Raw genomic sequence first — 72,089 nt, 5'->3', positions numbered from 1 at the left:
GCAGAAACTTAGGAATATTTGATTCGCTCAGTTCGCGCCGCGAACCCTGTTGGCGCCGCGAACCCTGTTTTGCAGAACTTTTTCTAAACCTTGAAATGATGTAACTTTTGATTCGTAACTCCGTTTTAGGCGTCGTTCGAAGCGTTGGAAAGCTAACGCAATGAACTATACCATGATGCAATAAAATGATTCATATGATATAGTTTCCTATTATGTTTATTAGGATTAAGTGATGAACTATGTTGTGTTAACAAATGAAGTATGCTCTTTGCGATGAATTGACATAATTGTGTTGTAGTATAACTTGATGCATGTTTTCTTATGATGATACAATGTTATTGAGATGATGATAAGTACCTTCCTTATAATGAGATAATGAGATATGTTATGATATGCATAATTGATAAAGATGTTGTATGCTATATGTGATTAATTGTGCGTATTTGATATGTATGAGTCGACGATGATGCCATGTGATGACTTAACAATATATATGAAATTCAATATAACGTATTATGATGATTACTTGAATTAAGGAATGTGATGAATGTGTTGAAGTTGTTAGCGATGTGATGAATCGTTGATGTTTGTTATAATATGACGAATTTGTGGTTGTTGTTAACATGATGAAATTGTTATCGTTGTCGCTAATATGTGGAAATTGTTGTTGTTGTCGTAGACCGTATGGTCAATGTTGATAAGTTGTATTTTGATGTTTTATGAGGTGAATTATTGTTGTATGATGATGCAACATAGTGACGTGATTGAGAAGTGATGCATTCTTATGAATGATGATGATTTTGTTGTTGTTGAAGTTCGACATTATATTGATAATGTTCAATGGTGATTTAGACGATGTTGTGACGTATTGTTTATGTGGTTTGTATGGATGTTGCATTTATTGAGTCACATCCATTGCATAAAGAGACGGTGGCCTTGATGGCAAATAGCGACGGTGGCCTTAATGGCAAATTGTGACGGTGTGCCCAATGGCAAATTTTGAGACGGTGGGAGTTTTACTCCAAATGGTACCACATGCATTTGCATAAGTCGAGTCACATGTGAATTCCATTTGAGTCTTATTTGATTATGTTTTTGGTGACGTGCTGACTTGATGATGAGATGTTTGTTGTGATGTGTTGGAATCTTACTTGTGAATTGCATATATTGTCATGGTTGATTGTTGACATTGTTGCCATTTCATAAGTTGATTATGTTATTTGAATTGTTGAGATGATGACATGCTTGTTGTGACGTGATGGTAGTATAATTGTGAATTTGAATATGTTGTCTTAATTGATTAACGATATTGTTGCTGTTTTGAAAGTCGTATAATATTGATTAGTTATTTTGTGATGAAAGTTGTTGTAAGATGTTATGTGATGCGAAGTGGTGAAATTATGTATGATCTATATCTCCTATATTATTTATCATGCATTCCTTTATATTGTAAGATATCTCACCCCTTTGCTGATATTTCCCCTACCATGGGAAATGGGCAGGTACTCAAGATTAGTCGTTGATGTTCGAGGTTATTGATGTGAAGTCTTTATGTTGCTTTATGGCTAGTCGAGTTGGTGTCCATTGCTCTGATACGTAGCACTCGGGGGGGATTAGTCGTTATTATATGATTACTGTATTCCATGATGACATTTGTGTTGAGTTGAATTGAAAGATGTCTATAAGTTTAAGTTGTAAGTGGTGAATGAAGTTTTGTTCTGAATGCTATGTATCTTTATTAAATGCAATATAAGTATGTTTGTTTGGTTAAGTCGAATTGTGACATCCTATCTTTGATGAATATTTTTAAATGCACTCTGATTTTCACTTATAATTGCGGGGTAGATTTGGGGTGTTACAATAGTGGTATCAGAGCAGGTCGGTCTGTCCGGCCAATGTTGTCTAATGATGTTTATTTCTCGTGTACGCGACGAGTGTGTGAAACACTGTCGGTACTTGTTGCTCTTCTGATCAGTTGTCTGTAGGAGTTGGTTTGAAGCTAAGTGGGGGAGAAGTTATGCTTCTCGGTTATGTTTTAGTTGTAGGGTGTAGTATGCTGCTGAGGGCGACAGTGCAAGTGTTGTTGGAGTTTGTTGTTTCCTAAATCGAAGATGACTTGGATTTAAGATTTTTGTTGCTAATTAAGTGGAGCATCTTGAGGAAGAGGATGAGCAGAAATTTTTGATGTTCACTTCTCGAAGGATGATGAGTTATGTAGAGGTTGTTGGTATGCGAGTATGGTGTAAGCTCCTGATATGTCTAAAGGTAACTGTAAGTAATGAGAATAAATTCTAGAAGATGGAATTTAGAAAGTGCGATGTTCCAGTGCTGCTGATGGACTATGAAGTTGTTGGTTGAGCAACCTTGCGTAAGATGTCGATGTTGGATCAATGATTAAAATAAGTATTGTTGTAAGATTGATGCAAGTAATTGAGGCAGTATTAGAAATGTTGAAGCTGTGGAAACATTTTGAAGCGCGAGTAAGAATTGGTAATGCAAAGAGATGAGTATGACTTAAATAATAAGAAGTCCGGATAATGGTGTACATGAATTTTGTTCTTATGTATCATCAGAGGTGCTTAAGGAAGTAGCGGCAAGACGCCGGTGTTAGTTTTTTTTTTTTATGATTTTGAAAGATTAGTGAATTATGGAATTATGGGGCTTCTGGTGATATGAGTACAAGTTGGAAAAGAACATTATTAATGTTGGTAATGATGGTTTATACTCCATTATGGTTGTCAGCTATCTATTGACAAATTGAGGACTTGATCACCCTTAATCACTTGTTGATAGTAGACGAAATTGTGATTGGATGGCATAGATGTATCTTGCTAGCTTGATAATGCATAAAGGGATGAATGTTACGTCGTTAAGATAGTTGTTCACTAGTTGGTGGGAATTAACAGAAAAGTATCCATGAATAGTTGAGAAGTAATGAACAAGTCGGAGAAGCAGGTTTATAGGTGAGATAACGTTGCAAAGTGAGGGATTGAGAATGTAGAGTGAACAACAATTTTGTGATGGATGTTTAAGGAAATCTGAACTAGATTAAAACTTATGAACCATGTAATTGACTGAAAGACATAACGTGGACAGTGACTTAAGATGGATTATCAGAGTTGCGCAGCGGATATGTAAGGTGGCGCAGTTGCTATGCGTGTGTGTTTATTAGAGGTGAAGAACTAGGTATCGGAAGCCTAGGGGAATGATATGTTTGTATCTACATGTTTGATTTGGTGGGCTATTAAGATGAGAACAAGGTATCAGAAATATGGTATTTTTTCCAAGTTTATAAGGACAATACTAGAGTTGTTAGTTGATGGTGGAGTTGGGTGTATTAGTTGAGTAATCTTGTTAAGTTGACGCTATAGTAATTTGGTTTCTGTTGTCACTATGTTGTGGATAGACTTTGTAAGTAAGAAGTGATATTTTATACTATGACTAAGTTAAGTATGTTGGCTATGTTGATGTAACTTATAAGGGTGATATGACGAGGCGGAGATAGAGCTGTTGGTGTTAGTTAAAGGTTGGCATGTATAATTATGAGAATGAAGGTAAGTATGTGTTCTGGTATTAAGAATATTGTTAATACGATAATGGTATGGCGTTGAACACCCAAGTATATGAGGATTATGATTGTTACTACCTTAAGGATCGATATTCAAGGTATTGTGGGCTAGTGATGATTCTGTTGCTAAGTTAATGAAGTGAGAGTGTATCTCCATGTATAAGCGAGTTAAGGTTGTTGCTACCATAAGTATTGATAAGTCGGGAGGTTCCTGAGGTGGTTGGTAAGTTGTTAACGAGTATGTCGTTGAGACGTCGAATAATTGTCACTGGATATAAGTCAGATTGAGTTATTTTGGTTGTCGAAGTGTTGTCAAACTCAATTGAGAATTGGAGAATTGGAAGCGAAGTTGAGGACGGTTATGTATAATGGATTTTCGAGGACGAAAATATTCTAAGTGGGGGAGAGTTGTAACGTCCCGAATTTAATTAATTATCTAATTAAATTGATCGAGGATTTATTCATTGGAATTAGTTGAAGTTGGGATTTATCGGTATTATTCTAAAGGCGTAATTTAGATTAATATGTTAATTTGAGCAGGGGATTTATTAGTCGGATTAGTCGGAGAAATACAATTGCGAGTTAGTATTAATTAAGTTAAGGAGCAATTGTAGTTGGGGAATATTATTGGGAATAATATTCGTTAGGTTATGTGATTATTATTTATGTGTGTTATTTGGCTTAATTGAGTAATTAAAGAGAGATTATGAATTGGGCCTAAGTGAAACAAATATAGAATATGAGGTTGGATTGTGGGTTAAGCCCAATTAAGAAAATAAAGATAGTAGAGTTAGGGTTTTAGAGATTAAACCTCATAACTCATTTTCTGGAAAAGAAGAGAAAGAAGAGAAAGAAGAGAAAGAAGAGAGGAAGAGAAGAAAGTTATGGTATGAAGAGGAAGAGCTCCATTGAAGGAAGTGAAGCTTTTGCTAAGGTAAGGGTGGGGTTCTTACTCTCTAAGGGTTGGCATGATGATGTTTATGGTGGGTTAGATTGTATGTTATTCTCCATGGAAGTTGTGTGTAGAGATGTTAGGGTTCATGAACAAATGTGTAAATTTATGATTTGAAATGTGTTTAATTGATGCTTAATGATGTTGTGATGTTAGAAGATCCATAATATGTGTTGTATTTGTGTTTATAACATGTATTTTGTGGTTATTCGTGATGATTGGTGTTTTCCAACTTGATTGGGTTGAGTTTAGGGGTTTTTGGATAGGATTCGTATGCTGTTTTCGTGTTTTGGGGGTTTCTGAAATTGCCAGTTCGCGCCGCGAACCTCTGTTGGCGCCGCGAACTGCTTGGCAGAAACTTAGGAATATTTGATTCGCTCAGTTCGCGCCGCAAACCCTGTTGGCGCCGCGAACCCTGTTTTGCAGAACTTTTTCTAAACTTTGAAATGATGTAACTTTTGATTCGTAACTCCGTTTTAGGCGCCGTTCGAAGCGTTGGAAAGCTAACGCAATGAACTATAACATGATGCAATAAAATGATTCATATGATATAGTTTCCTATTATGTTTATTAGGATTAAGTGATGAACTATGTTGTGTTAACAAATGAAGTATGCTCTTTGCGATGAATTGACATAATTGTGTTGTAGTATAACTTGATGCATGTTTTCTTATGATGATACAATGTTATTGAGATGATGATAAGTACCTTCCTTATAATGAGATAATGAGATATGTTATGATATGCATAATTGATAAAGATGTTGTATGCTATATGTGATTAATTGTGCGTATTTGATATGTATGAGTCGACGATGATGCCATGCGATGACTTAACAATATATATGAAATTCAATATAACGTATTATGATGATTAATTGAATTAAGGAATGTGATGAATGTGTTGAAGTTGTTAGCAATGTGATGAATCGTTGATGTTTGTTATAATATGACGAATTTGTGGTTGTTGTTAACATGATGAAATTGTTATCGTTGTCGCTAATATGTGGAAATTGTTGTTGTTGTCGTAGACCGTATGGTCAATGTTGATAAGTTGTATTTTGATGTTTTATGAGGTGAATTATTGTTGTATGATGATGCAACATAGTGACGTGATTGAGAAGTGATGCATTCTTATGAATGATGATGATTTTGTTGTTGTTGAAGTTCGACATTATATTGATAATGTTCGATGGTGATTTAGACGATGTTGTTGTTAGAACAAGATTTGTTCTGATCAATATTCTTAGTTTTGATGATAACAAGGATATGAATTTTGTGTGAGATAATGTGGTACTCTAATACATTGCAATTTCCCTTTCAGGAAATATATAAAGAGTATGCACAAATCAGCGCTCAGAAGCTTTGTCTCAGAAGGTTCAGCATGCAACATCAGAACATGGTCTGGCAAGACATTAGAAGATGGTCAAGGCAGAATCAGAACATGGGTCTATGGAAGCATTAGAAGAACTTGAGATCAGAAGCAGAAGCACTGAAGTTCTCATGGTACCACGCTCAGAAGCACTTCAAGGTCAGAAGACAAGAAGATGCTTTGCACAAAGCTGTTTGACTCTGATGATATTCAAATATTATATTCAAACATCAGATCAGAAGAAAGTACAAGTGGCAGGCTACGCTGACTGACAAAAGGAATGTTGGAAGCTATTAAAGGCAACGTCAGTAGACACAGCGTGAACAAGGCTCGAGGTAGTTGACAAAAGCGTGAAACATTAAATGCAATGCTGTACGGAACACGCAAAGCATTAAATGCACCCAACGGTCATCTTCTCAAACGCCTATAAATATGAAGTTCTGATGAGAAGCAAGGTTACCAACTCTGAAACAATTCTGAACGAAATTATTCTGAAAGACTTGCTGAAACGCTGTTCAAATCAAAGCTCAGAAACTTCATCTTCATCAAAGCTCACTACATTGCTGTTGTAATATATTAGTGAGATTAAGCTTAAACGTTAAGAGAAATATCACAGTTGTGATTATAGCTTTTCAGAAGCATTTGTAATACTCTTAGAATTGATTACATTAAGTTGTAAGGAACTAGAGTGATCGTGTTGATCAGAATACTCTAGGAAGTCTTAGAGGTTATCTAAGCAGTTGTAACTAGAGTGATCGTGTTGATCAGGAAACTCTAGAAAGTCTTAGAGGGTATCTAAGCAGTTGTTCCTGGAGTGATCAAGTTGTGATCAGAATACTCTGGAAGACTTAGTTGCGAACTAAGTGGAAAACCATTGTAATCCGTGCGATTAGTGGATTAAATCCTCAGGTGAGGTAAATCACTCCGTGGGGGTGGACTGGAGTAGTTTAGTTAACAACGAACCAGGATAAAAATAACTGTGCAATTTATTTTTATCATCCAAGTTTTGAAACTACACTTATTCAAACCCCCCTTTCTAAGTGTTTTTCTATCCTTCAATTGGCATCAGAGCGCCGGTTCTAAGGTGCAAGCACTTAACCGTGTTTAGAAAAGATTCAGGAAGAGAAAAACGCTTCAGTAATAGATGGCTGGTGAAATTCCAACAAATCCACCTGCATTTACATCTGGCTCTACTGAGCAATACAACGGTAACAATGGTTATACTAGACCACCAATATTTGATGGTGAAAACTTTGAATACTGGAAAGATAAACTGGAAAGTTACTTTCTTGGTCTGGATGCTGATCTATGGAATCTTCTGATGGATGGTTACAAACATCCAGTAAATGCTAGTGGCGTAAAGCTTACAAGGCAAGAAATGGATGATGATCAAAAGAAGCTTTTCAAGAATCATCATAAGTGTAGGACTGTTTTGCTGAATGCTATCTCTCATGCTGAGTATGAGAAATATCTAACAGGGAAACTGCCTATGATATATATGAGTCATTGAAAATGACCCATGAGGGAAATGCTAAAGTCAAGGAGACCAAAGCTCTTGCACTAATCCAGAAGTATGAAGCCTTCAAGATGGAGGATGATGAAGACATTGAGAAGATGTTTTCAAGATTTCAAACTCTGACTGCTGGATTGAGAGTTCTGGATAAAGGCTACACCAAGGCTGACCAATTTAAAGAAGATTATCAGAAGCTTACCCAGAAGATGGGGTCCAATGGTGACTGCATTCAAGATTGCCAAGAATCTGAATGAAGTATCTTTGGAAGAGCTTATCAGTGCCTTGAGAAGCCATAAAATAGAGCTGGATGCAAACGAGCCTCAGAAGAAAGGTAAGTCTATTGCATTAAAATCTAATATTAAAAAATGCACTAACGCTTTTCAGGCTAGAGAAGAAGATCCTGAAGAATCAGAATCTGAAGAAGAAGATGAACTGTCCATGATCTCCAGAAGGGTAAACCAACTCTGGAAGAGCAAGCAAAGGAAGTTCAGAGGCTTCAGAAGTTCAAAGAAATTTGAACGTGGAGAATCTTCTGATGACAGAAGATTTGACAAGAAGAAAGTCATGTGCTATGAATGCAATGAGCCTGGACATTACAAGAATCCGAAACTTCAGAAGGAAAATCCCAAGAAGAAGTTTCATAAGAAGAAAGGTCTTATGGAAACCTGGGATGAGTCAGAAGATGAATCAGACTCGGAAGATGAGCAGGCTAACTGTGCGCTGATGGCGACAGAAGATGATGGATCAGAATCTACATCAGAATCAGATTCTGAAGAGGTATTTTCTGAACTATCTAGAGAAGAGTTAGTTTCCAGTCTAACAGAGCTTCTTGAATTAAAAGCTCATCTTAGTATCAAATACAAAAAGCTGAAAAAGCAATTTGAATTTGAAACTAAGAAGCTTGAGTTGGAAAATTCTGAATTAAAAGAAAAAGTTTTAAAATTATCCAATAATGTTGGATCTTCTTCTGATTCAGAAAAATCCACTCCCAGTCTGAATAATATTCTGAAAGAATATGATTTAAGTTTCAGGAAGTTCTTATCTAGAAGTATTGGCAGAAGTCAGCTAGCTTCTATGATATATGCTGTGTCTGGGAATAAGAGAGTTGGCATTGGTTATGAGGGTGAAATCCCATACAAGCTTGAATCTGTGGATGATATGAAAATATCATACAAGCCTCTGTATAACCAATTTAAATTTGGTCACTCCCATGATATTAAGCACACATCACATGCACAAAGTTTTCACATAACACACACCAAGAAGCATGTGACACAACCTAAGAAATATCATGGAACTCAGAATAAGAAGTATCATTCTGTTCCTCCTGTTAAATATTTTGCTAAACCCAAGTTCAATTAGAACTTGAGGAGAACTAACAAAAAAGGACCCAAGAAATTGTGGGTACCTAAGGAGAAGATAATTTCTGTTGCAGATATCCTTGGCGGAAAAGAGGACAAACAGCAGAATGTCATGGTACCTGGACTCTGGGTGCTCGCGACACATGACGGGAAGAAGGTCTACATTCCAAGACCTGGTGCTTAAGCCAGGTGGAGAAGTCAAGTTTGGAGGAGATCAGAAGGGCAAAATCATTGGCTCTGGAACTATAAAGTTTGGTAACTCTCCTTCCATAACTAATGTACTTCTTGTTGAAGGATTAACGCATAACTTATTGTCCATAAGTCAATTAAGTGACAATGGTTATGATATAATCTTCAATCAAAAGTCTTGCAAGGCTGTAAGTCAGAAGGATGGCTCAATCCTATTTACAGGCAAGAGAAAGAACAACGTTTATAAGACAGATCTTCAAGATCTTAAGAATCAGAAGGTGACTTGTCTTATGTCTGTTTCTGAAGAGCAATGGGCCTGGCACAGAAGATTAGGACATGCTAGTTTGAGAAAGATTTCTCAGATTAACAAACTAAATCTGGTCAGAGGACTCCCAAATCTGAAATTCAAATCAGATGCTCTTTGTGAAGCATGTCAGAAGGGCAAGTTCTCCAGACCTGCATTCAAGTCTAAGAATGTTGTTTCTTCCTCAAGGCCGTTAGAACTCTTGCACATTGATCTGTTTGGTCCAGTTAAAACAGCATCTGTCAGAGGGAAGAAATATGGATTAGTCATCATTGATGATTATAGCCGTTGGACATGGGTAAAGCTCTTGAAACACAAGGATGAGTCTCATTCAGTGTTCTTTGAATTCTGCACTCAGATTCAATCTGAGAAAGAGTGTAAAATCATAAAGGTCAGAAGTGATCATGGTGGCGAATTTGAGAACAGATTCTTTGAGGAGTTCTTCAAAGAAAATGGTATTGCCCATGATTTCTCTTGTCCTAGAACTCCACAGCAAAATGGAGTTGTAGAGCGAAAGAATAGGACTCTACAAGAAATGGCCAGAACCATGATCAATGAAACCAATATGGCTAAGCATTTCTGGGCAGAAGCAATTAACACTGCATGCTATATTCAGAATAGAATCTCTATCAGACCTATTCTAAATAAGACTCCTTATGAATTGTGGAAGAACAGAAAGCCCAACATTTCATATTTCCATCCTTTTGGATGTGTATGTTTTATTCTGAATACTAAAGATCATCTTGGTAAGTTTGATTCTAAAGCATAAAAATGTTTCCTTCTTGGATATTCTGAACGCTCTAAAGGCTACAGAGTATACAATACTGAAACATTGATTGTAGAAGAATCAATCAATATCAGGTTTGATGATAAGCTTGGTCTTGAAAAACCAAAGCAGTGTGAGAATTTTGCAGATTTTGATATTGATAAATCAGAAGCAGCAGAACCAAGAAGCAATGCTGCAGAAGCTGGCAGTCTCAGAAGCAATGGATCAGAAGATCAAGTTGCTGCATCTTTAGAGAATCTTAGGATTTCTGAAGAACCAACTATCAAAAGATCACCTAGACTTGCCTCAGCTCATTCAGAAGATGTGATCCTTGGAAAGAAAGATGATCCCATCAGAACAAGGGCATTCCTTAAGAACAATGCAGAATGTCAATTAGGTCTTGTTTCTTTGATCGAGCCAACTTCTGTTGATCAAGCTCTAGAAGATCCAGACTGGATAATTGTCATGCAAGAAGAACTAAATCAGTTTACAAGGAATGATGTATGGGACTTGGTCCCTAGACCAAAAGGATTTAACATCATCGGTACTAAGTGGGTTTTCAGAAACAAGCTAAGTGAGAAAGGTGAAGTGGTAAGAAACAAAGCCAGACTGGTTGCTCAGGGTTACAGTCAGCAAGAAGGGATTAATGTTACAGAAACCTTTGCACCAGTGGCCAGAATGAGAAGATGAGAAGATCTTATGTATAAGTATCTTCTGAAATGATTTTTTTTTAAGAAGTTCTGATTGAAATCAATTAGAAATTGTGATTCAGTTATTACTAACGTTTCATTGTCTAAGTTGATTCAGAATCTCTTTTAAAGCAAAACAGCTGTAACTGGCTATCCAGATGGTAAACACGTGTTCACTATTTCTGGACAAGCGTGCGTGCAGTTGAGGGGACGTCTACTTAGGTAACTGTGCTAATCACTTCCTTTGTCATTATTATCTCTCCTCCGTCACGTAACATTAAATGCTATCCATCATTTCAGTTTATTTCTTTTCTAATTCTTTTCAGTTTATTCTTTTTCGTTTTATAATACTCAAACGTTTCTTTTCCCTCCTATATATTTCCACTCTCTTGCATTCAGTTTCTTTTTTATCTCTCTCTCTTTGCATTCATATTTTAAACCCTAGCGGTTTTCATTTTCTGCAACTTCATCATGAATCCATTGTCAAGCTCTGGAAATCAAGAAACTGATAGAAAACAAAAGAGAAAGGCAACTGATGAACCGGAAAGCAAACCAAAGAAAGTAAAGATCACCTACGATCCTGTCAAGGTGAACCCCTTTGAAGCTATGATGACTAGAAACTATTCTAGACGTGTGTATCAACCCCCTGATGGTAGTCTTGTATCACCTTCCTCTTCACAAACCTCCAACACATCTTCCTCCTCATTCATCCTTTCGGAATCATCTTCTTCACCACCTGACATCTCCTCTCCTTCAACCCATTCCTCAGATATTTCTTCATCTCTCTCACACCCTTTTCCCACCAGAACACCTAACCCATACAGTTTTGTGTTTCCTGACTTCAGATTCACCATCAACCCTCCAACACCAACCACTCAATCTTTTCTAGAGGTTTTACATTCTGATGTAAATATCTGGTTGGAGATTCTGGGTGTTGCTCACCTTAACCATCTGGATGAGTATGCTACATGCAACCTTTGGGATACCTTTCGTCAGGATTTTCTGGCTAGGGCTACAGACATTCAGAGAAGGATCATGTCTGAAGCACCTGGTGTTCATGGTCTTCGGTTGGAAGTTGGTGAAAGCAGCTATGACCATCTCATCAGGAACAGAAGAGTTCTTGAAGAGAGGATACCTGCAGACGAGTTGGAAGAAGAAAATCCCTGCAGAGACATCGTGGTGTGGAGACCATGGTATCCTGTGCTGACTGGAGATTTTCAGTGGCTGTTTAACTGGTTTAGAATGAACCCTTCTGAAAAAGCACCTCACATGGTCTTTCCAGTAGTGGTTTATCGTGCTGCAGTTGCTGGTCCTACTCCTCCAACAAACCTAGCAGCTATTCTTCAAGCGTTGGAAGTTAGATCTTCTGAGCTGCCTGAACCAGAATATGCTGAGGAAACTTCTGAGTCAGACTCAGATGTGGAGATGGAAGATCCACAAGCTGAAGACCTTTCAGAAGATCGCCCTGCTGAGATTGCTGTCCCTTTTGGCAGAAATTCTGGTGCCTCTTCTTCTAGTGAAACCTCAGCTCTGATGGAGACCTTGGAAGCTCTTCATCAGAATCAAGCTATGCTGGCTTCTCGTTTGGACGCGCAAGAAGCAGCCAATGCTGAGTTTCGCTCTTTCATGGCAAGGCAATCTACAAGCACTGACGGGATTCATGATGTTTTGGCGCGGATTTTGCGTAGGCTAGGATCTTAGCCTTTTGGTCTTTGAAGTTTTCCTTCCTTGTTGCATCTGTTTCCTGCATTCCTCCTTTGTAATCTTTCTTGTTGAAATCAATGAAAAGTTATTTATGTTTCTTGTTTTACATCTGAATCTTTTATGCTTTTTGATGTTATGACAAAAGGGGGAGAAAATATATGATAAATGATCTGATTAATATTACCAGTTACCGAGTAAAAAGGCTCCACATTTACTAACAGAACTTGCAAAGTTCTATGTTTTTAAGTTGTGTTGTTGCAGAAATCAAAGATTCAAGATCAACATAAGAAGCAAGAAGGAAAAATGATCAGAAATAGCTCTAAGATTCTTGAAGCAAGCTGAGTGCTAGGAAGCTTCAGAATCAGAAGCAAGAAGGAAGAATGATCAGAATCTGATAATAGAATATGATCCAAATCATTGTCTATTTGCTCTGATATATTGTCTATTGGATCTGATATATTCTATATGGCTTATATATGGCTCTGATACATATTTTGTGTTCTGATACACAGTTTATGTTCTAACTCATTCATGCTGACTTTTGTCGTTTAGTTTTGTTCTGTAACATTTCAGGATGTAGAGATGCTCTGATGATGCTCTGGTACATTCAATAATGTTCTGATACAATCTAGCATGAAGTGATGTAAGAAGAAATTCAAAGCTCTGAAGCTATCAGAGGGAAGCAGAAATCAGAAGCTGTGAATGTTCTAAAGAACCAGAAAACTCAAGTTCTGAAGCTGTCCTAAATGGAAGCATGAATCAGAAGCTGTGAATGTTCTGAAGATTAAAGAAATTCAAGTTCTGAAGCTGTCCTAAATGGAAGCAGAAATCAGAAGCTGTGAATGTTCTGAAGATCAAAGAAATTCAAGTTCTGAAGCTGTCCTAAATGGAAGCAGGAATCAGAAGCTGTGAGTGTTCTAGGGATCTAAAGAAATTCAAGTTCTGAAGCTGTCCAAATGGAAGCAGAAGTCAGAAGCTATGAATTATCAAAAGACAGAAGCTTATGTGATCGTCTCTACCGAAATAATCAGGGAAGTCTTTTATTATTAAAGTTCTTCGAGTATTTATTTCAGGGGGAGATTATTCATCTCAGGGGGAGATTGTTAATCTCAGGGGGAGACATATTCACATGCTTATGCTATAGCTGTGTAATTTGTCTTTAGCCGTCTGCTCTTTCTGATCACAAATTCATATCATTTATATATGTTTTTGTCATCATCAAAAAGGGGGAGATTGTTAGAACAAGATTTGTTCTGATCAATATTCTTAGTTTTGATGATAACAAGGATATGAATTTTGTGTGAGATAATGTGGTACTCTAATACATTGCAATTTCCCTTTCAGGAAATATATAAAGAGTATGCACAAATCAGCGCTCAGAAGCTTTGTCTCAGAAGGTTCAGCATGCAACATCAGAACATGGTCTGGCAAGACATTAGAAGATGGTCAAGGCAGAATCAGAACATGGGTCTATGGAAGCATCAGAAGAACTTGAGATCAGAAGCAGAAGCACTGAAGTTCTCATGGTATCACGCCCAGAAGCACTTCAAGGTCAGAAGACAAGAAGATGCTTTGCACAAAGCTGTTTGACTCTGATGATATTCAAATATTATATTCAAACATCAGATCAGAAGAAAGTACAAGTGGCAGGCTACGCTGACTGACAAAAGGAACGTTGGAAGCTATTAAAGGCAACGTCAGTAGACACAGCGTGAACAAGGCTCGAGGTAGTTGACAAAAGCGTGAAACATTAAATGCAATGCTGTACGGAACACGCAAAGCATTAAATGCACCCAACGGTCATCTTCTCAAACGCCTATAAATATGAAGTTCTAATGAGAAGCAAGGTTACCAACTCTGAAACAATTCTGAACGAAATTATTCTGAAAGACTTGCTGAAACGCTGTTCAAATCAAAGCTCAGAAACTTCATCTTCATCAAAGCTCACTACATTGCTGTTGTAATATATTAGTGAGATTAAGCTTAAACGTTAAGAGAAATATCACAGTTGTGATTATAGCTTTTCAGAAGCATTTGTAATACTCTTAGAATTGATTACATTAAGTTGTAAGGAACTAGAGTGATCGTGTTGATCAGAATACTCTAGGAAGTCTTAGAGGTTATCTAAGCAGTTGTAACTAGAGTGATCGTGTTGATCAGGAAACTCTAGAAAGTCTTAGAGGGTATCTAAGCAGTTGTTCCTGGAGTGATCAAGTTGTGATCAGAATACTCTGGAAGACTTAGTTGCGAACTAAGTGGAAAACCATTGTAATCCGTGCGATTAGTGGATTAAATCCTCAGGTGAGGTAAATCACTCCGTGGGGGTGGACTGGAGTAGTTTAGTTAACAACGAACCAGGATAAAAATAACTGTGCAATTTATTTTTATCATCCAAGTTTTGAAACTACAGTTATTCAAACCCCCCCCTTTCTAAGTGTTTTTCTATCCTTCAGTTGTGACGTATTGTTTATGTGGTTTGTATGGATGTTGCATTTACTGAGTCACATCCATTGCATAAAGAGACGGCGGCCTTGATGGCAAATAGCGACGGTGGCCTTAATGGCAAATAGCGACGGTGTGCCCAATGGCAAATTTTGAGACGGTGGGAGTTTTACTCCAAATGGTACCACATGCATTTGCATAAGTCGAGTCACATGTGAATTGCATTTGAGTCTTATTTGATTATGTTTTTGGTGACGTGATGACTTGATGATGAGATGTTTGTTGTGATGTGTTGGAATCTTACTTGTGAATTGCATATATTATCATGGTTGATTGTTGACATTGTTGCCATTTCATAAGTTGATTATGTTATTTGAATTGTTGATATGATGACATGCTTGTTGTGACGTGATGGTAGTATAATTGTGAATTTGAATATGTTGTCTTAATTGATTAACGATATTGTTGCTGTTTTGAAAGTCGTATAATATTGATGAGTTATTTTGTGATGAAAGTTGTTGTAAGATGTTATGTGATGCGAAGTGGTGAAATTATGTATGATCTATATCTCCTATATTATTTATCATGCATTCCTTTATATTGTAAGATATCTCGTCCCTTTGCTGATATTTCCCCTACCATGGGAAATGGGCAGGTACTCAAGATTAGTCGTGGATGTTCGAGGTTATTGATGTGAAGTCTTTATGTTGCTTTATGGCTAGTCGAGTTGGTGTCCATTGCTCAGATACGTAGCACTCGGGGGGGGGGATTAGTCGTTATTATATGATTACTGTATTCCATGATGACATTTGTGTTGAGTTGAATTGAAATATGTTTATAAGTTTAAGTTGTAAGTGGTGAATGAAGTTTTGTTCCGAATGCTATGTATCTTTATTAAATGCAATATAAGTATGTTTGTTTGGTTAAGTCGAATTGTGACATCCCATCTTTAATGAATATTTTTAAATGCACTCTGATTTTCACTTATAATTACGGGGTAGATTTGGGGTGTTACAATGATCAATGAAGATTTTACATTTGACTGTACCGATACCATGAATCTTGCAAGTGTTATTGTCAAAAAGTTGAACTATTCTATCTCCCTCCAACTTTAAAGTCTCAAATTATTTTTTTCAAGAATATATTTGATAAGAGCAAATCAAGTCCATGACACATTCCTCTCCAGTCTTCAAACTTAACACCACTAATGCAACAATACTCTCATAACAATCCTCATCAGAGGCATTAACTATTTGAACAAAAATTTTACCGTCCTCCTTCTCGGAACAATCCTTTTGAAGTGACCGAGTTTCTGAGAAATAAAACATTTTTATTTTGTCTTGTCAAACCTCTTTAATTTGGACATCCTTTTACGGTCACTTCCTCCTCTTGAGGCACTCAAGCCTTCACCACTATCGTCAATTTTCAAATCTTTCATCTTTGAAAATTCTGTGGATCTCGTAGTGGTTTGTACTTTATTCATACTAGTAGTATCTTTCTTATCATAAATAAGGACATCCTTAAAGTGATCAAAGGATATATGTAAAGAGCTTAACAAGACAACAATTTAATTTGGCTGAACAAGATAAAGAGAATAAGCACAATAATTGTTTTTACCCAGTTTGATCAAATGATCTACTCTAGAAGAGAGAGAGCAACTCTCTGATTTACTATACTTCCAAGAGTTGTTACAAAAGATGAGAAATGAGTTACAAGAAGATATTCATCCAAGTTCCTAATAACAAACCTTATATTTCTACCCTAATGTTTCTCAATTTATCAAACTATCTCTATATATGAATCACATATGCCCAAGATATTTATAAGTGTTTTCCAATTCCCCTATAGATAACTCCAAGAGTTTCTAAATTCCAAGAACACACTCTTATGAATTTACTCTTGTCTCTCTAAGATTACCACTAAGATTCTCAAACTATTCTTTTTGTCTTAAGTTATAAAGTTCAAAAGATTGTTAAGAAAAAATGATAGAGATGCATATTTATAACTACTAAAGTTCAATGCATTCATAACAAGCCCAAAACATAATCCATTAACGAACTGATCCACGAGCCAAAACAAGAAAACCTAATGCAGGCACACTGAGAACCTGAACTTCGACAAACCAAACTGTCAGTAAGATCCAAAACCACCCAGTTGATTTCTATTTCTGTAATTTCAAAACATATTTTATTTCTATTCACCACTCAAAATTTTAATTTGCATACTTCAACAATGATTTGAGATGAAGTTGAAAAAAAAATTATCATTTATTTTTTTTATTAGTGTATAATGAGATGATTATTATTAATTAAAATATTAGAAACTACAAAATTATACAATTTAATTTGATATTCAAATATTGAAGATACATTGATGTTTATAAATTGTAATTGTTTTGTCTTTATGTTTCATTTTCTTTTTTATTTATAACATATTGAAATTTTTTATTTTAATGTATTTGATCAAACAAGCATTTATTAATTTATCTTTCGCACACATTTAATTCTTCATAAATAAAAGTTCAATTTTTTAATAGGGATTATTTAATTTATAATAGAAAAATGATGCAATTATACATACGAATACATTTGTGGGCTAGCTGGTTGCCCTCAATTTAATGTGTGTGCTTATGTCCCAACCTGAAGCACGCCAATGTACCTAATCATGTCAATGTGTGGAGTGATAAAAGTGATCTGACCTATGGGGTATATTTGTTTTGTCCGCATTTTTTTATAGAGCGGATCGAGATTTTAAATCCACACACTCTAATATATTCATCTCGTTTTGATTTGTGTTTTTTGCGGAATTTTGTCGACGTGGATTTTAAGATAATTTTTTATATTTTGTAAGCATTAAAGGGGTAGTTTTTGTGGACCTGTCTTGTCTTGCCCTTATATTTTATTGGACAAACAAGCATTATAAGCTGGTGCTCTCTATATTGTGTGTCCCGCCTCTTTTTTTTTTTTTTTACAGACTTTTGTTGAAAGAAACCAAATAAGATGAAGATGCTCGTTTGCCACTCCTAATGTCCTGATCTTATTATAAGACTAGAGTTTAATACTTTCAAAAATATAGTAAGATTTATTAGCTTACATAAAAAGTTATTTCACTTAAATATATTTAAATAAATAATTTAAGTTAAATTTTAAAAAATCTAAATGAAAGAGTAAGTGAGATAAGTCAACTAGTATTAAATTTAGTTAATGTAATAATAATAGAAACAAATAAGTTATTGATATTTGTAATCAATAATTTTTTGGCTTAAATGCAGTTTTGACCCCTTAAATTTTTCAATTGCTTGATTTTGGTTTTCATGTTTCAATTGCTTGATTTTGGTTCCCCAAATCTTGTAATGGCTTGATTTTGGACCACAAGTTCCAATTGTTTGATTTTGGACCACAAGTTCCAATTGTTTGATTTTGGCCCCTCAAGTTTGTCCCCTTTTGCATTTGACAGAATGACATGTATACTAAACTTTTATTTTTTTTGTTGCTTTTTATTTTATTTTTTAAATTTTTTTCTCTACAATTTTATTTTCTTCTCTTTTTAATGGTTAAACTTTGAATGTAATATTTAAATAATCTTAAATATTTCATTCAACTTAGAATATACGGACAAACACGCAATATCACTTATAAAAAACTGAAACTCTATATGACTAATAGGATTGCTAGACTTTGAGACTTTATGCTTAACTATAAGGGAGTTATTGACCAAAGAGTTTGTCATTTTAATTAGGTAATGGTCTATTTTATTTTGTTAAAATAATTTGTCATTACGCATAAGTTGAATGAAATATTTAAGATTTTTTAAATATTACATTTAGGGCCCGTTTGGTGCGCAGGATAAGAGACAGGATAGGATAACTGTATCATATCCTATCTCAATCCAGTGTTTGTTGATACAACAGGATAGGATAAATTAATCCTGAAACTTATCCTATCATGCCTTACTAGTTCAAATTGCTATCCTGAATATGAGCTGGGTTAGAATCCGACAGGATAGGATAAGAAAATGATCTACTAATTTACCCCTATAAAATATAATTTAAAACAAAAAATTAAATATGAAAAAATATAAATAAAAAATAATTTGATATTATATAAAAAATATTAATAAATAATTTTAAAAAAATATGTATCAATATCATCAGGATGATTTTTTAACTTAATAAAATATAAAAAATTAGAATTTTTAAAAACAAAATAATTATTAAAATTTTAATATATGAATACTATTTTTATTTTTATCAAATATATATATATATATATATATATATATATATACTTTTATTTTGTTTATCTAATATATACTAGAATTCATGATTTTTTTTAAAAAATTGAAATTATTTACTCAATAGTGTTAATGAGTTTTTTTTAATTATAAAAAATTATAATTTTTATTACCAATTTATAAATTTTAAAATATTTACAAAATAATTTTAAAAAAATAGAATTGTTATACAAGGGTATATATATATATATATATATATATATATATATATATATATATATATATATATATATATATATATATATATATATATATATGTGTATATATATATATATATATATATATGTATATATATATATATATATATATATATATATATATATGTATATATATATATATATATATATATATATATATATATATATATATATATATATATATATATATATATATATATATATATATATATATATATATATATCTACACCTCCTATATTAATTAATTAAGATTCCACAATCAGTACGTGACTTACACCTTTCGAACTTTACAAAAACATGGACAAGACGTGAAGGCTACTTAAGAACAATAGTTCCAAAATAAAATTTACCAACTATATTTGCATTCCCATGGTCAGAATGCAAATGAAGCTCAAACATATTTTTTCCCCACTCAAGCAATGGAACAAAAACGTATTTGGGAATATAGACACAAAAGTAAATCAAGCAATGGATGCAACTCTGGTAATTCAGCTTATCATTGACTCCAATGACATTACAGAAGTATTATAAAATCAAACAATTTCAACATGTTTTTCATATGAATGTTGAGGAGTCCCCAAGAGACCATATCGGTTGAGTGGTAATTTCTATCAACTTTGTTGGGAGATCATAGACATGGATGTCACTCGGGCAGTTCAATTATTCTTCCTACATGGAAAAGTACAAGAAAAACAAAATTCAAGATCATCTCTTTCATATGGATGAGCTCATACATCTGCAAAGCTAGGTGTCAAACAATTAAAATGAGTTGAAGATGCTTCACAAGATTCCAATCGAGCCAAAGTTCATGAAAACACCTAAGATCACAATAGTTTTCTAGAAGAGCCTACAACTGGTTGGACGGCGATCAACACATACGGCTCGAAGAGCTATTTTTCGAGATCAACATACACTAACAATGTTTTTTATTTGATCAATAAATAAAGCTTTTAGTTTTTTATTATTTTTTATCGCTTTGAAGTTATCCATGCCCGTCTTACACATTGTGATCATAGTGATCCCTCAATCATACATAAACTTCGAGTTTTTTTATTGCCAAATATCACAACTTGCATAACAGTCGCATGAATAAAAACACAATAATCCTTAATAAATACCAAGACGAACATTCACAAGAAGATTTTTCTTTCAATTCCTCCTCCTTTTTTTGTCTTTGTTGTTGGTTATCTTTATTTTCATCAGTAGAGCCTCAAACTTCAGCTTCAATTGATAAGTGTTGTAACTCATCAATGACTTGAGCACTGGATTGTAATTCAACAATTTCAACTCAACTATTATTTCTACCTTCTACCTTCAACACCAAAACTATGTTCACAAGCATATACAGGGATGACCCCACAACCTTTGATCCCATTTGTTGACCATACTTTCTCTTCAATGTCCTGAATTTTGAATACAAATGAAAGGTTGTAATGACGATCACCTCTGTTTTCACTCCCCACCTTTGCCAATTTAGAGTTAATGTACAAATAGGTCATGAATACATGATCTGAAAGTAATACCTCTTGATTACCAACATCTGTACAGTATCCCGCAACTTTTTTGGTGTGTTCATAGATATCATAGTGAATGCATTTGCCATAAGTATCTAAGTTCTTAGAGAGAATGATGCAAAAGGAGAAACCACGCAAGCCATATTTTGGAATAGGAGGAATAACTATCGAAGCCTTTGTTGTCCGAAAATGAAATTCCCTAGGAACTTGGCCTCCAGGAATGAAAGATAGTTCATGAAAATAATAATGATTGGAAGAATTACTATCCATTGAATCGGTACATACTCGGAGTTTGTGTAACATATTCTTAAGCATTGTATGTTGAATTGAGTTAGTGTCCAGGTAAGTGCAGTTTGTGGCGCTCAATATTACCAAGGTTGCAGGAAGATTTGGTAGGGACTTAAGTTTCCTGCATTCATCTAATTCAAGAGTTTTCAACATTGAATTGTTTTGGATGTTGTCAGGGATAGTTTCTAAGTTGCAGCATCCTTTCATGTATAGTTTTTCTAAAGATGGCGAACCATCAAGGATGTACCAGAGACTCAATGCATTGATTTTTGTGCATCCATTAAGCTTCAGATCTGTGAGAGACCCCATTCCTGTATCGTTTGATAACTTCTTCCCAACAATGTTAAGCTTCATACATTGAATTAGATCCAAATGAATGCAATTCTCGGCTGCCAATTTCCGCAAGCTAGCTGGAAGTTTTGGCAGGGACTTAAGTTTCCAGCATTCATTTAAATGGATAAATTCCAACATTGAATTGTTTTGAATGTTGTTAGGGAGAGTTTCTAAGTTGCGACACTTTCTCAAATGAAGTTTTTTTAAAGACTGTGTGCCATCAAGGATGAACCAAAGATTCGATGCATTGAGTTGAGTGCATCCTTCTAGGTGAAGTTTTGTAAGAGACACTAATCCTGAATCATTTGGTAACTTCTTCCCAACAGTGTTAAGCTTCTTACACTTATTTAAATACAGACCAGTGAGTTTTCTGCAGTCCCAAATCGATGATGGAAATTCCACGAGAGATGAACAACGAACGAGATTCAGTGATTGAAATTCTTTTGATTGAATTTTAGTGTTCAAACTTTCAATCATTTTGCAGCCAAATAAACTTAGTTCTTTAAGCTTAGGTGCATTGAAAAGGGATGGATGGAGTTGAGAGAGACTCACACAATTACATAAAGATACTAATTCAAGATTTGGGGCCTTCGATAAGTTTGGAATCTCTATCAAGTCTTTGGAATTATCAAGGCTAATAGCCACTAAATTGTCAAGCCTCTGCATAAAGGAAAAAACATCATATTGTTGAGAAATCATTAGAATAAACTTATAATTAAATAACTTATATAATTGAGCTTAATTATGGCAGTGCTTACTCTATATGCTTATTCAAATACACTTCTACAAATTAATTAAATTGTACCTGAATTCCATCCCAAAGCTTTTTAAGCTTGCTATGGTGCATGCTAAGTCGCACAAGCCTTTCAGTGCATAAGGTTGGTGGCATAGACTCAAGGGGAAATGACTCCCAATAAAGGTATCTCAATTTATCAGACAACCACTCAAGACCTTCAGGAAGGTGCACAATATTGTAGACTTCACCTGTCTCAACTAGCATATCTATATTATTGGTGATAGAAAGATATCTTAAGTTGGTCATACTTCTAAAGGAATCAGAGCTTAAGTATAAATCCCCAATCTGAGAGATATCAACATCTATAACTTCAACAACATCAGTTCCCTGAAAAATAAATTTTGAATATCTTTTAGCAAAGAACGACATACATATTTATCTTGCTTATATTTCATGCATTTTTATAGCCAAATAAATTAATCTTCCACTTACCTTGTTATATTTCAACACATCATACACTTCATTAGGATTCCATAATCGACTTCTTCTTCCGGGGTCTTTGGGAGATTCTTTCATAATAATCTCTTTCCCCATTTCTACTAACAAACCATGCATTGTTATTTGATCAGAGAAACTTTCAAAATCTATAAGTGCTTTATATAGAAGGACTTCTAATCCACTCTCCGCAAAAAAATTGCAAGCATTCCATGCAGCTGTAAGGCAATATCGATCCATAGAATGATTATATTCAAATTCGTTTGCATTGTATATGCTTGCAATATCTAAAAATATGTCTTGTTGAGTAGGATCTAAGTCGTCGAAACTCAATTTTAACACATCATGGATTCTCTTATTGGGGATCTTTTTTAGCTTCTCCAATTCACTTAACCACACTTCTTTACTTTTTTATTTGAACCTAAAACTTTTAAAGCTAAGGGATTTCCTCTGCAATAAATAACTGCCATTTTTGATAAATATTCATATCCCTCTTTAGGAAGTTTTTCTCCAAAGGCACTCCAACAAAATAGCTCTAGAGATTCATCTGCATTCATTTCCTCAACCTCAAATATTTCACATTCATCGAATTGGCTGCATATCTCCTTATCCCTAGTTGTGATAATGACTCTACTACCAGCTCCCAAACAATTATCAACAATGTTAAGATTTTCTGCTTGCTCTAAGGTTGCCACATCATCCAACACAATGAGACTTTTTCCATATGCAAGTCTTCTTATGAAAATCGGGGTTTCAACATAAGGCGCATTGAGAGGATGGTCCAACAATGTAGAAAAAAGTTTGTTACGTACAGACTTGAGTCCACCCTTGGACGTTGATTCTTCCCTTATATTTTCAATGAAGCAAGTACGTTCAAATTGAGAATACAATTTAGCATATAAGTGTTTGGCTAGAGTGGTCTTTCCTATGCCTCCCATACCCCATAATGCAATGGTTTTAACATCATTTGACCCAATTTCGAGTAACAATTCAACCTTCTCATATTTTTTCTCAATGCCAACAAGTTCCTTGTTAACTTCAAATGGATGCCTACGATTCAATTTTTTCAAAACATCTTCCACAATGTCCCTAATGAAATTTGATTCCATCCTATCATATGAGAAGAGAAAGAAGGTCAACATTCTTACTATCAACATGCTGATTGAGCAAGAAAGAACTTTAAAAATTAAACATAGAGTTGATAATTATTTAAAGATTAACATGGTGGTATATTTATTGGTCCATCACGGTGAACTAAGAAATTCTCTATTGTGCCTATAATCATAGTTATTTAAAATTTACTATCAACATGCAGATTGAGCAAGAAAGAATGAAAAATTAGATTTCAGAACTTTAAAAGTGAAAGATAGAGTTGATAATTATTTAAAGATTAACATGGTGGTATATTTATTGGTCTATCACGGTGAACTAAGAAATTGTCAATTTATCAATTTATTCTGTCTTTTATCTCTTATAAATTATTACAATCATTTGAAAAAAAATATGTCAAACGAGACAAAGCTTTTTTTCCTGAAATTTTTGTGATAATTAATATTTTACAAATTATAATTATAAAATAATTTATATATAATTAATTAAAATTTATAATGAAATTGTAAATCAATTTTATTTTTATGGTTATTTAGTACTTATTGTAACTTATAATTTTATTTTAATTTATTTTAGTATAAATTTTACGATAAGGTTAGTTGAAATTATAATATATATATATATATATATATATATATATATATATATATATATATATATATATATATATATATATATATATATATATTATATTTGTAATTTATAATATTGAAGTTAGGTTAAAAATATATGTTATGATATAATTTTAAATCAATTTTATTTTTTATGGTTATTTAGTACTTATTGTAACTTATAATTTTATTTTAATTTATTTTAGTATAAATTTTACGATAAGGTTAGTTGAAATTAATATATATATATATATATATATATATATATATATATATATATATATATATATATATATATATATATATATATATATATATATATATATATATATTATGTAATTTATAATATTGAAGTTAGGTTAAAAATATATGTTATGATATAATTCTAAATATTTTTTTCTTTAATATTTGTTGAATAAGTAGGTCACATGTCAATCATTGAATTGATTTATTATTAAATCAAGAGAAAAGGAGATGTGCACTGATAGAGTAAATTAGTTTTACACTATCAACCAATGACAATCATATATCCTACCAATTCAACTTTTAAATTTTAAATTATTGACATGATTTGAAACTTTAAAATAATTTGATTTGATGTTTATGTTATACTTCTTTACACCGACAGTGCACTAACATTAAACTTTTAAATCAATGATAATTTTAATAATTCACGGTGATAAATAAGTAAATTAAGTTTACAATCCTACGTAGTATCATTTGATAATTAATATTAATGCTTTACTTTCTTTCTAAATAAGTTAATTTTCAAAGTAAATTACGGAAGAAGGTTTTATACTAGCCTTGCGCATAGTATAAATCATTACATTCATGAAATATGAAACTGAAGAGTGCAACAAAGATATCAAAGTTTTTTAATAATATTTTTGTGAGCGATAGAAAATCCTCTCCTAGGGTTTGTGAGTGATGTCGGCACGGCTAACGGTAATATTTCCCCGACGAGTCTGGAGAAGTCAGCAGTGGAACTAGATTTACAAGAAAGAAGTACAAAAAAGTTAAGGAGGTGGACTATAGTAGAATGGTGAAAGAAATCTCTTTCAGGGATATTATGGCTGGCAAAATTGTGGCAGATATGGAGGAGGAAGTGGAAGGAAGTGAGAGGAAGGGTGAAGAACTGGAGGGTGGGTATGGAGAGATAACGGTGGAAGAGGAGTGGAACGGTGGATATGAATGTCCCAATTTCATTTTCTCTGAAAAGGAAGCGAAAAGAATCCAGAAGCCATGGAAGAGAGGTGTTATTGTGAAGTTATTGGGAAAAAGAATAGGATGCAAAGCCTTGGATAACAGGTTGAATTCAGATGTGGGTGCGAAGAGGTGTCATTAGTATTATTGATCTGAGTAATGATTATTATCTTGTTGTCATTAGTATTATGGAAAATGAACCGTGGTTTATCTACGACCATTACCTTACGGTAAAGGATTGGAGACCAAATTTCAAGCTTGAAATTGATACAATTGAGGAGGTAATGGTCTGGGTCAGAATTGCAGATCTTCCAATTGAATATTACAATCCTTGAGCACTTGCCTTCTTTGGTGACCGGATTGGAAAAACAGTTAAGGTGGACAATACGACAAGAAAACATGAAAGAGGAAGATATGCTCGTATATATGTCACAGTGAATTTGTCCAAACCGCTAGTGGCAATGCTCAAAGTCCAAGGAAGCAGGTATAAGATTGAATATGAAGGGTTTCATATTTTGTGTCTAGCATGTGGTTGTTATGGACATTATAAGGAGAGTTGTCCAGCAGCCAATAAAGGGAAGAATAAGGAGGGAGAAAATAGTGGCACCGGAGGAAGAAAACCTGAAGGAATTGCCAGTAGGAAAAAGTATTGATCATGGAGGATCGAGTGTCGAAACAGGGCCATGGCGGATAGTTCAGAAACAGCGATGGGGAAAAAAGATGGTGGAGGGTCGGAAAAACACTGCTCCAGGAAGTTTTATAGAGAAGATCAACTCAAGGGGATCTCGTTTTCTGATTTTAGAAAATGAGGAGACAGGCTTAAATGCTAATGAAGAGAATTTGATTGCAAAGAAGGAGGTGAATGAATGTAATAGGAAGTTGTCTATTATAGAAGGAGGTTTGAAAGAAGGAATAAATGTCAGTGCTAGGAGTGTGATTGGAGAAAAAAGTAATAATGACACACAGGTGGATATTACTGATACATTCATTAATTTGGAATTAAATAGTGAAATGGGTAATGAGATAGCAAAAGGAAACATGGAGGTGAATGGACGGGGTATTAAAAGCATAAGTCAAAAGCAGCATACTAAAATCAAAAAATCAAACTTAGCTACACGTGGAGGGGTGCAGGTGAGAGAGAAAACAGGTGGTATCAACCAATCAGGAATGGAAGGCATCTTCGGAAAACTTAAATGAGGTGACACGAAAGAATCAAACATGTACAATCTAAAGAGGAGAGAGAAAGGGGACAGAGTAGGAGACAAAAAAGAAAAGGCTAGAGACAAGGAAGGCACAGATGGCAGTGAGGGATTGGTTCTTAACCATGATCCAGCACGTGAACGAATAGATATTGATAAACCTCCAGATATAAACATGCAAACCCATAAGAATATTCACATCACTTATGGGGGGTCTACTTGTAAGAATCATGAAGCTACTGTTGCAGGAGTAACTACGGATACAAGGAACGAGACGATGGATGAAGATAATGAAGTGGTTAAGGAGACACCCTTGGATGCTTGAGCCCTATTTTTCTAATGTTTTTTATGATGTTTACAAACCAACAAATAATGTTATGGAACTGTCGAGGAACTGCTAGTAAGGCCTTTTATAGGTACTACAAGCAGTACACTGATAATTATAACCCGAGTGTGTTAATTATTATTGAGACTAGATGCGATCCTGGGAAGCTAAAGATTTCTTTTAAGAAGCTGGGCTTTGACGCTATGGATGCCAGTGATAACACAGGATATGCAGGGGGCATTGTTATAGCTTGGAAAACAAAAGAGATTAATGTTAAGGTGAGCATTAAGGATAGACAGTTTATTCACGTTAAGGTCATCTTGGAGCATGGTAAGGATTGGTGGTGTACAACTGTATACGCGAGCCCTAATGACAGTAGCAAGAACCTGGTGTGGGAGGAGATAAAAAAGCTTGCCAATAACATGGAGGAACCGTGGTTGATTGTGGGAGACTTTAATGATATTTCTAAGAGGAGTGAAAAAAAGGAGGTATGCCAGCTTCAGTGACTAGATGTGAAAGAATGAAAAATAGAATGGACGATTGTCAGGTTACGGATATGGAGACGCGTGGACCGTTGTTTACATGGAGAGGCCCAATTTTCCATGGAGGTCAAAGAATTTATGAGAAGTTAGATAGAGGTTTGAGTAATGATGATTGGAATTTTCATTTTCCTGAAGCATACATTAAAGTGTTGCCGAGAGTGGAATTTTCAGATCACCGTCCTATCCTCATTAAGCCTTATGAGGATTATTTTCTTAGACACAAGCGGCCTTTTAGTTTTGAAAGTGCGTGGATTTTGAATGAGACTTATAAGAGTATGCTGCAGGAGGCGTGACAAGAGGGGAAATCTATCCTTGTCAACCTTGAAAATGTTACGCGTGGTATAGATAAGTGGAAGTTTGATTCCTTTGACAAAGTTAAGCATATGAAAAAGGTGTTGATGAGGAGGCTTAAAGGGGTTCATGGAAGCTGCAAGCTAGAGACAATTACGGTGGCATGAGAAGGTTAGAAAAGCATATTCAAAGGGAGCTTAGTGATATTCTTAATAAGAAAGAGATCATGTGGTTCCAAAGATCGAGGACAATGTGGTTATCAGATGGTGACAGGAATACTAGCTATTATCATATGAAAACAGTTAACAGACGAAGAAGGAATAAAATTTTGATGCTCAAGGATGATGGTGGGGACTGGATTAGTGATCAAGAAAGCCTAAAGACACATGTAACTAAATTTTATAAGATGCGTTTTACATGTAACAAGAGTTGGTGTAATTGGAGTCAGTCGCATGTGAGCTTCCTGAAGATTGATGTGAACAAGCTAGAGCGCCTGAAGGAAGAGAATAATGAGGTAGAAGTGAAGCGGGTCTTGTTCTCTATGAAACCTTGGAAAGCTCCAGGGCCAGACGGGTTTTCGCCGGGTTTCTATCAGAAAGATTGGGATACGGTTGGCCCTAACCTGACCAATTTTGTGAAAGAAGTTTGGAAGAAACCTAGTTTGATGGTGGAATTCAACAAAACTGACATTTGTCTCATCCCTAAGGTTGATCAAATGCATATTGTTACATAATTTCGACCTATCTCTCTATGAAATACTTTATACAAGGTGATAAGTAAGGTGATAGTTGGGAGACTGAAACAGATTATGCACCAGATTATTTCCCCGTTTCAAACGGGATTTGTCCCTGGAAGACCGATTCATGAAAACATCATCATCGCTAACGAGGTGATTCATACCATGCAAAAGAAGAAAGGTAAAAAAGGTTATTTTGCAATTAAAATAGACCTTTCTAAAGCTTATGATAAGCTGAACTGGGAGTTTATTTGGAGGATGTTGGAGGAAGTAGGTTTATCAAGTGAGATTATCAATGTCATTATGCATGGAGTGGTGAGTGTAGAGACGAACGTCAATTGGAATGGTTGTAAAAATGAACTCTTTCGGCCACAACGGGGAATTAGACAAGGTGATCCTTTGTCACCCTATCTATTTGTTCTTTGCATGGATAGACTCACTCATTTAATTGAGCATGAAGTAAATATGAAGCAGTGGAAACCGTTTCAACTTGGAAAAAATGGAATTCAAATCTCTCATCTTATGTTTGCGGATGATCTCTTGATTTTCGGGGAGGCTAATGAAAAGCAATTGAGGTGTGTTAAAGATACTCTTGAGAAGTTCTGTCATATGTGTGGTCAATAGATAAGTAATGAGAAGTCTAGTATTCTCTTTTCTAATAATGTTGCCAGGAATACTAGGGCTAAGCTGCTTCATGTTTCTGGCTTCCGTGAAACTAATGACTTTGGTAAATACTTAGGAGTGCCTCTCAAAGGGAAAGCTCTAAAGAAGTATGATTTTCAGTATGTTATAGATCAAGTGGCGAGTAAGTTGTCGAGTTGGAAGGCTAGACATTTATCTTTTGCAGGGAGAGTGACCTTAGCTAAAAGTGTCATGGAAGCTATACCAGTGTGTCATACCCCAAAATTTGCCCACATTTTTTAAAAAATTGGGTTTTATATAAATCTAGGATTCATTTACAGTGATATCCTGAATTTTATAAATATTTGATTTAAAGTCTATTTTAAAATATAATGGTTTACTCTTAAATTATTTATATTTTAATAAATAGCAAAATGCTGGTCGGTGCTTCATACACTTCCAATTGATTTTTTTTTATATCGAACAAATAATATGACACAATTGGTAAGGAGGTAAAAGTTTGCAGGTACAAAGTCTTGGGTTCGAATCTCACTTCTAACACTTTTCCCTTTTTATTTGTTTCTAACTTTAACTTTATTTTTATTTCAAAAAATCACAAAAAAATATATTTTCTTTTTAATTTTCGTTTTTTTTATTTTATATTAAAAAATTATTTTATGATTTATGCACTTTTATCACAAATTAATCAAAATCACAAAAATTACTTTTTTTAATAATTTAATATTAATTTTCTATTTAGTCATTTTTAAAATTTTGTTATTTTTACTTTTTCACAATCTTATGCATAAAATAACTCAAAAAATTATAAAAATATATATATGGTAGTTTTATTCAAATTTTGGTCCTAGTCAAGTTATAGTAAAGTTTTGATTGGATTTTTCTATTTTTAGAAAAAATGAAAACAAATATTTTAATGTTTAATTTAGTCATTTAATTACTGATTTTGTCTTAACTAATTTCTATTTTAATTTAACCTAAAATTCTAATATAAATAGAGACCTTGCTTACACACAAGGGGGAAACCAACTTTCAACCTTTCTCTTACGTATAACACCTTCAGACCACGAACCCTTATTGCCTCTCCCATACATATTACACGTACAGTGCACTAATCATCCCTCTAAAACTAACAATTTCTTACACACAATTTCCATAATATTATGAACCAAGTGAAATCCTTTGTCTTTTTCGTAGTATGAGTCAAAATACTCCGTCACGTATAGACCTTATCACTAACACTAACCCTTTTTCTTTTCACTAACCTTCATAACCATTACACCACAATCAAAACCCCTGTCAAAACACTAACTACAACACCATCATCATCATCCTCAAATCAGATCCAATCCAAATACCAAATCTATCACTGCTTCACACAAAACAACATTCAAGCCATAATCATAAACAACCCAAATCCAAAGTCCCACAGCCATTAACTTTCTGTTTTTTTATTTCATGATAGGTAACTTTCAAAAAGCTTGAAAGGATTCGCCACCATCGACGAACAGACCCAACGAACAAGGCCCGTCTCGCCGCAGCAAGCCGACGGCCTCGCAACCATGGCCCGCTCGCCAAAGCTCCGACGGATCTCCACCCACCGTGCCTGTTCCGATTGACACCGCGAATCCTCCGTCGACCATCTCGCCTTCACGACCGCCACACCGCAAAACAGTGGCCTCCGCTTCTCACGGCCGAGTCCGAAAAATCAACCGTAAGCCACCCCTCCTTTAAATCCTTTTTTAGTTTTTTTTTCCTTGTTGGATGGTTGAAGATTAGATTTGTATGTTGTTACTTGGATTCATGCAAGAATAAAAAAGAAAAAGATGTTATCTCTTCTATATTAAGAGAGAATGCCACACGCATAAGAGAAGAGGGATCTGAGTAACTTTTTGTTCCTAATATTTACTACTATTTATTTATTGCTTTATTTATTTTTAATTCTAATGCTATGTGTCAGTTTCCTATTGGAAGATGAAAGTTTGAAAGAGTCATGTTTCAATTTGGTTTCTTTAAATTAATTTTGTTTTGTTTTTTTTTTTATAAAAAAGAAATTATAAGCAAGAAAGTGGGAGATATGGTCCGCTTCTTAACTTTTGTATAGGTATTTTTCTTAAGCTTTTTATTATTAATATTAATTAGTAATTAGGAGTGTAGAATAATAATTAGGTTAGTGTAATTACCTTGATTTTAGGAGTAAGTTAATTCGGAATAATTTCATATAGATTCTAATAGCATCCACATCCATACCATCCAATTTAGTGGTATAAATGGACCCTACTTAATATACTCTACTATTTCACACTTTTCAATTATTTAAACCACCTAATTAAAATTTGTAAATATCCATACTATTCATCTAAAATTTTAAAATGGGTCCCACTAATCACACAATATACACTAACTTAACATTTAATATAATAAAAAATTGAAAAGCACCGTAGCATTATTTGGATACTGTGGTTATATAATACTACACCATTTGCATTCAATTATCCATACTATTCTGACACAAGTGGTACATGTGGCAAATACCACCCCCTATATTTATGCTCTAACTAACTTTTCTATATTTAAGCTATATAAAAATTAAAAATTAAAAATACATGTTTTAGAATTAGACTTTTTTTAATAATTAGAAAAAACACTAAAAAATATGTCTTTATTTGATATTTCTCTTTAGAATTCAATTTTGTCCATATTTTCCATATTCCTCATATTTTATTTTATGCTATTTTTCTAACACCTTTATATTGATTGCGAGGTATTACTGTCATTGAGCATTCGGGATACTTCTTATGGACATTTGCAATTTTGTATATATTATCTTTTATTTTTCGGTTTAATTCTCATTTAAATTTGTAATCCCCCACCCCGAAGCCATGTAATAGCTAGGTTTATGTTTCGCTTTTATTTTCCGCACATTTAAATTATTAACTATTAGTAATTAGGTGTGTATGGCAATACTAAAAGCAAATCGTAGCTAACCTAACGCAAGATAAAATACTCAAATCCAATACACTCGCACTCACTCACCTCTAGGGTACGCCCCTCTTGGTTGCCTTACGTATAAAGGTCGTGTCCCTCAAAGTGTAGAGGTACCCATTAGCAAAGGTCCCTCGATATAAAATCGTCACTAAGTCCCTCGATGACCCTCGGTTGTTGCCTACGAAAAAGTGACGATCGTCCCTTCGAACTTGCTAAAGGTACCTCTACTTATTGCCTTCAAACGACCTCGATGACCCTTCGATGACTCATACGTCCAATATAAACAAGGACTACCTACTTCTATATAGTATGGATAGTCCTAGGAACTTTAAAAAGCATAGAAAAAGACCAACTATTTAGGGTAATGCTCTTAATATGCCTAGTTCAATTAAAAAACATCTTTTCTATATTCTTTCAAAAACTAAGGCTACGCATTTACGCTAAAGTCCTTATGCCCCTTTTCAACTGAAAACAAACAAACATGAGCTAAGCAAACTAAGAGCCCGTAGATAACTACGGATGAAAAGGGTAGATAACTACGGATGAAAATGGTGCTTGCACCTTCCCTTTTCATAAACTACCCCCGAGCCCGTTTTCTTTTTAAAAGGTCTTTTTCTGTACTTTTTACCTTTCCTAAAATTGGACAAAATAAAAGTCGGTGGCGACTCATGCTCACCGCAACATTGGTTGCTTTAAAAAATAAAATAAAAGTCAGTTCACCGAGTTACACAGTGTATCCTATGATGACTAGCCTACTTCTGAAAGCGTGTGTCAAAGATATTCAAAAGCTGCAGCGTGGTTTTATTTGGGTTGATACGGAAATAAAAAGAAAACATCACGCGGTGGGCTGGAATACAGTTACAAAAGCTAAGAGGGATGGTGGTCTTGGTTTGAGGGACCTAAACATTATGAATCAGAGTTATGTTATGAAGTTGGGTTGTAAGATTATTAATGGGGAGGAGGACTTGTGGTGTAAGGTGTTGAGACATAAATATAAGGTGGAGCATAATGATGGTATTCTTCAAGCTAAGACCACACACTCTAATTTGTGGAAAGTTATTGCTAACACCTCGAACAAGTTGTTGGAGGTAAGTATGTGGAGGATGGGTGGTGGTTACATAATTAAGCCTTGGGACCAGAAATGGTTTGATAAAGGCTGCTGCATAGCAGAGCTTGATACTACAATCCCAATGGAGCTGTTAGGGGCCCGACTGTGCGACTTAGTGGATGGAGATGGTAAGTGGAATTGGAATTTCTTGTGATGGCTCCCTGATAGGATTAAGTTCAAGATTACGACTATCTCGACTCCGATAGAGGAAAGCGGTGATGACAAGTTAGTTACTGCAACTAATGAGGAAGGGCATTTCTCTATTGGTCAGATGTATAGAGAGATGACACAAGATGGTGATGTAGAAGCCAGTGATGAGTGGAATAGAATTTGGAAGTTGAAAGTGCCGAAATGTGTTCGAAGCTTTATTTGGATCCTGTATCATGATAGATTAAGCACGAATTATTGCATTAGTATCGTTGGCTTTGGGGTTGATGGGTGCTCATGTTGTGGTGCTGCTAACGAAACTTCTCTTCATGCCTTGCAAGACTACAATAAGGTTCGAGGTATGTGGGAGAGTTTAGTTCCAGCGGTAATCCACAGAGCCTTCTTCCAAGTGGATTGGCAGCAGTGGTTAGACATTAATATGAGTGGTAATACTAACCTGGATCCAGACTGGGGTAATGTTTGGGCAGTTGGATGACATACTGTGTGGGAATGGAGAAACAAAGAAAAGCATGATGAGAATTATAATAGACCTTTATACCAAAAGGAGGTCATTTTGGATAATTGGGAACATTATCAGGAGGCAATGAGGATAAATAGTAGAATTATGGTTCAAATAAAGAAAAGAAGTTTTTGAAGTGGAGGCCACCGAAGAGTTCCTTTGTCAAGTTGAATGTAGATGGAGCTCATAATAGCAATGGTTTGCCGGGGTGTGGAGGTATTGTTAGGGGTGATAAGGGCATTTGGTTAGGAGGATTTTCGAAAAGCATTGAATATTGTAGTATTATGATGGCTGAGTTGTGGAGTATCTATAGTGGCCTAAGGCTGGTTAAAGACATTAGGTGTAATAGGGTGGTTGTAGAGTATGACTCTAAAAAGGCTGTGGATATGATTTTGCAGGAAGTTATTAAAGGTACAGTTGCGGGAAATTTGGTGTGTCAAATTAAGAGTCTAATGGCTTATTTTGAAGCAGTGGAGATAACTCATAATTTTAGAGAAACTAACAAGTGTGCCAATTTGTTAACTCTAGATGGGAAGAAGCTTGCAGGTGAAACCTTGATTTTTACGGAGATTCCGGAGTGGTTAGTGCATCAAGTAGAGAAGGACAACGGTGATGAATTGTATTCTAGAAATTTAGTTGTGTAGTTTTTTTTTCTAGGCTTAGGCCTTCCTTTGTAACCAAAAAAAAATCAAAGTTTTTAGAGTGTTTTTATTAACTTGAATGCAAAATAACTTGAGTAGAGATAGTTGTGACAATTGTGTTTCTTATGTTTTGAGTTGAGTAAACATATCTAATCTAATCTAATATGGTATTCATATTCATAAAATAAATAGAAAAAGAAAAGATGCACATGAATTAAGTAACTAAATAATTTTATTTATTTACCTATAATTTTGAGAGTCCCATCCAGCTAAATTTGCTGCGTCAGTGAGAGCATCTTTCCATTTCTGCAATTTGTCTTTATTGTGTCTCAAATGTTGTTCATGTTCTTCAAAAGCTTGCCCATAACTCTCCGTCTGATTCCTCACATGAGATGGTTCTATTTCATAAAATACAGGTATTACAATTTGTTTTCGATCTCTCTTGCATTCTAGAATCTTGACGAGTTCATTTAAACACCATTTTGAAGAAGCATAGTGTTTTGAGAATATGACTACAGATGCTTTTGACTCCTCAATGGCTTTGACGAGGGCTGATGAGATCTCATCTCCTTTTTCAAGCTCATTGTCGTCAATAAAAGTTAGAACTCTCTTGCTAAGAGCTTCATAAAGATGACTGGTGAAGTTTCTACGAGTATCTTCTCCACGAAAACTAATAAAAACATCAAATCTTTTCAAAGACATTAACACCTTAAATTAATGTTGCACAGCCCTTATAGAATTCCAAGTGCCTCAAAAAACAAAAACAAAGGACAAAATTAAGAAACAGATGATAAGAAAACTATTTAGCCAAATATCAAACTAGAGAAAGATGAAAGTCATACTATATATAGAATAGAAGATGGTTAACTAACATTTGAAAAAAACAGTGATATAATTAAGTGAGTCATAAATTTTCCACAAAATCACACACACATAGTAGAAAAACAGAGACCAAAGGCAGAAAATTTTAACTTTAATAACAATATTTCATTTCACAAAACTGATATGATGTTGTGGTACATAAGATGCATTTATATAGACTTGTAAACTTAACGGATTTGGATCCAATTCCAAACGGTGTTTATTTTTGGTCCAATCATATGTTACCTTGTAAACTTACTATATTACTTTATTATTTGTATTAATTTCGACACAGTAGTCTTCTCTTTATAGTCTCCTCTTGGAATCAAAGCGTTTTTTTGTCTCTAACTATTGATTTCATAATATTTGGTCCAATCATATGTTCTGTTATTATAACTTTATTATCATTAATTTACTATATTTTTTTATAAGGTTTTTTTTAAATAAAAAAAAACTACTTTTTAAAAATTCTAGAATATTTTTACAACATAAATATAAAACTGTCGTTAAGGACTTGTATTATTATCTATTTATTTTATTTTTGTCTAAAACTATTTATTTTATATTAATCAGTTTTACCACTTCAATAACTAACAAAATTATTAACCATGTTTCGCAGGCCGGCCCTGCTAGACCAAAAGCTTACGCTCATTTAATTCAATTAATATATATCATTTGAACGACTTTATCAACACTTAATGGACTATTGTGAACATGTATTTATTCAAGAGTGTATTTTTTTGAGTAATATCTCGGTAAGAGTTTCTGTGTAGTTTGGAGTTTAGTCTATAGAAAAGTTTTGTTTGGTTTGAAGTTTAACCTGTGTAAAAATTTTGTTTGATTATGATATTAGTCATTTCGTCAACATTTTAAATTTCAATTTTTTCACGTGTTATGCACCTCGACTTTCCATTTATTTTTTCATATATTTAATCATTGTCTGTGTTTATTATTATCTTAGTTGTGAACACTATTAATCTTCATAAAATGATGATCAAAATGAGGATGTTGACTCTGAGAGAACAATATTTGTATTAAATATAGGTTTCATAATTTAGATTGTATCTGCTTATAAAGAACGTGGTTGAAGTTACTTTAAGGAGAGACGAATTAAGCTTCTTCTACATTCATAAGGTCGTATTTACAAAGATTGGTCTTCATACCTATTTTTTCAATTCGAATCTTTCGTTGGCTTAATGTCCTTGTTTCTCAGGTTGTTCCTAATAGTTTGGCTTATATTAGATTCTTTGAATTGGCAAGCAAGAACTTTAAGGTGGTTTTCTCTGTCTTTATGCTTCTATAACCTCAAAGTTGAGGGTAAGGTCAATTTGTTTTTCTTGAGTGGTAAGCCATGTTGGGTTTTTCTATCTCTTTTTGAGTCATCCTATAAACATTTGAAGAATCATTTCTCAAGGTGTTTTGTGTTCCTAAAGAACCTTATTAGTTCCAAGAAAAAAATAATAATAATTCCAAGATGTTATCTAATTATGAGTTGGGAAAATTAACTGACAGATAATAACTGAAATATATCATGCATTCTGGTATACAAGAATAGAGAAGCCAGAATTTTAATATTTTGCTTAACTAATTTATACAACAAAGTCCACAAATTAATTAAGAGCAATTTGTCTATGATTATTATTAATATTATATATATTCAGCTAGCTATACTCAGCCAGATCTAAGGGCTTGAAATATTTGCCATCAATAAGATAAGTTCCAATGCTCAGCCTCACAGCCCAAACATCCTTTGGCTTTCTTGAAACAATTCTGCATGCACCAAATGAATCTCATATACAATTAATCACTGGATTTTCACTTTAACTAATATATAATTAATCTAATGAAAGATTAAGAGATAAGGTGAAATACCTTCCAACATCACCAGGTTTGACTAAGCCAGAATTAACTCTGAGGCAAGGGACAGAAGCTGCTGTTTTGATCATTCTTGGAGCTTCAATGATGATAACGGGAGACCCTTTATCCAACTTTGAACGTTTTTGAAGAAACTCATTCTCATCTGATGAGTCTTTTGACTCACACCTCACAAATGTTACTGAATTATTTGGTCTCTGATGTTGAGGTTTCAAGCAACTGTGGAACTTCAAAGATGGTTTTGTGGTAGCACAAGAGAGGGACAAAGACATGGTTACTTTTTTAATGATAATTTAATATATAGTTTTCAAAAATTGAACCTTGCAATGTTTTGCTTGGTATGTCTCAAAGTGTTTGTTGAAGTTCTATCCATTTGAAGTGTATGTGTGAGGAAGGAAATTAGGATAGAGATAACGTAGAAGATAAAATGTGTTTGGATAATGTTACTTTTTTATTGGATTAATGGGCACAGGGCCCGGAAGACACTGTAAAATAACAAACCATATCATCATTTTAATCATAATTTCTAGGTAAACAAAGATACGCCATTTTTTTTTAAATTAATATTTAGAATTTTTTATTTGTTTAAAATATTGAGAAAAATATAATCTAGAAAACTCTAGAATATGATTATGATGAAAAACTACATAACTTTCAAAAAAAATTCACCCAAAAATTTTTAAAAGAAAAAACTTTCAATAAATAATCTTATAATAATGAGTGTGGTTAATGAAAAATAATATTCAAAACTATTTTTTATAATCCTAAAAATATATATGAACTAATCTAGTGATTAAACTGATTAATAAATTTCAATTAAAAACAAATTATTCGGGAAACCCCAAATTCATACTTTAACCAATCATTTGTCTTATTTTACTTGATTATCAAGATCACCAGGCACAAGGAATTTCTTGAGAAAGTTTCTAAATCCACCACATTGAAAGAGATTCATATGAAGAGTAATCAAAGAATGAATGATAGTTCGCAAGATTGTAAGATTTTACATGCATTACTGTCAAAGCTTGATCACAGCAGATTTTTTTTATTAAAAACCCGGGTTAACTTTGAGTGGAAAACCAAAGCTTAGTTGAACCCTAAACCATAATTTTATCAAACACAAATGCTGTCTCTTTTGAGTTTTGTCGTAATGCTATGTCTTTTGGATACCCGTGATGATGTCTTATTAATCTCACATGCCATGATCCTAATTTTAGGATATTTCACCTACCGGCCGATCCTACTTAAAATCTTGTGTTTGAATACATTTTGCTTGGAAGAGCTTAAATAAAAAATACCATAAAATGATAGAAATCAGATTGATTGAAAAGAACTTATTGTTGAGCCAATGGCTTATACATCTGTACAAAGGAAGTGCTGACGAACAAACCAAATGAAGCAGGATAAATTAACAAACTAACAGAAGACAACCTAATCAACTAACTTGAGAATAAAGGGAAGAAAATAAACACGGTACAAGTCCTATAGTAAAAGGACAATATTCAAAACATACCCTGCTACTTCTCATTGAAGATTTTGTAAGCAGTGATAGAAAGTTGCCGACATAACAAGTACCACCAGTGAAGATTGTCTGCTCTCAACCAGATAGACAGAATTAAGACAATTGTATTGAATGAGTAACTGATATGGAAAAATGAATATTATTAATTTTAAGAACTTGCAAGTAGGAGTAATTCTATAAGTTTACAGATGGAACTAATGAGAATGTGAAAGCCAAAGCTACCACCAATGATTTCTCCTATATCCATCATCATTAGAGTTGCCAAACCTTGATGCTGAATTATTACTCCTGTATCCATCATCATTAGAGTTGCCATACCTTGATGACGAGTATCTATGTTGGAAAGCGGAATTTGAGGCTTCGGAATGTTGACCCTTCCATGCCTTAGAAGATTGAGAACTCCAGCCTGGAGTTCGACTTCCACTACCACTGGCGTGCATATTAGTGCTTCTAGCATATGCTGTCCCCGCAGACATCCAACTGTTCCTGTTGGACTTTGAAGAAGAGAAGTCTCCAGGGTGCTCAGTCATCCATCCACCTCTGCTGTTGAATTTCACGGGAGTGTTGAAGTCTCGTTCTTCTGCAGGATGCTCCATTGTCCAGCCACCTCTACTCTTTGATTTCTTGGGAGTTGTAAAGCTTCTTTCTTCTGAAGGAAGCTCCCTTGTCCAGCCACCTCGACTCTTTGATTTCTTAGGTGTTGAAAAGCTTCTTTCTTCTGAAGGAAACTCCCTAGTCCAGCCACCTCTACTCTTTGATTTCTTAGGTTGTGTAAGGCCTCTTTCGTCTGTAAGAGGCCGTTTCTTTTTGTGCATCTTACCCATATCATGAGGTGCAGACCAATGCCCCATGTAATCATTTTCTTTATAGGGTCTTCTATTTTTGTTGTTCCATGATTCACTATTCTTCTTCCCTGCCTGTGGAAGAAAAACAAAGCAGTCACAAAACTACTTACTCTATGACACAAGTGAACATGGAAAATAAAAGACAAACAGCTGTATAATTTTAGTAACCTTACGATATATTTTTGAAACGTACCTTGATAGAACTTGTGCATTCTCGGGCAAAATGCCCCTCTTCACCACACCTATAGCACAAAGTAGGTGTGGCAGCACCAGTAGTCTCACCGTACGACCTTGAACATGCCTGCATCAATTGATTCTCAAATTTATATTTGCCAATAGTTTCATTTTAAAGGAAGCATTTCATGAGTTGGGTCAAAGATTTTGAAAATTATTCATAAATATATAGTTGAGAAAATTACATTCAAACTCAACCCTTCAATGTTTCAGTTCTCATTGAATTCGCTTTATTTAATAAAGTTATTGTAATATAGTCATGTAATTTTAATACAGCATTATACTTTAATAAAATAAAAAAATATGGCAAGATTTGACCTTACAAATGGATGGGTTATGAATATTGATAATCATTGAATTGGGACAGTAAATATCTGGAGAAGGTGCATAATATTATTTGACATCTTTTTTCTCTTCAATCTTAGTAGCTGGAATTTTATAGATGAAAAATTAGCATATCTAAATAACTATATGGAATGGGATATTTTGGTGATGATTACAAGATGTACATCCATCTGCTACTTGCTAGTTATGATGCAGCATCCATCTGCTATTTTAATGACGAGTAGAGTACAAACAAGCGATGCTTATCACCAGAAAGGCGCGTAAATAACAATATTATTTATTAAAGATAACTTACCAAACCAGTATGACCCATCTGACCACATTTGTAACAAGAAATTTCTCCCGGTATTGCATCAACAGTATTGACACAGCACAAATGGCCAAATGTTTTGCAGAGATAACATTGAATCTCCTAATTAAACAGAAGAGAGAAAGAAAAGAATCACTGACTGAACCATTCATATCCAATGTAAGAGTAAGACACTATTCTAATGCAAACTTAACCAAAAACCTCTGGCGAATTTGTATTATATGACAAAAAATAAAAGAACAACCTTGAGATCATTCGGTGAATAATCATTCCTGCATGAAAACATATCATGCCCAGAATTCCCACACTTCAAGCATACAGCTAAGCTTTTAGGAACACGTGCCGTCGTGTGCTTCTCTGGACAATCTTTAGCACGGTGGCCACCTTTCTTACATATATAGCAATTTGTCTACAAAACCATCAAGCAGATCTCAGTATAAACACTTTCAATTTAAAACCTTCGTAAGCCAATAGGCAAGCAAACATACCTTAGTACATTGCTTTGCAGCATGTCCCAAACCACCACACACATAGCACGGTTTCAGCCGCTTCGCTGCTGTACAGTTTACAGCAGCATGACCTTCCTCGCCGCAATTATAGCATGCTCCCCAACTACTATCTGGAGGGTCAAAATATCTCGGACCTCGCTGGTATAAAAGAAACACGGAGAAATATACCCAACTAAGCATTCCTCAGCTTACAATATTTTGAAAATCAATCACATTTCAGATCAAATATATCAACTCACAAGCAGCTTTCGCAGAACCGCGTTGTCACCTATCTGAACCGGACTTGCTTCCAGATCCACAATCTCATGATTCTCTGAAGTTTTGATTATCTCTTCCACCTCTTGATCTGAATCTATAATAATAACCTACGGAAAAAAGACAAGCATTAAAAAAATCCAAAGTATTTCACCCAACTCGCTATTCAATCGAATCATAATCTAGTTGAATTTCAAAAGGGATAAAATTGAGCTACACACTAAGAAAACTCAATTCTATATAAAATCAATAAAAACAGAAGAAGAAAAAAAAAACATTTTTGCAAAAATTAGAAGCCAAACACAGAATAAGACGTACACTTGAATCCCCAGAGTCCACAATCAACTTTGTCGTTTTCTTCTCTTCCATCACTTCCCAGGAAGCTATCCCACTCGGCTCATCTAAAACGGCGTCGCTTTGAATCTCCTTGAATTCAAATTGCTGCGATGGAGAAACCAGAGAAGAATCGACACCATTCAAAACGGTGTCGTTTGGTGCAAGCTTTGCCTCTCGATTTCGTCGGGCCTTTTCCACGATTCTGAGACTCAGATCTTGATTAGCTTCTTCATCGTCATCATCGCTGATGAACACGAGTGATGGCGTGGAAGCGCCATCGAGATTGTCGCTTGTTTCGTTGAGTTGTTCGTGCTCTGTTGCATTGGGTCTCGATTTCTCCTTCTTTGCCATGCCGCTGAGAATTGAGGGTTCCGAAGTGCAAACCCTAATCACACGCAGCTAACAGATACTCGATAAATTTGTTTAACCAGGGTTTTTTTTATTGCGTCAAAAGAAAATCTTACTTGCGCGCAAAAAAAAAAAAAATATTCTTACTTTAATTTTTTAAGATAAGAAACCGATTTATTAAGAAATAATACTGATTTATGAAAATGTATTTATAAAGTTTTTTTAATTTATTTTCATAAATTTTTTAAAATAATTAAATTTTATTTTTTTTATTTTAATTAAAAATATAACATAATAATAATAATAATAATAATAATAATAATAATAATAAATTTATTTATATTTATTTAAATAGGTCGATTTTTTATGGTGTGTGGCATATTCTTTTTAACTAAATAGGTCTATAAAAAGTTTAAGAATTTTTTATTTAAAAAATTTGGCCTGGTCCGGACCTGTGTAGGCTAGGTCGTAGGCCCGTGTTAGTTGGTTTGACTTATTCTCACCCCTGCACCCAATCTAGGTTGGGTAACCCCTGAATTTGTTGAACCAATCGCATTTGGATAATACTACCATGTCCATAACTCAAAATGTTTTCAACAACCACTTTGAAATATATATGAAGCTCAATAACTCGAAACGCAAGCTCTTTTGCTAATCGTAATTCTTCTAGCACACCCTAAAGTATAACGGAACCATATTTTGTAGGTTATTAGAGAAGTGATCAAAATAGCTCTCAAGAATGTGCATTTGATTATGACAACTATGAAGGTGATAAAATCCAAGAAGATGGGTTGAAGTGTGTTAACTTTTTCTCTTACGAATCTTTTATCGAATTTTGATCATAAGGATAGAATTTGAGTCTGAGTCTGATGATTAACAGCGAAATAAAGTTGATCAGAAATAAAGAAGAGGGCAAGAAAACACAAAAACAATTATCTTGGTTCCTCCTACAAATCAAGAGTAGTTCAATCCCTTTGCATTTAATATAATTATAAATTGCTCAAGCATACAAGCAAGAGACACCTAATGTCCAAACACACAAGTAAGGGACTTCATTGCTCAAGCACACGAACAAGAGACTTCCAAATGATCAAGCACACAAGCAAGAGACTTCCAAATGCTCAGGCACACAAGCAGTAGACTTCTAACTCTATAATTATAGTTAAGAAATGTGATAAACTACATTTGATGTAGAATTAGAGGTGTAGACATATTACAACACAAACAAACTCTAAGACTTGGGGAAGAATATACAATAGTTAAGAAATCTTAAGTTAAGTTTGTGCTCTTTGTTTTGACAGAGTAACTTTCTCTTTGTTTGTCAAGGCTCAGTTCATGCAAAATCTTTATTTGGTTCGAAGACTAACTGCTTAAAGTGAGCTTGTTGTTTGGTTTTTTGTTTTGTTTGAAGTCTAACCACTTCAAACTTATTTTATTGTTTGGTTAGAAGTTAACCTTAAACTTCATTTCCTAGTATAAGCAGGTTTGTGAGCTTAACCTTCTAAAAGCTCTCAAGCAATAGTAGATACTCTTAATATCAATTATTAAAGAAAGTAACAGGTCACTTCATTAGACCAAAACTATATAACTCTTTTGTGTCATTCCCTTTACCCTTATGTGGCCAAGAAAACTCGCCTTTGTTAGCCATAACTCATACTTCGATAACTTTGCATATAATTTATTCTCTTCTAACACTTGCAAAACAATTTGCAAATGCTCAACATGTGTCTTCCTCTGATTTAGAATAAATCAAGATGTCATCAATAAATACACCACAAACTTGTCCATATACTTATGGAAGTTCTTGTTCGTATACTTCATGAATACACTTGGTGCATTAGAAACGCCGAATGGCATCACCAAATACTCATAATGCTCATATCGAGTCCTAAAAAGCTGTCTTCTGAATATCGTCATCTTTAACTCGGATTTGATGATAACCCGACTTTAAGTCAATCTTGCTAAATACGCGTGCTCCCACCAACTGATCCATCAAGCCGTCTATTCTCGAAAGTGGATACTTGTTTTTTATCGTCACCTTATTCAGTTGTCGGTAGTTTATACATAATCTCATACTACCATCTTTCTTTTTCACCAGGAACACCGGAGCTCTCCAAGGCGACACACTTGGTCTCACAAATTTCTTATCAAGCAAATTTTCTATTTTTTTCTTCAACTTTGCTAACTCAGATGTCGACATCTTGTACGGTGCCATAGATATGGGTCTGGTACCAGTAACAAGATCAATCGAGAACTCCACTTATCTTTTTGGCAGCACATCTAATACATCATCTGGAACTTCAAGAAAGTCACGCGCCACTTGCAACTCATCAATTGCAGCTTTATTTTTAATCGATAAGGATGCAATCAATTAAAACACCTTAGCTTCATCCTACATCAACTCGGTCAATTTCCTAGCAGACAATAAACCAGTTTCCTCCTCCTCATTATGAGAAAGAAACCGAACAGACACGTTGTAGCAATTAATATGAACTTAATTGAATTTCAACCAATTCATACCTAAGATCGCGTCCAGACCACTCATCGGTAAACAAACTAGATCCATAACAAAATCCCTGTCAAAGATCGGCCAATGACATTTCATGCATACTATAGAAGTAGTCATTGACCCCTTAATTGGAGTATCGATAACCATCTATCCATTCACATAAGACAACATAAAATTCAACCTTTTTACACAATCAACAACAATAAAGAAATGCGTAGCACCAGTATCAATAATAGTAATTAAAGAACTACCATTAATGAAACAGATACCTCTGATCAGCCTGCCTTCAGTGGATGTTTAATTCCCTGCTAAAGCAAACACCTTCCCATCAGGTTGAGCTTGCTTTGGCTTCTAACATTGAGTAATGATATGCCCCTCTTCGCTGTAATTGGAACAAATCACCACCTTGTGTTTCCAATCAGCCACCACATGCCAAACTTTACCGTAACAGAAACATTTATTTACATTGCTCGTACATTCACTGATTCAGTGTCCCAACTCATCGCATTTGAAACATTTAAGGTTAGCAGGAGTACCTCCCCCACTTGGCCTCGTACCATCAACAACTTGTTGTTTGCCCTTGCCAACTAGAGCATTATAAGGCTTCCCATTGTTTTGACATGGCTTGTTTCTCCACTTGCTCATGATATTGTAATAGGCCTTATTATCCTCTTCATAAATTATGCAACTATTTATCAACTCTAGGAACCTACGATTTTGCTGTTATCTAATTGCCTACTTGATTTCCGAATGCAACACATTCTCAAACTTGATACACTTCGAGAATTCAGCAGTCGCCCCACTATAATGCGGATAGAACTTCGCCAATTCCACGAAACTAGCAGCATAATCAGTTATAGACAAATTCCCTTGCTTCAACTATAGGAATTCAATCTCTTTCTTTCCACACACATCTTCTGGACAATACTTCCTCAAAAACTCTATGCTAAACACAACTCAAGTAACAACCTCGCCTACCGCTACCATTATCTGACGGGTACCAACCCATAGTCAGCAGCTTCTCCTGCCAACACATGCGTACCAAACTGCACCTTCTGTGCCTCAGAGCAGTCCATGACTCGAAAGATCCTTTCAATCTTCTTGAACCAAGCATACATTTTATCAAGATCATACCTACCATTGAAAGTAGGCGGATGGTTCCTCTGAAATGTTTCTAAGAGACGTGACCCATCATTCTCGTTGACATTAGGCTAATGTTGCACAACCTGAGCAACAACCTACAAAGCAGCATCAATAGCAACACCATTTCTTCCAATTATTTTATCTATTTCACACCATCACAGGAAACAACAGTTACAAGAAATACATCAACATTATTCAACTGTCAAACCACACTGCTGACTCAACAAATTGGTCGGACAGACCGACCTGCTCTGATACCACTAATGTAACACCTTAATTTCCTAACGAATATTAATTTAAAATCAGAGTAAATTTCCGAAATAATAAACACGCAATTAGAATGCCACATTTTCAAAATATAATAAACCTGCTCAAAATATTTATAGATACATAACACAATTTACGGATGAACCAAAACAAAACTTCAAAGTTTTCAACTTCAATTGTTATTACGCAGCGGAAAAAGATTCATACTTGTTGTTAAAACAAATTTCATCCAACATAAAACAACATTTATTCAAATAACAGAGAGGTCATAAGACTCCAAACAAATCACCAAAAACAACGAAATAAATAATCTTTCACCCCCCTAGTGTTACGTATCAGAGCAATGACGCCAACTCGAATAAAATAAAGAGCAACCTCTTCAAAACTACGCAACCTTGGAACTACTCCTGACTATATGCACTGATGTCGTATAATGTATCATTCTAATAGAAATGTGAAATATTACAACAATATATGAGAATGAATAATAATAAGTATATAGCAATATAATAATGCATAGTCATAGAATCTACATCTCACACTTCCACACCATCCACAACAATCATCATATAATATATACATCAACCACAGAACTCATTTATCATGTTAACAACAATGCAATACAGTGAGACTGACTCACATACTCAATGCATGTGGTACCAGTATCGTGGACAATTAAGTTCACATCGCTCCTGAATCCACGCCATCTAGGAACAGAGCCACCAATCATGAACAATTTGGTTCACATCGCTCTTGTTCCACGCCATCTAGGATTAGAGCCAACCAACATCACGAACAATGTAGTTCACATTGCTCCCGATCCATGTGTTGCACCCAAAAATTTGCCCTCTTTCTCTGTGCTTTAAGTTATCAAGGACGTTTATTTCGTCGCTTAAAAATCAAGAAAAATTAAAGAATTTTCGTTGTTTCAAGATCATTAAGTCAAGGGTTTGTGAGGTGAATTACAAAGAACGAGTCATGGTGCAAAGTTATGAGCTTAAGAAGAGTATTGTGTCCAAGGCTCCATTATACTTTGAATTAAGGAGTTAAGGTCTCAATTATGTGAGGTTGAAGTTGATTTGATGATCTATTTGGTTCTATTATTCATATTTTGTTCAAGATGTTTGTTCCTCAAGGATACAAGTCAAGCTAATTTCAATGAGTGTTATTCAAAGTTCATCCAAAGGTGTCATCATTCCAAAGCGTCACGGTCCATTGATTCAAAATAGTGAGCGCTCCTCATCATCGTTTGTTATTTGCCATGCCTTATCAGTTTGGGTTAGAAAATTTAATTGGGGCAGAAGTGTGAAGTTGTTATTCAAGTATCATCATCATCATTTTATTCGAATATGGTCCATTCAAAAATTCAAAAATCCAAATATCAACAAATATCCATCCATACATTGTTCAAAGTCCATACCATTTATTACGGAAAAAATGGAATTACAAAAGAAAAGCCCATTATAGTCCATAAACCCAATTTATGTTACAAAAAACTTGCAGCCCTGCTTTTCAAAAGTACAGAACCGGTTCAAGAAGCTTCACGAGAGCGGAACTTGTATAAACTGAACCGAATGAGCATAAGAGAAATGGAGGGGAAGAGCATAACAAAAAGAGAGCTAACAGAAATCAGAAAGGGATAGCAGAACTTCAAAGGGGAAAATTGATAACAAAATAACAAAGAGAAATTGAGAAGGAGGAGAATCAGAAAACAAAAACAAGAAAGATAACAGAATTCCAAAAAAATGTAACAAACTTCTTCTCTCTCAATCTTCTTCTCCAATCTTGAATGCTTCAATCTTCTTCAACAACCATCATCATAATGGATTCTTCAGGTTTTTGAACTTTCTCCAATAACCTTCACCTTCCACAAATCCTGCAAGAAAGCCAGAAAAACTCAAAGATCCTCACCTTCATCAAACACTTCTCTTCAATCTCAGAACTCTTCACCTTGAATTCGCTCAAAACTCAACTGTAACAAACTTTGGAATTGACACGGTTTAGTTCAATCACGATAATCGCAAACCTTCTGAATGGCCTCGCTCGGATAATCGCATCTTCGCCAGAATTCTGCAACCGCAAGAAGGTGTTTCTGTTCATCCTCATCTGCGTTAATTCTTCTTGTATGCAACAACGTCTTCAGCATATCATTCAGCATCACAACGTTCACCATTCGATTGAACTCACACAGTGTTTGCATCATCATCGCGACGCGTTCACATCAACTGCATAGAAGAAGGAGAAGATGAAACGAGAATCAGATAAATAAGAGCAAAAAGGTTAACACGAGCGCTCGAATTCCTCGTCACCGACATCTTCGAATACTCCATAGCATCAATCTTCATCATCATTTTGATCCGCTTCAACACGAGAACGCAGCAATACGCAACCTCACAACGCGCTTCCACGCACAACAATCGGAGAGGTTCGCTATCACCGTGAAATGAGAGGAGATGAGATAGAGAGAGGATCTGCGCCAAGCGAGACTGGTCGGAGAGATAAGAGAGTCGTCGGAGGGGGTGACGCCAGAGAGCTTCATCGGAGAAGGCTGAAGCCATTGCCGCCGCGCCGTTTGTTCTCGCGAGGGGGAGAAGAGAAAATCTCAATGGTCACTTCTCTAACCTAATTTCCTCTTTCATTTTGTTTTTGATTTAATTGAGCTTAATTGAGATTAATGTGAGTTTAACAATGTTTATCGGATAGTTTAATTGTTGATAATTGGATAAAATTCTGAGAGGCTGAACAAAACAATACTCCTTAGGGCCTAGCACGATTCACACCTCCCCTTGGCCCATGTTCCATCTTTTTTGACTGAAAACTGAACAAAAACAATTACTGTTGGGCCTAATACATGTTAGGGCCTGTGCCCAAAATTGCCATGCACACCATATATCCAACTTTTACCCCCTGACTTCATGTTGCATCATATTAAAATTAATTTCTTTTTCCATTTTTTTTTAGATAATAAAAAAAATAATAAAAAACATGTAATCTTTTGCTTATTAGACTTTAATTGTTTTCTTACATAGTTCTATTTTAGTTTTAGTTGAAATACCATAAAAAACAATTTAATCTTGCTAGATTTTCTTTTAGAATTCATTTAGAATTTAATTGCTAGTATTTTCTATGGTCGGTGCATGCTTCCTTGTTATTACTGATTTGGTTGTTGAGATGTGCGAGGTACTTCGAGAGAGCCTTCGATTACGATTCGACTTGTCTCGTGTTCTACTTTATTTGTGGGACACGAACTTATTCCCGATGCGATTCACCTGATCTCTCATTCATTGAGATGTATATTCCTGTATTGTCTGGATTGTTTCCCTTGCAGGTTGCTCGTGTGGTTATGCTCGACGTGTACCACATGTCGCTCGTGATTTATTTTCACGACGACGCTTTCTGACTCGCTTTGCTTGTTGATGGCTTACGCGAAGTACTCCGGACTTCTTTGCTTACACTTGCTAGCTCATTGCGGATTTGTTATCCGTTTGGTATCGTCCCCTATTCCCTTTTACTTCTTTCTGTACTTTATCGCTTTCTCGCATCATCCTTTAACATGAGAAGTAGGACCTAGACATGCATCTGGCCAAGCCCTCGAAAGAGGCTCTGTTTTTGTTGGTGTGTTTACATGTGTGCTTTGCTGCAGGGAGTCACGGTGTAATAAGTCCTATATGGCACTCCGTTAAGTCCTCATGGAAGGCATGCGGAAAGGGTTAGCAATCAACCCCCGCCTAGTCTCATCGAGTCCGTTTGGTATGCGCACGCTACGCGTTGCTCGCTTCTGAACCAACACAAGATCTTGTTGTCGAGTATGTCAGGAAAAGGGTTCATGTAGCCGGATCCCCGCCTTTCCTATAGCTCGCGTTGCTCGACGTTGATGCTCGGTGTACGCACGCACCGTTTTCCTTTACGATTCGTGACGGCTTGGTTGCTGAGAGGGGTCCGCCCTCTTGTCTATGGCCCGATCATTTTCACGAGGTCTAATGCTTGGTTGACTTGGGTTGAGCTGCTCCCCTTGGCTATGGCGGGACCGCTTTTCTACCATTCGGTCAGTGCCGTTGGTTTGTTTGCTTTACGAGCGGATGCTGGTTTTGTGCTATCTTTGATTGCTTCCGCTTCTCCCCGTAAGTTGATAGTTTAGTTTAGACTGGTACCCTTTGTATGATAACATTAGGTAGCAAGCTTTTCCCCTTTAGCTTAAGTTTTCCTCATGCATTCTTTAAAACACAAACCACACTCTTTGATTTTCTTTTCTTAAGAGCTTGTTATTTCCGCTCCATTCCCAAGCATAAGTCTCCAAAGGTCGAGCAGCGGAGTGTGAATGTAACTCGTTCACCTAAAAAAAACGAAACAAACAGAAATTAGTTAGCCGAGCTACGGTAGCTCTGATTCTGCAAAACAGATACGTAGGCAGCGGGGTAGGGCCCGTGCGAGCATAATCCTTTCTTTTCCCTACATTCTGCATTCATTTTAGTCCAGATTAGCATAGATTTGTTACACACCCATAGTTTTAGACACAGGCGTGGATACCATCGAGTACGATGGGCGCGAGGGGTGCTAATACCTTCCCCTCGCGTAACCGACTCCCTTACCCTCTTCTCTAGTCGTGAGACCATTGTTTTGTTTTGTGGTTTGCTGGCATTCCCTTCCTTTTCAGGATAAATATGTTAGTGGCGACTCTGTTAATTTTCGCGGTAGCGCCAGCTGGCGACTCTGCTGGGGACGTCTCGACCTGTTGCTGGTCCGGACTCAGCGAGTCGATCCTAGCGCTTGTGTGTTTATCATTGGGTGTTTTTACTGCTTTGCATATTTACCTGTTTGCATTGCATTCTATGTGCGCTTTTACTTTTCTGCATCATATTCTGGACTGTCTGGATCTCTGTCTGTTGGGTGGGTGTTTCAAGAGGTAAAAGGCCCAATACCCAGGCTATGTGTGAACCATATGAACCCTAGGATAGAGTGGGAGCATGGTTTGTCTCGAGGTGTACGTCTCGGGATGGATTATGTGACCACGAGCAGAGTAGTGGTTTCAAACGGAGGTATTATCGTCACCCGCATCCGCGCTGTGATGATGCTTACCTTCGGGCGGACCGTATACTGCGTTTCATGACCTTACCTTGGCCTAGATGTTACCCGTGAGTGGGGCGGGAATCAATAATCATTTAACAGGTACATTGTTGGTGACCGCTGTTCTTGTTCGTGGGTTACCGCTGTTCTTGTTCGTGGGTTACCGCTGTTCTCGTTCGAGTGTACTATTGGTTCCTGTTCGTGGGGTACTATGGTTCTTGTTCGAGTGGTAATCTGTGTTTTATTCCAGTGTGTTATTGACTATGGGCTTTGGTTCCGTGGATTGATATTCTGTGTTCCGTGTGGCATACCATTTGGGGCCGAACCTTTGGCGTTGTACTGTGTGTTACCGGCAGTCCAGAATGCCTGGTGGGCGGCAACAAGCCCCACCACTTTACATCATTGCATGTTTACTTTCCAAAAAATGATGTACAAAAAATAAATAGCATACTAGCACACGTGTTCTTTCCATTTCCAAGGAATCGTGTCTTTAAGCCTCGTATTGAGCTTTTCCATCTCTTGCTGTAAAAATAAAATCAAAACACGAAGATTCCTTGGAAATCGAATGAACATGGCATTGATTTCATATCATGCATCTCATACATCCCATGCATAACAAGTGTTCAAGATCAAGGGTCTCTTATTCAGATTTGGTACTTTCTCCAGACTCACAAACTTGGTTTGTCACTGTTGTATGCTCCGAGATCATTCATGAAACAACTTTGTGGGGTGACCAAGAAGAAAGCTCAGTTGGGGGTATTGATAAGGACGTATCTTATGCTCATGTGCTTCCATGCTTGCTTTATTTGCAACTGGTTAAGCACCGTATTGTATGGATGTCTACAAATCCTCTGCTTGTTGACGATGACACTAGGTGTGAATTCTATTCTGGGGCACCTGGTTGTGATGTTAGATCTGCTTGTCTTTGAAGTTGCTTGGGGCTCCCGAACGAGGGATAAGCAAGACATAGTTTATCTTGAGCATTGCACCATTTGCATTGCTCGAATCCCTAAAGCATTACAAATTCCGTGTGACTTCGCCACAATCTTTTTCTAGACAGTAATCAAAAGTGTTTTGCAGAGACACCTCTCATTCTCAAGGTTCTGCTTCATATCCCAAGTCACCTCTTCTTGGAGTTTCTTGTTTAGTAGACGTCGCTGTCAACAGAGACAAAAAGAATATGAGAAACAAGCTGACGAGGTCTCCATGCCTTGTGTCCAATTGCATCCTTGCTTGTTGGAATTTCAATTGATTAAGATTCATGCTTTGGATCTTTCCCACTACAGATAGCTCTCCTGGTTTCGATGACAATACTCGGTATTTTCCATGTTGGGGGAACCTGATCATAATGTTAAGATTTATAAGGCATTGAAGTACAAAGAGTCCAGAACTTGCTCTATGCAGAGATGTTTGAGTTTATTCACAATGGTTTCTACTGGTCAATCGCATTTCATCTGCTGCAAGTAGACTGTTTGTTCTTCTTCAAGGAGTAACTCATGAGAATCACTTGCAATCTGTACTTTCAGAGGCTTCCTTCACAACATCTATTATGTGTTCCAAGTAATGACTTTGATAGCCAAACATCAGAGGTTATTGTTGTTCGCCGATAGTAACACAAGTTTCCTCCATTCCTGATGGTGTTTTCTCTTTCAGCATCTATATTTGGGGCTCCCGACCGAGGGATAAGCAAGACTCCGTGTTTTTGAGTTTGCAACATTGGCAACTCAAATCCCTAAAGCATTCACAAAATCCCGTCGCTGTTTTTGAGGGCTCCCGACCGAGGGATAAGCAATACGCCTTGTATCTTGAGTTTGTGCACCACTGGCACAACTCAAATCCTTAAAGCTGAGCACTTGCAACTTCTGTATGACTTTGCCGAAATCTTCTTCTGTGAAGTAATCTAAAGTGTTATACAGGAACATATGTTGATGCTTGGTGTGTTCTCCATGCTGGGGCACCTGGTTATCTGATTGAAGGTTGTCAGTCATTCAGAGACAAGGTTCAAGACCTGATTGACTCAAAGGCTATCACATTCGCACTTGAGGTCCAAAATTGAAGTTCTCCTCTGACTCAACGGATCTTTTGAAGCAATAAGTCCATACGGAGAGGATCTCCTCAACTTTGGCAATTCCTAATTCATCATGCATGTTCATGTTTAAGCTTTCTTGTTTGTTCAATACTGTTGCATGCAAAACTTGTTTATTATTGAACTATAATCATAATGCATTGGATATGTTTGTCTTGAAAAAATCCATTCGCTTTTGCTCTTATATGTTTCTCTATGCTTTTTGTGATACTCAACTCTTGTTAATAAAGCATGATAACTCCGTAGGGAGAATGATGAACATGATACCAAAAAAACTCAAATGGTATGCTTTGGAGTAGAACCCTGTTGATGATGTACAGGCATTGTTTCAAATCCCCAAACACTGGAGATATAAGGGAGTGAAACCCTCGTTAACCCCTCTGAGCCTTCGAAGTAGGAGTTTCTTTTCTATAAAAAAACCCTCACATTTAACCCAGGGGCGGGTAGTGTTCAGTTAACCTGATCGAGCATTCAAAATTCATCAGGAGCACACATCTAAGGATACAACAATGGTTATCCTTCAACAGATTGAGGAAAGTCAAATCCACAATGGTTATCCCTCACCTCAGGAGGTTGAGACATCATGATTTATCCCTCACATTAGGAGGTCGAGACCAACATTAAAGCCGTAGTGGTTATCCCTTACATCAGGAGGCCGAAAGATGACGATACCGCAATGGTAATTCTTCATCAACCAAGAACTCAGGCAGCCACAATCACTTCAAACAAGTCGGAGGCATTGCGGGATCACACGACTTGGTAAATAAAAAAAAAAGAAAAAAAGAAAAGCTTAAAAAAAAGAAAGAAAAAAAGAAAGAAAAAAAGAAGAAGAAAAGGGAAAAGGTGATGAGAATGGATGATAAGAAAGGAAAAAAAGGAAGGGAGACTAACAATGAAGTGAATAATTTGATGAAATTGCTGAGCAAGGACGAAGTCGTGTGATGTTAAATCAGAAGATCGAGAAAGTGAGTGGCTGCTGTGTCCAAATACCTTTTTGACTCCTTAACTATCTCGAGTTCTTCTTGAAAGATGAATGCTCGTGTCAGGTTAACTGAACTTAGAAATGGAGAACATCACGAAGGGGGTGGGCACCAAATCATTTGAGCCTAAAAATCTTGTTTTCTAAAAACCGCGAACCTGGCCACGTTACAACCCTGAAAAGTCCTAATTGAAGCAGGGTTAATTCGAAAGCAGACTATACAAGAGAATACGATAAGCTGACTCCTAGGAGATCCGCTAAACGCTTGAGTTGGTATCACACCATCTTATATTTCTTTCATAAAAACTCGATGTTACGACATCCTTTCAAAAGTTTCTTTAAACTTCAAGACAAACATGAACTTTGCATTAGAATTATATTTCTCATAATAAACATTCTTTGCATATGAACAAGTGCTTGACATCAAGGAAGTTTACATCATGAACTTCAGATGAAAAAGTTGTATCCGCCCGAAGGACGAGTTGTCTTCAGAACTCCGTTGAGCAGAGGCAGCAGTATTTCAAAGTTTGATCACCCTCAGATGCACAAAAGCGATGGATTACTCTATCGAGTAAGTTTTCAACTAATCTGAGGCAATCAGGTCAAGATTCGAAAAATCTCTCAAAGAGCTAAGCAATCAGGGGCATTCACCCAAGTGCAGTCAAACCTACCTCCAATACAGGTCAGGCAGGGGCATGGTGCCAAAATTCTTGATACTGGGGCAAGTCAGTTTGATATGAACGGATATTAGAAGGTCCTTACAAGACAAATTTCTTCAAAGTCCCTACAGGCTGGGGCAAGACAGTATGCATTGGCATTTGTTTTCCCTCGTCAAGAGGTGTTCAGTTTAAAGTTCAGGTGTGAGCTAAACAACTCATGAACTTGAGAACCATCAGGTTGTCATCCTCAATGGTCAGAAGCTGAAAGTCCAATCTTTAGTGGCATCTCTTTGCATTTCAGTGTGATTTTCAAATCCCTTCCAGAGGTTGCAACTGTTGCTTATTGGTGTCCCTTATCCAGATTCATGTCATGTGGACTTCGAAGTCCTTTGCTTTCTGACCCTCGAGTCGTGAGTTTCCAACCCTCGTGTTGTGAGTCTTCTGCTTTCCGACCCTCGAGTCGTGAGTTTCCAACCCTCGCGTCGTGAGTTTGATTCCTTTCCGACCCTCGCGTCGTGAGTTTGATTCCTTTCCGACCCTCGCTTCGTGAGTTTGATTCCTTTCCGACCCTCAAGTCGTGAGTTTGATTCCTTTCCGACCCTCGAGTCGTGAGTTTATCTCCTTTCCGACCCTCGAGTCGTGAGTTTATCTCCTTTCCGACCCTCGAGTCGTGAGTTTATCTCCTTTCCGACCCTCGCGTCGTGGGTTTGATTCCTTTCCGACCCTCGCTTCGTGAGTTTGATTCCTTTTCGACCCTCGCATCGTGAGTTTGATTCCTTTCCGACCCTCGTGTCGTGAGTTTGATCCCTTTCCGACCCTCGGGTCGTGAGTTTCCAACCCTCATGTTGTGAGTTCTTTGCTTTCCAACCCTCGTGTTGTGAGTTCTTTGCTTTTCGACCTTCGCGTCGCGGATTTCCAACAATTGCAGATAGTTGTCATATACACCTCAATGTGTCTGTAAGCCCATTACTTGATTGGCATCTTTACAATCAATACGAATATGCAGAACACTATGAAAGCCAATCCCTGTTTGGTCCCTTTGGAGTCAACACTTGCTTGGCCCCTTAAGCCCACTTCCTGGTGGCATCTTCTCGAAGAACCAATGCATGTTTGATACTCCGGCCTATGCATGTTTGGTGTTCTAATCATTGCTTGCCTATCAGCTCATTGGATCCATTGCTTGTTTGGAAAGTTTCAAGCTCAGATGTCTGACAATTTGTTTGCTTTTGCATTTGCCCATTGTGGGTGAGCATCACTATCCTATGCCATGTGAGGAAACCCCGCAGACGTCATGCTATATCCTGGGGCATTTTCATTTGTTTATCTCACAGGTGCATCCTTTCGAGTACACCATGTCAGCGTAGTGGCGGATCTAGCCAAATGAGAGATTCTCATTCCCCAGTTGAGTACATTCAGATGAGACTTTCTTTGTTTCAAGATTCTCATATCCTCAGTAAAGCACATCTCGATACATTCTCCATGCTCCAGAAGTCTTACTCCCCGACGGAATGCTTTCTCCCCAATCGAGTCATGATTGAATGGTATCTGATTCCCCAACAAGCTCTTAATGAGGTTCCTTGCCCGAATTCCTCATTTTCCCCAGTAGAGCGTTTCTCTCCCCAACAGATTGACCTGTTTCCCCCAGGAGAGTCATCTTATTCCCCAATGGAGTTGTCTTAACAAGAGGTTCTTATGCCGAATTCCTTATCTCCAGTGGATTTCTTATCTTCTCAGTGGATCACTATGCAGAAGTATTCATATTCTCCACTGAGTCTCTCCTCAGCAGAGTTTCACATGCATCCTCAGCAGAATCTATGTCCTTTAAGGATTTCCCCAGCGGAATGCGTTCTACACAAGCAAGCCGGTTACTCCCCATCAGAGTTATCTCCATGACTTGCTCTTATCTCCACATCCCCAGAATGTCGAGAATTTGCTTCTCCAGTGAAGTTGCCAGGGTATTCCCCATGCAGTTAATTGGGATGTTCTTATCCCCAAGCAGGATTTATTCCCCAGCCAGAGCTCGCATCCAAATTTGATCGTCTCCAGCAGATTTCTGATCCATCTTTGTCAGCTCGCTATGGTGACCCTTGGTCACTCATCTTGTCCTCCCCGTAGAGTTCCATACTCTCTCCAGGACTTCTTCAGCAGTTCAGTGCTCATCCGCTGTTTCCCCAAGCAGCGCCAGAATCATGCATCATTCGCATTGCATTCTCTAAGCGTGTAGCGTCTTCCCTCTCGGGAGTGTTATTCCATATACATTCATACATGCATCATGCATAAATCATATCATATCTGTTTCTTTCTGCAGGAAAGTTATCAAGATATAAATGCCTCCCATAGAGCAACTCGCCTAATCATTACCGACGCCTATCCTGATATTGAGATCAGAAGAGGATTGTCAATTCACCTGATGAAGACATTCCTATTCCCGATGCCCTCAAATCGGTTGAAGATATTTGTTCTATCCTGATTCCAGTTCAGTTGAAGGAACCGCCTCCGGATCTCCCAAGATCTTCCTAAGGAGCAAGCCTGCCGATGCTTCAGATCAGTTGGAAATATCTACGTCCTGACGATTTATTTTCGTTCAGAAGAAGAACTCATATGCCCAGTCCTGATGCTTACTATCAGTTGAAGATGTTTTCTTTTCCCGACGCACACAGTTCGGAAGAGATATCTGTTCCTATTCCTGATAAATCAGACTTTCAGTTGAGGGAACTGCCTCCGGATCTCGTCGATCTTACGAAGGAGCAAGCCACTGATGCCCAGATCAGATGGAGATATCTGCCTGATTGACTTTTCATTCAGAAGAGGATTGTTCTACTTATTTTCTAGCATCGAGCCTAGATCAGTTCAAAGACTTCCTTTCCCGGCGCACACAGTTCGGAAGAGATATCCGTTCCTATTCCTGATAAACCAGACTTTCAGCTGAGGGAACCGCCTCCGGATCTCGTCGATCTTACGAAGGAGCAAGCCACTGATACCCAGATCAGATGGAGATATCTACCTGATTGACTTTTTCAATCAGAAGAGGATTGTTCTACTTATTTTTTGGCATCGCGCCCAGATCAGTTTAAAGACTTCCTTTCCCGGCGTACACAGTTCGGAAGAGATATTGTTCCTATTCCTGATAAACCAGACTTTCAGTTGAGGGAACCGCCTCCGGATCTCGTCGATCTTACGAAGGAGCAAGCCGCTGATACCCAGATCAGTTGGAATATCTGCCTGATGATTTAATTGCATCAGATGGAGATGTCGCCTTGGTACCCAGACCAGAGATACTTACTACCCGTTGATGCCTAGATCAACCGGAATATCTCCTTTCGATTCCCAGATCGATTTAGACATCTATCCCCGATTCCTGTTTGGAAGACATCTGCTACGCCTGATGCCCAGATCAGTCGAGATGTTCCTTCTCTTGATGCCCAGATCAATTGAAGTTTTTCCCCCTGCCTGTGGGGTTGCCTGTTCCTTCTTATCGCAAGTTGGAGCTACTTAATTATCCAGATCAATTGAGGTTTTTTCTCCCTGCTTGCGGGGTGGTACATTCCTTCTTATTACAAGTTGGAATCTTCTATTGATCAAGAGCGCAAATTTTCGAGTTCATTCTGGTATTCAATCTCCTTCCACCACGACGGTTCAAAACTTTCGTTTCTCACTCGTCAGGTTCAAGAAGTTTGAATAGGGGCAGTTGTTGCACCCCAAAATTTGCCCTCTTTCTCTGTGCTTTAAGTTATCAAGGACGTTTATTTCGTCGCTTAAAAATCAAGAAAAATTAAAGAATTTTCGTTGTTTCAAGATCATTAAGTCAAGGGTTTGTGAGGTGAATTACAAAGAACGAGTCATGGTGCAAAGTTATGAGCTTAAGAAGAGTATTGTGTCCAAGGCGCCATTATACTTTGAATTAAGGAGTTAAGGTCTCAATTATGTGAGGTTGAAGTTGATTTGATGATCTATTTGGTTCTATTATTCATATTTTGTTCAAGATGTTTGTTCCTCTAGGATACAAGTCAAGCTAATTTCAATGAGTGTTATTCAAAGTTCATCCAAAGGTGTCATCATTCCAAAGCGTCACGGTCCATTGATTCAAAATAGTGAGCGCTCCTCATCATCGTTTGTTATTTGCCATGCCTTATCAGTTTGGGTTAGAAAATTTAATTGGGGCAGAAGTGTGAAGTTGTTCAAGTATCATCATCATCATTTTATTCGAATATGGTCCATTCAAAAATTCAAAAATCCAAATATCAACAAAATATCCATCCATACATTGTTCAAAGTCCATACCATTTATTACGGAAAAAATGGAATTACAAAAGAAAAGCCCATTATAGTCCATAAACCCAATTTATGTTACAAAAAACTTGCAGCCCTGCTTTTCAAAAGTACAGAATCGGTTCAAGAAGCTTCACGAGAGCGGAACCTGTATAAACTGAACCGAATGAGCATAAGAGAAATGGAGGGGGAGAGCATAACAAAAAGAGAGCTAACAGAAATCAGAAAGGGATAGCAGAACTTCAAAGGGGAAAATTGATAACAAAATAACAAAGAGAAATTGAGAAGGAGGAGAATCAGAAAACAAAAACAAGAAAGATAACAGAATTCCAAAAAAATGTAACAAACTTCTTCTCTCTCAATCTTCTTCTCCGATCTTGAATGCTTCAATCTTCTTCAACAACCATCATCATAATGGATTCTTCAGGTTTTTGAACTTTCTCCAATAACCTTCACCTTCCACAAATCCTGCAAGAAAGCCAGAAAAACTCAGAGAACCTCACCTTCATCAAACACTTCTCTTCAATCTCAGAACTCTTCACCTTGAATTCGCTCAAAACTCAACTGTAACAAACTTTGGAATTGACACGGTTTAGTTCAATCACGATAATCGCAAACCTTCTGAATGGCCTCGCTCGGATAATCGCATCTTCACCAGAATTCTGCAACCGCAAGAAGGTGTTTCTGTTCATCCTCATCTGCGTTAATTCTTCTTGTATGCAACAACGTCTTCAGCATATCATTCAGCATCACAACGTTCACCATCCGATTGAACTCACACAGTGTTTGCATCATCATCGCGACGCGTTCACATCAACTGCATAGAAGAAGGAGAAGATGAAACGAGAATCAGATAAATAAGAGCAAAAAGGTTAACACGAGCGCTCGAATTCCTCGTCACCGACATCTTCGAATACTCCATAGCATCAATCTTCATCATCATTTTGATCTGCTTCAACACGAGAACGCAGCAATACGCAACCTCACAACGCGCTTCCGCGCACAACAATCGGAGAGGTTCGCTATCACCGTGAAATGAGAGGAGACGAGATAGAGAGAGGATCTGCGCCAAGCGAGACTGATCGGAGAGATAAGAGAGTCGTCGGAGGGGGTGACGCCGGAGAGCTTCATCGGAGAAGGCTGAAGCCTTTGCCGCCGCGCCGTTTGTTCTCGCGAGGGGGAGAAGAGAAAATCTCAATGGTCACTTCTCTAACCTAATTTCCTCTTTCATTTTGTTTTTGATTTAATTGAGCTTAATTGAGATTAATGTGAGTTTAACAATGTTTATCGGATAGTTTAATTGTTGATAATTGGATAAAATTCTGAGAGGCTGAACAAAACAATACTCCTTAGGGCCTAGCACGATTCACACCTCCCCTTGGCCCATGTTCCATCTTTTTTGACTGAAAAATGAACAAAAACAATTACTGTTGGGCCTAATACATGTTAGGGCCTGCGCCCAGAATTGCCATGCACACCATATATCCAACTTTTACCCCCTGACTTCATGTTGCATCATATTAGAATTAATTTCTTTTCACATAGTTTCTTTTTCCATTTTTTTTAGATAATAAAAAAAATAATAAAAAACATGTAATCTTTTGCTTATTAGACTTTAATTGTTTTCTTACATAGTTCTATTTTAGTTTTAGTTGAAATACCATAAAAAACAATTTAATCTTGCTAGATTTTCTTTTAGAATTCATTTAGAATTTAATTGCTAGTATTTTTTATGGTCGGTGCATGCTTCCTTGTTATTACTGATTTGGTTGTTGAGATGTGCGAGGTACTTCGAGAGAGCCTTCGATTACGATTCGACTTGTCTCGTGTTCTACTTTATTTGTGGGACACGGACTTATTCCCGATGCGATTCACCTGATCTCTCATTCATTGAGATGTATATTCCTGTATTGTCTGGATTGTTTTCCTTGCAGGTTGCTCGTGTGGTTATGCTCGACGTGTACCACATGTCGCTCGTGATTTATTTTCACGACGACGCTTTCTGACTCGCTTTGCTTGTTGATGGCTTACGCGAAGTACTCCGGACTTCTTTGCTTACACTTGCTAGCTCATTGCGGATTTGCTATCCGTTTGGTATCGTCCCCTATTCCCTTTTACTTCTTTCTGTACTTTATCGCTTTCTCGCATCATCCTTTAACATGAGAAGTAGGACCTAGACATGCATCTGGCCAAGCCCTCGAAAGAGGCTTTGTTTTTGTTGGTGTGTTTACATTTGTGCTTTGCGGCAGGGAGTCACGGTGTAATAAGTCCTATATGGCACTCCGTTAATTCCTCATGAAAGGCATGCGGAAAGGGTTAACAATCAACCCCCGCCTAGTCTCATCGAGTCCGTTTGGTATGCGCACGCTACGCGTTGCTCGCTTCTGAACCAGCACAAGATCTTGTTATCGAGTATGTCAGGAAAAGGGTTCATGTAGCCGGATCCCCGCCTTTCCTATAGCTCGCGTTGCTCGACGTTGATGCTCGGTGTACGCACGCACCGTTTTCCTTTACGATCCGTGACGGCTTAGTTGCTGAGAGGGGTCCGCCCTCTTGTCTATGGCCCGATCATTTTCACGAGGTCTAATGCTTGGTTGACTTGGGTTGAGCTGCTCCCCTTGGCTATGGAGGGACCGTTTTTCTACCATTCGGTCAGTGCCGTTGGTTTGTTTGCTTTACAAGCGGATGCTCGTTTGTGTGCTATCTTTGTTTGCTTCCGCTTCTCCCCGTAAGTTGATAGTTTAGTTTATACTGGTACCCTTTGTATGATAACATTAGGTAGCAAGCTTTTCCACTTTAGCTTAAGTTTTCCTCATGCATTCTTTAAAACACAAACCACACTCTTTGATTTTCTTTTTTTAAGAGCTTGTTATTTCCGCTCCATTCCCAAGCATAAGTCTCCAAAGGTCGAGCAGCGGAGTGTGAATGTAACTCGTTCACCTAAAAAAAACGAAACAAACAGAAATTAGTTAGCCGAGCTACGGTAGCTCTGATTCTGCAAAACAGATACGTAGGCAGCGGGGTAGGGCCCGTGCGAGCATAATCCTTTCTTTTCCCTACATTTTGCATTCATTTTAGTCCAGATTAGCGTAGATTTGTTACACACCCATAGTTTTAGACACAAGCGTGGATACCATCGAGTACGATGGGCGCGAGGGGTGCTAATACCTTCCCCTCGCGTAACCGACTCCCTTACCCTCTTCTCTGGTCGTGAGACCGTTGTTTTGTTTTGTGGTTTGCTGGCATTCCCTTCCTTTTCAGGATAAATATGTTAGTGGCGACTCTGTTAATTTTCGCGGTAGCGACACCATGCCATCTAGGATCGGAGCCAACAACGGGACTATAGTCCACAACACGAAATGCATGTGACACAATATATTGATATCTACATCCATCAGTGCGGCATGGAAATAGAAGCCACATGTTGTTCATACACACAACATACAGTTCATACAACTCAACAACATCATATATAATAACATGCATATATCTCAACATAAGTTACAATGTCTCGCACAGAAAAGTGTCGGTTTTCAATAATTAATCACCCAATGTGTTTTAAATTATTTTATACGATAGAAAATATTTTTAGCTTCCCATAGGTTCAAAAAGATGAATTTTCAAAGTTTTGGAAAAATCAGTTAAACGCAGTGGTAACCAGTTACCACCAAACTAGTAACCAGTTACACCCCTGTAATCCAGAATTACAACGCTATTGTTTTATACAGTAATCGATTACCTCCAAACTAGTAACCGGTTACACCTCTGAAAAAATACCTTCTCGCGCCAATCTTACACAGGGTAATTGGTTACCCCCATATTGGTAACCGGTTACACCTGAACCAGAACCAAAAAACTGCACTTTTTCTAAATACGAAAGTCTTATCTTCTCAATCCTAAAACCCCAATTTGCAACCAAGAACAAATTTTCCATTACCAACAATCATACATATATATCACCCAATATTTCTATACATTTTACACCGTCAATCGCATCAATTCAACCACAATTGTATCAATAATTTATCACATGGATTCATACATATCAAAAGCAATTTCATGAACACCATTAGGTAACAACCATGGAAATCAAATCCCAACACATCCATCATTATACAACCCCTTAGAAAGTCTGAACATCACCCTTACCTTAGTTTGAAGGTTCTTAAGTTCCAACAATGGATTCTTCCAAGCCCTAGCTTTTTTCTTATTTTCTCACTTCCAACTAATACGATCCCCCTCTTAATTCTTCTTTTTTACTACGATAACCCTTAGACCCCTAATATGGCCTTCCTTCCTTACACTCACTGATATTAATGCAAGGACCATCTTGCTCTAACTATTTCTACTCATATTATCCCATTTAAATTATTAAAATAATTCTAACAATTATTTATAAATTTAAATAAATTCCAACCAACTATTTAAATTAGAATCATTCTCACACGACTTAAACCCGACACTACCCCACATATAATATCATCAAACCATCCATTGCATCAAATAAATCACAACAACATAATTAAATAATAATTATAATATTTAAGGCGTTACAAAAATCACAAGAAAATAGTTGTTACTCAGATCTGTAATATTGATAATGTAGTTCCTCACCACATCTGTTTCAAACGAGTTTCCAAGTCCTTGTATCCAATCTTTTTGCCGAGAAGTTTAATAATAACTCGTTTAATAATAACTCTTAATTTCCATGGTTTGATATTTCTTTCCTTTTATTCAAAAATATGAAAGTTGGACAATCATATTGGTTCATATTCCTTTCTTCAACCAGTAAACAATTTTCCTCATCATCCCTTAAGAGATTCTTTGTCTCTTCATCAGTTAAAATAACATATTACCATTATCATGTCAGTCTCCGTAACCTCCCTTATTGAATACTTACAAGACTTTTTTGGTGCAGGAACTTCATGATCATTTTTCTATATTGCAAGCGCATTCTCGTACACAAAATGCATGCTCGAGCCTTGTTTGAAATTTTAATAACCGCCTTTGACTAATTTTAGAGATGCGCACCAAAAGATCTAGAAGTGGATTTTCAAACATGCAAACTAGGGGTGGCAAACGGGCCGCCCGCCGCCCGCCCCGCCTTAAGCCCGCCAAAAAACGAGTGGGGCGGGCATGCCCGTCAGGTGAAATGGGCACAAAAATAATGCCCGCCCCGCCAAGATGGCGGGTTGGCGGGCGGCGGGCTTTCGCGCCTATTTTTATTTATATTTTTTTTCATTTTTTTAATATATTAATAGGTTTTTTACCTTTTAATTATATTTTTTACTTATTTTTTAAAATAATTTTTTATAAAAGCAACTTTTTAACAAATTTTACTTAAAAAATATTACATATATTTACAAATAAATATATAAAATAAACCATCAAGAATTGAAATTACTAGAATTTACTAAAAAAGAGGGAATTTTGGAGGAGCGGCGGGCTTTGGCGAGCGGCGGGCTATAGCGGGCGGCGGGTTTTGGCGGGGCGGGCTTTGGCAAGCGGCGGGCCTAAAATCTCAACCGAACCCGCCATTTTTTGGCGGGTGCGCGGGCCGGCCCGGCGAGCCACGACCCGTTTTGCCACCCCTAATGCAAAGCCTACTTATTTTAATTTTTTGATGACTAATTTTGTATTTTAATGATAAGAATTTAAAATCTTATAAAGGTGAATAAAAGACATGTAACTAGTTTTAAGTATATTGTTTTGTAGTTGAGTTAGATTAACCGTTTTGATTTATTGTTTATATACTTCATAAATATAAAACTCAAATTAAAGAATAAAAACCACACTCTAAATACCAATTATTTATTATGATTTATTTGTAAAAAAAAATATCATAAAAAATAATTGATACTTTTTCGGATCTTGTTTATAAGAGATACATTATTTTTTTATTTAGTGAATAATCAACGTAATTGATTGATTTTATTTAACGAATCTAAAATGTTATTTGTCTCTTACGAAAATTATCAAAGAGTGCTTTTTTTAATTTTTAATATATTAATAATAATTATTTTTAATTATACTATATAATTAATACTAATTGCATCATTCTCAATTTCAACTCACTTTGTAATTAGATAAAATTTTCTCCAAGAACTCTTTTATTTCCTCCTTGCTCAATCACCTTCTTTTGCTTACATCTTTGTTCACTCTTGCATTAATCTGCTTGATCATGTATTGAATTATGGTGCTCGATCACGTTCGTTCTATTTTCTGGACTTTGGAAATCTAGTGTTGGTTTATCGTATTCTTCCATGTACTTGTGTTGTTCTTTGTTTGTGCTACAAAAGGGCCTAAGAATCTATTTGTTGGTTATTATCTATGATTTCCCCCCTTTGTCTTGAGACCTTGTATCGGGATTGTTTTCCTCTCTATATATAGAAAATTCATGTGCTTGTTGCCTTTGTAATTACTTCTTCCTCAAAATGCGATCTCAACAAACGGCGCAATGAAATATATGTTCCTTACACTCTTCAATACTAGAGTACCCCTCTCCTATATAAAGGTATTTTTGGATAACAAAAATTAAATCATGTTTAGCAGCAGTAAATTTTTCTCAATCACAAGAAAAATATAACAACAGTAATCAATATCTCAGACAGTCATAACCAGTGTATTCAACATGAAAAAATAAATAGCCCAAAAATATTTTAAGCGAAATTCCCCTGTTTCGTCTAAGAGGATCTCAACTCTTTCTTTTCCCTTGATCTTGAGCTTGACCAAGTAACCAATAATATCAATTGATCTTTAGTTACCGTTACTTCTTCGACATAACCATTTTCTTCGAAGCTTTCACTCAGCTGAATCCAATTGCGAATTGTGATCGAAGACGCCCAAACGATCCTCCGGTTACCGTTACGCCTTCGCAAAAACCACCTTCTTCGAAGCTTTCACTCGACTGAATCTAAATTGTGATGTATTATGCAAAAACCCCAAATCAACACCTTGACCTTAGATGACAAACCCTAAATGGTTTTTTCCAATGAAAACCCCAAAGATTCTCAACCCAATTTACAATTCAACAACCTAAATTGGACTTTATCAATTGAATTTAGATGGTACCCAGACAAAGAATAATTATGTGTAATTTGTTTGTGTGTATGCATATATGTGAGGTTGAAATTGAAGATAACCCTTTTCATGTTTACACAACATGTCTACTCATATTGATGCATATGTCAACCTATACAAGGTCATGTGTCGACTCATGAGAGACAAAAGCTACATGCTTTAAAATTAAGCAGCATGTGTCGGCTCATTCCTCGTATATGTCAACAAATTATAAAAAGCCATAAAGAGCGATCATCATTCTTGGGGTTCCTCCTCCACAACAACATGCACTTACTATAGACTCTCGGGCGCATCGCCCTCGCGGGTCACACCTTCCTCTGGATTGGAGAAATACTCAAGTTTGGGAGAATTCGTTGCTCATTCATCCATCATCGCCTCGCCTCTCAAAACCTTTAAGGAATATGAGAACTCAGATCTAGAGTAGGGTACCAAAAAAGGAATTGCTCCTTGGCCCACTAAAAGTACACACTGACATCTGACACCACTTTGTCATTCAAGTCTGATACCTCATTCTCCAAACCATTTTGATGGAGGAGAGTTGCATCCAAAGAGGCCTACAAATATTTTTTTCTTGGCAAAAAATATCTTTGGCTTTAGCATGAGCATCCTTCAACCTCTTTCCCCATTTATCTTCATATTGTTGGAGGGACTGTAACAGTCGTTGGCTCTCATTATAAGCTTTCATCTGTTCCTGGAGCCTCGCTTCTAGGCCGGTAGCACTACTACAAAACATACCTTTGGTGAAGATATATTACGATGACCATGTATTCACCGTGATAATATCTTGTTTTTTGCCCATTAATTTATTTTATTTAATTAAGAAATATTTTATCACGGTTCTTTAGCCCAACTGTGGTCATATAAATTGGGTGACAAGCTTCGAATCCCAACATCAATATTTTTCCATTTTTTTCAAAAAAAAAAATATAAGTGTGTGACCCTTAACATATTTTGTTATTTAAAAATTGAAAGCATAACAACCATAATTGTTTCATTAAACTATGGTCATGTGTTCCATATTTCACTATAGTTGTTTCTTGCAACTGTTGTAAAATCTTTTTCACTTAATAAAAACATAATAGTCAAATTATTTTGTTCATAACACACAAGGGCACCTTAGAAAACGAGACATTGACGGTAGTGAAATCTTTATCCTCTTCGACTTATGGTACGTTACCATTTTGTGTTTGTTGTTTATTTCTCGTTCTCTCTTGCTGTGGTAATGGTATTGCTTTTTGAAAGTTCTTCGCTTGTGTTTGTTTTTCAACATACTAACATAATGACATTTCGATGCATATTGGGTTGCTCTTCGCTATGTGCATTTCTTATTCAAATTTTGTGACAATAACTTTGTGTAGTTACAAACTCATTATTAGGTTGTTTTAGGTTTTGGTGTTGTTAAAGGAAATAAATGACAACAAACAGTAAGTGAAGAAAATTCTTTTATTCAATAAGATGACACCAAGAGACAAGGCATGCCAAGAGAACAATATCCTATTATTTATCGTACGTCACCATTCTCTCTCTCTCTCTCTCTCTCTCTCTCTCTCTCTCTCTCTCTCTCTCCCCTCTCTCTGATGCTTATGAATGTTTAAGGTTAACGCATCTGTTTATATTCTTATTAATCTATATTGTTTATGTTTTGGTTTTATTCAGATTTATTAGGCATATAACCATAGGATGAAAGCTGATAGATTAATGTGTATCAGAAAAGAGTTATTGAGTTCCTTAAAACTATAGAATGAGAGCCATATATTAGTTTTAACCTTAAGCTGACAAATAAGAAACGATAGAATAAACTTTAATTAAATAAACTTACAAAAGATAATTTTTTTATTAATCATATCTAAATCCTTTGGCTGAGAGAAAGTTTGACCAAGTATAATATGCTTCATCACCATCATCATCAGAGCCAATGATGATTGGCCTTTTCACCCTTCTTCTTCTCGATCTCCTCTTCCTGAGATCTCTCTTGGGTCTCAATGGTTCGGTAGCAAGGCCTTTTTTAACAACTTGGACCTTTACAGCCACATCAGCTTCTGTTCTCCCAACATTGTTGAAAGTTTCAGCAGAAGTACTCATATTGATTCTTCCTCTTCTCTGATTTCTTTAAATGAAGTTCTTTTCGTGTTTTGGTTCGAAGAGGTTTTCCGCTTTTATATTGGTTCTTCTAATTCTTCATCTTATCTTATCTTTGAAAGTCAAAAGATTTCATGCATGTCAAGTTTCCTTCTAATTATTATTTCTTTAATTATCCGCATTTTCTTCTTTTGGAAGTTAGGGAGATATTCTGGTTGCTTAGCTACCTCAAGCTGTTGAATGATTACATCTCTTTGTCTTTCCAAATTTCTTTTTCTCTTCTTTGATATTTCTTCCCATCATTCTTACGCATAATTTGATGCAATGATGTGTACATTGTAGGTTGTTTGGTTCCTAATGGAATTGTGTAATTGATGTAATAATAAATTTTGATATTCAATTCACAAATGGGTGTATTGTTGATTTTGCTATGACACGATTGAGAACTATTTATAAATAATATCAAAATAGTTGTTAATTTAAATGTTATATTTAAGTAGAATAATAAAACCCAAAAATGGCTATGGGTCTGTTTGATAAAAATAGCGGTTGACTGATAAGCTAGCTGGTAGCTTATAGCTTATGACTGATGGCTGATGACTTATAGCTTATAGCGGATGGTTGAGACTGATAGCTTATAAGCTAATTACACTGTTTGGTAAAATTAGCGGTTCAACTAACTTATAAATGTAAAATGACATAAAAAATATTTAATATATATTTATTTTATTTTAAATTAAAATAAATTATAAAGGTTAAAAATGGATTTTAATTAAAATAATAAGGATAAAAAAGGAAGAAAAAATGATAAGCTATAAGACATAAGTTAAAACGCTATTTGAAATAGCGTCTGGAAAATAAGCTATAAGTTAGTAAAATAAGCTATAAGCTCGTGATGAAAAAACCGTTACCAAACGGGTCTAAATTATCATATGAGCTTATAAGACATAAGACATAAGCTATAAGCTCGAAAACATGACTTACCAAACAAAGCCTATGTAGGAGTCAAATTCATGACCTTTCAAATTTTTCACAATGGTTGTTTGCATAAACTGTAGTTATAAATAACGCACTATCTAATTTATAACAACGGTCATACGCCCGTTAAGGTAACTAACATACATACAATCACACACTACCTAACTACGAACATGCTACCGTCATTGTATACGTGTTTCGTAACCGTCATTGTTTATGTTTTATGTAGTAGTGTAGCTTCCTTGTCATACCTCCCTTGATTAACATCTTAAACCATCAACACCCTTAGTAAAAGGTGTCTTTTATATTCACGTTAGCTGAGGAGGATTGTGAACAAAGGGCCCGATACTAAGTAGGGAACTTTTTGGAAAAAGGGAGGCATGAACCCTTGAAGCGCATAAGGTCAAGACTAACATCGTTCTACTAGGGCGTAATATTCTTGCCCTCACTGGGCTCCATCTCCTGTTTAATGACAAAAGGGAGTCCCTCACCTAACCATCGAGCTTTAGCCTCCGGTAACTTCGAGGTAGACGTATCAGCCACTCTTTTTTGTCCTCAAATGGTCAGACCCCCAGGGTGGTTTTGCAGATTGTTAATACCTTAACTGACGGACTTGATCTTCTCCATTTTTTGCCTACACTCTCAGGCCGTAGTCTTCACCATTTAATCTGCATAATGAAAACACAAGTCATAATCGGGTATACGATCCTGCCAACAAAAAAGAAAAAAATGTCTATCTAGATAAGCAGCAAAGCGCACGCCACCCGCTCGCCATAACTTAATTACTTTCCGATTGTCCATGACCTCGAACTACCAAAGGAAGCAAACATTTCTTATCTCCTAAAGGGATGAGAACTCTCAGTTGTAATATATAAATATTATTGGATCCTCTGTCTAGGATAACAAAAAAAGGGGGCACCATCAATATCCAACATTCTAAGAGAATCTTCTCGATCCCTCAGCCTGACAAGCTTATCTTTCCAGTACTTATTGTTGTTGGAGCAAGGGGTTAAAAGACCCATTATCCGCCGGTGACTCAGGATCACCCAACTACCTTTTGCCAGCTTGGTAAAGAAAATAGAGAGAAATACTCTAATAGTCGGGTTGACGTCTAGCTCCTCACAGACCATCTTAAAATCCCTAACATAACCCCATTTGTTTTGAAATAATTTAGGGGGAACAATATTAAGTATCCTGAGAATCTCCGTGGAAAAGTAAAAGGAGGGAAATGGGCCCCATATCCTTGATAAAAGTAGAAATACGGTGAGGGGTAACAGGAGGATACAAACAAAGTCACCCTCTCAGAGGGTAGACAAGTCTCCACAATAACTGGTCCTTATCCCTCAAGAAATAGACATCCACTCTCTTTAGAAAGACACAAATTTGTTCTTCAAAAGTGTAAGTAGATACGAAGTTGCTCGCATACTTGGAAACGACTGAGGAGGAAGGTATTTTGTTCTTGATAAAACAATAGAACAAAAAAAGTCACCAGCACCGTTGCAACCATCAGAAAGGAGCTATCTAGAAATCCTATTCCTAACATCGAAACACCTTTTCTCCAAACAGGTCCTCTAATACCTAGTCCCATAAACTAAAGAAAGTAAGGAACCTCATGTATGCGAGAAGGTTGAAGGCTTCGTCGATGGGATCATAAAAGATGGCTCGAGCAAGTTTACAAAATGTAAAATAGAATGGAAAGAGAAAATCCTTTTTATAAGATAACTCTGAAATCCCCTTAGGATTTTGTGAAACTACACACTGCCTACACGTTGCCGCCATCGTTTGCAAATTTGAAAATAGGCCATCGTTGATTATATTAAATGAAAAAAAATACGTTCGTGACTGATTGATGTCTAGGGTAACATAATTTAATTAGACAATGGGACACCTGGACGTTGACGCATCAAACGGGGATTATAACAAAAAATCCCACCTACTATTTCATATGTATTTGGTTGAGGGACTCACCTACTATTTCACTCGTCCTTCACTGAGGGAATCACCTACTATTTCACCTGCCCTTCACTAAGGGACTTGCTTGTGAGGGGGAACTCCGCCACCTAGTGAAATCGTTCCTAGTAATGGGAATCGTCGATTAGGCGAAGGGTGTATTCTGGAAATAAGAGTAGTTTTAAACACTTCGTCCTGTAAATAAAAATCCCTCGTGCTTGAGGGACTTTGTAGCGTTATATTTGGTAAAAACCCCAGACTATGGCGCCCTCGACCAATGAGTGGGCCGTTTAGCGGGATCAAAGAGAATCTCTCGAAAGGTCCTGAAAACGTGGAAATCAAGCAAGAAAAAGTCCCATTTGACTAAAAAAAGAGGGGATCAATAACCTTCTCCAGTAAGAGGGAGCGGTTAAGACCATGCCCACGAGGCAAAAACTCTAGGTCCTCGATGTCTCTAAAGACCACCGGGCATGGCTACTCACCTATCGAACAAGCCCTCACTGTCCAAATTTATAATATACCTACTAAATGCTCTAAATCTCCCTACCCTCACAGAGATAACATACACACCCTATATCTAGCCTAGTAATATATATATATACACACATATATATATATATATATATATATATATATATATATATATATATATATATATATATATATATATATATATATATATATATATATATATATATATATATATATATATATATATATATATATATAAAAAGGATATTCTTACTCCACATTCTAACAATTAATTCATCCCAATCCAATGGTTAAAAACAATAAGTAATAATTTTTTGG

General features: G+C 36.3%; 2 protein-coding genes and 1 pseudogene across 2 annotated transcripts; all 3 read right to left on the bottom strand.

The window, feature by feature from the left end:
* Positions 1-19,756: 19,756 nt before the first annotated feature.
* Positions 19,757-35,767, bottom strand: LOC131661701 (disease resistance protein RPV1-like; annotated as a pseudogene).
* A 1,371-nt stretch (positions 35,768-37,138) lies between these two features.
* Positions 37,139-37,939, bottom strand: LOC131661704 (protein CHLORORESPIRATORY REDUCTION 42, chloroplastic). Its single transcript, XM_058931309.1, has 2 exons — positions 37,510-37,939; positions 37,139-37,407 (listed from the first exon to the last, which is right to left on the bottom strand). The coding sequence occupies exons 1-2, from the start codon at positions 37,782-37,784 to the stop codon at positions 37,299-37,301; spliced, it is 384 nt and encodes a 127-aa protein (XP_058787292.1). The 5' UTR covers positions 37,785-37,939; the 3' UTR covers positions 37,139-37,298.
* A 1,074-nt stretch (positions 37,940-39,013) lies between these two features.
* LOC131661703 (uncharacterized) lies at positions 39,014-42,309 on the bottom strand. The gene is made up of 7 exons (XM_058931308.1): positions 41,851-42,309; positions 41,517-41,642; positions 41,257-41,415; positions 41,013-41,177; positions 40,754-40,870; positions 40,073-40,180; positions 39,014-39,951 (listed from the first exon to the last, which is right to left on the bottom strand). Exons 1-7 carry the CDS (start codon positions 42,217-42,219, stop codon positions 39,253-39,255), a joined length of 1,743 nt encoding a protein of 580 aa, XP_058787291.1. The 5' UTR covers positions 42,220-42,309; the 3' UTR covers positions 39,014-39,252.
* Between the last annotated feature and the right edge of the window lie 29,780 nt (positions 42,310-72,089).

The sequence above is a fragment of the Vicia villosa genome, linkage group LG3, assembly GCF_029867415.1.
Source record: "Vicia villosa cultivar HV-30 ecotype Madison, WI linkage group LG3, Vvil1.0, whole genome shotgun sequence".
Lineage (NCBI taxonomy): Eukaryota > Viridiplantae > Streptophyta > Magnoliopsida > Fabales > Fabaceae > Vicia > Vicia villosa.
The sequence above is the reverse complement of the archived record's forward strand: the minus strand, read 5'-3'. Positions and strand labels throughout refer to the sequence as shown.

What these genes read in the sequence shown, in the direction of transcription:
- LOC131661703 (XM_058931308.1), bottom strand. Translation starts at nt 42,219, where the DNA reads ATGGCAAAGAAGGAGAAATCGAGACCCAATGCAACAGAGCACGAACAA. An exon ending in TGGACTCTGGGGATTCAAGT is followed by an intron (nt 41,643 to 41,850) that starts GTACGTCTTATT and finishes TTTTTTCCGTAG; the next exon opens with GTTATTATTATAGATTCAGA. An exon ending in CTGCAAAGCAATGTACTAAG is followed by an intron (nt 41,178 to 41,256) that starts GTATGTTTGCTT and finishes ATGGTTTTGTAG; the next exon opens with ACAAATTGCTATATATGTAA.
- LOC131661704 (XM_058931309.1), bottom strand. Translation starts at nt 37,784, where the DNA reads ATGTCTTTGTCCCTCTCTTGTGCTACCACAAAACCATCTTTGAAGTTC. An exon ending in AAACCTGGTGATGTTGGAAG is followed by an intron (nt 37,408 to 37,509) that starts GTATTTCACCTT and finishes TGGTGCATGCAG; the next exon opens with AATTGTTTCAAGAAAGCCAA.